The 69,551-nt window shown below is 48.5% G+C and overlaps 2 protein-coding genes across 3 annotated transcripts; one reads left to right on the top strand and one right to left on the bottom strand.

Moving 5' to 3' along the window:
- The first annotated feature begins 8,860 nt into the window (after window positions 1-8,860).
- Window positions 8,861-20,699, top strand: BNIP5 (BCL2 interacting protein 5). The gene is made up of 11 exons (XM_054570210.1): window positions 8,861-9,495; window positions 10,385-10,504; window positions 12,025-12,089; window positions 12,350-12,590; window positions 13,502-13,624; window positions 14,828-14,889; window positions 15,209-15,449; window positions 16,261-16,392; window positions 17,419-17,483; window positions 18,867-19,109; window positions 20,664-20,699. The coding sequence occupies exons 1-11, from the start codon at window positions 8,865-8,867 to the stop codon at window positions 20,697-20,699; spliced, it is 1,959 nt and encodes a 652-aa protein (XP_054426185.1). The 5' UTR covers window positions 8,861-8,864.
- A 6,074-nt stretch (window positions 20,700-26,773) lies between these two features.
- On the bottom strand, window positions 26,774-67,136 carry PNPLA1 (patatin like phospholipase domain containing 1). Of its 2 annotated transcripts, XM_054568720.1 has the most exons (10): window positions 66,932-67,136; window positions 44,806-45,038; window positions 43,307-43,372; window positions 41,543-41,752; window positions 40,553-40,613; window positions 33,458-34,048; window positions 31,799-31,823; window positions 31,139-31,198; window positions 29,897-30,024; window positions 26,774-26,883 (listed from the first exon to the last, which is right to left on the bottom strand). In XM_054568720.1, the coding sequence occupies exons 1-10, from the start codon at window positions 67,134-67,136 to the stop codon at window positions 26,774-26,776; spliced, it is 1,689 nt and encodes a 562-aa protein (XP_054424695.1). The 2 variants fall into 2 exon arrangements, with proteins under 2 accessions (XP_054424695.1, XP_054424696.1); XM_054568721.1 differs by lacking the exon at window positions 26,774-26,883 and having other exon boundaries at window positions 29,895-30,024.
- Window positions 67,137-69,551: the final 2,415 nt, after the last annotated feature.

Below are 69,551 nucleotides of genomic sequence, written 5' to 3'. Positions count from 1 at the left end.
CCCGCATCGGGGTCCCCACATGGCTGGGCAGCCTGGACCAGCTGCTCAGGGCCACACTCAGAAGGGCCTCCGATTGGTTTCATGCTCCACTGTCTCTGTCTCAAAATCCTTCACACTTTTTGGACAAGGGGTCTTTCCTTTTCGCTGGGCTTTGGGCTGCTCACATCATGAATCCAGCCCTGGTCACAGGCCAAGTGTCTCTCCCCAGACGCCTGAGGCTTAGTCTTTGAGGGGCACCAGGCCAGGTTAGGGAAGGTCCCCAAGGCCCATGCTGGCCCCAGGATGGCCCTCCGTCCTGTGAGCACCTGTGGATGGAGGGGCTGGGTCCAGGGTAGGTCCATGCACAATGTTTCCCACTCTCCACCCCCGGTGGCTCTCTGCCCCGCCTTTCCATCTGATTTCTTTTTTTAACTGTGATAAAATATGCGTAACATAAAATTGACTGCTTTAATCATGTTTAAGCCTACAGCCCAGTAGTATTAATTACATTCACATTGTTGTACAACCATCTCCACCATCGTCTCTAGAACTTGCTCATCTTCCCAAGCTTATTCTCTGTACACACAAAACAGTAACTTCTCTCCTCCTTCCACCTGCTTTTCTGACTTTCTCTGAGTGTCTGTCTTCCCAGCTACTCTGCAAGCCCCATGAGGCCTGGCCAGGGCTCCGACTAAGAGGCGGCATGTATGATGCACACTGGCCTTCGTGGAAGTGGGTAGGAAAACACAGTTTTCTTAAACAAATGAAAGTGAGGCTCTCATCTAACCCTTGTTTGAAGCTCATGGTGGCTCTTGAGCTAATAAATTCTCTAAATTCAGTGTTGAGGCGGTCGGTACCCAGCAGATAGCTGGACCCAAACCTGCTTGCTGACGGAATGAATGCAGCATTAACAACTCTGCTACAAAAACCAGCACACTGGCCCTTTACTGAGCACCAAAAAGGTGTTAGGCAATCTTAATGCATAGGACTTGGAAAATGCCTGGCGCTCAATACATTGTCTTCTTTCCTTTCAAATCATTACCATATAATATATATATATATTTTATAGTATAACAAGAGGACTTACTTTTTGAGTGAGAAACCAGCTCAGGGGTGCTGTGTCGTCTGCCAGAGGTTGTACAGCCAGCTGGCCGTGGCTCCAGCTGGGGGCAACTCTAAAGCTCAGCGCTTTCAATATTTACTTTTGAAATATATTATAAATACATTGATATTATAATTTACAATTTGGAAATTATAATTTGTAGTACCTCCCCATGTCAGTTAACCAAAATGAAATTTCTGACTTTTTTGCTCTGGTTTAAATAAAACTAGTTGTTCTTTTCTGATTATAAACATGTATGTACTCTATCTAAAAAAAAAAAAAAAAATTCCAGCACTGCAGAAAGTGAAAATATGATTTCTAAAAGACTTGTTAGAATATTCTGTCAAGATTCATGACAACTTTACCCAGTGTAGCAGGATCTGGGAAACATGCCCCTTATTAACTCCTGCTGGGTTTTGTCTCCAGGTCAAAGAACATATGTGTTCCATTCAAAGACTTTTCTTTCTAGATCTTTCTTTCTTTGCTATGCTTCAGAGAGAGAAGTGAGGGAGGGTGCGGAGATGATAAAACTACATCCTCCTTCTTCCTCTCCCTTGAGTTTTCCATAAACATTTGTTTTTTATTCTGAGGCCTGGCCTCCAGACAGGCCAGGGTTGTTTTCTGAGTGTCAGTTTCTTGTTGGGTTTGAGTGTAATAAGGAAGTTGTCAAGTGAAACTGTTTTTTTTTTTCCGGGGTAGCTGAGGTAAGCCTCCTATCTTTGGAGGAGCGAGAAGCAGCATGGGGATGGGACAGGACAAGGTGTAGTGGGTGGCCCCGGGTTGGCTGCCTCTGAGCTCAGCCCCTGGGAGGGGCTATATATGACTGTGACCAAAACATCTTCTGAGACGCTCGCTATTGGCAGCAGCAATAGCAGCACCTTCTCTCTTGGAGAGCTGGGCCTACAATCCCTCATTGGATACAACTTCCAGCAGACGGGGGTGCTCAGACTCTCGGCGTCCTGACACAGAGCCACCTGGTCCAGAAGTCTTAGCCAAGAGTGTCCTGGGACAGAAGCGGCTTTTGTGGTCCAAGGTTAGTTGAATGATACTCTTTCGCTAGGGGGCTGGAGCAGTGGGTACGTATGTTGGGGCTCTGAAAGTAGTGCAGACCCGGGAGTCAGACCTTGGGTCCAGTCCCGATGTTGCTTCTAGCTCGTGAGGCCCTAGGCCTTGGTTTTTTCATCTCTAGGAAGACAGAGTAGGGTTCAATGACGTGATCTCAATCAGGTGTCGAGTTCATGCGGAGAGCCCTGAACAAACTTGGACCTATAAGCTCCAAGCTCAGTTCCCAGCCCTGCTGCTTACTGGCCCCAAGACCCTCAGCAAGGAACATTACTTTCTTGGGACTCAGTTTTCCCACTTGCAGAATGGGATGGCGTTCCGCACTTTACCTGCTCATTTTTCTATAAGATGTATAGGTCAAATAACAGACCTTCTGAGAAGATACATAGTAAAAGAAAGCTCCATGTAAATGGGAGGTAATATTACTACCTATGGCTGGATCCAGGTTTAGATTTTAAGGTTTTTGGAAGTTAATTCAAGGACTGAGAGATCTTATGAAAAGAACTCTGGTGATCTGCTGCTCTGGCTGGGATTGGAGGGGGTCATCACATTGGGATCTGGAATAGAAGATAAAGGCAGACGGGATGGGGTGCGGGCAGCCCCAGAGCACAGACTCCGGTGTTGGCTGGAGGGGAGCGGTGGTCGTTGCTGACATTCTCCAGCTTTGTGAAGGACGCCCTCTGCCCCCACTCCCCGTCTGCCTGCTGCTGGGTCGTAGTGCCTTACACTCACTGTTAGGGAGTTCGTTCTCTGGGAGTTTTGAAAAATCCTCAAAAGATGCAAATCCCAGACTTCTCGAAACTAGGCATCAGGTGATAGTTTCATAATAATAATAAGAAGGAACAGGCAGAAGGTCAGAGTCCACACTTTACACTGAGCTAGGGGTTGGCCCGGGCAGAGCTGACACCCCCAGTGGTGCCATTGGCTCCTCAAGTGACCCTGTGACCTGAGGCTTCACTCACAGAACCCAGTGAGACCTGGAGCCCTCCACCTGGGCCTCACGTTTTTAAGTGGAAAAGGACCCAGGGAAGGGTGGTGGGTCTAGAAGCAATGTGACTTGAGAGACTGGACAATCAGGGCTTAAGGACGGGAACTGAGCAGGGCTGAGGGGTGGTGTGGCCTCTCCTCAGGGGTGTGAGGACTTCTGCTCTGTCTGAGGAGGACTTTCCTTAAAGCCCGTGCTGGCTGACAGTGGAATGTTCTGCCTCCAAGGGCAGTTAGTTCCCTTGCAGGAGGTGCTGCAAGGGGGGTTGCGTGTCTGTCTTCCAGCGATGTGGCAGGAAGGGGCCCTGCACTGCAGGAGGTGCGGCTGGGTACCGTCAGGGCCTCTCGGACCCTGCTAGGGACCCCACCAAGGAGAAGGATTACATTCAGTTGTTACCATCTAAGACCTGGGAGCTGGGTGTGGGAGCAGGATGGGTGCGGTGTTGAGAGGAGATGCCCATCTTGTCCCCCAAGAGAGTCAGGCCCGTGGAGGTTGAGTGTCTCCCTGCAGGAGGCCTCTCGCTCCCTTGCATGTGGGGAGGTGTGACCTGAGACGGGACCCGCACCACTGAGGGAGCCCAGGTTGAAGACTTGGAGCTGCAAAGAGGACGGCTTTCACTCTAGGGGTTTGCAGTGTCCATGGGGCCACCTGTGCTAAAGAGAAATAAACATGAGCTCGGGGTGTAGCCTTGACCCTCCAGCCCGGGAGTCTGTGAGCCCTGCCCTGCCCTGTGTCGACAATCTCTGTTTCTGGGGCACAGGTGTGTCCACACCTGGGTACGCGTGGTGTGTGAGTCAGTGCTTACAGTCACAGCGGGTATATGCATAGATGCAGCTATCTCTGTCAGGGTGAAATAGCAGCTTTGCTCACCTCTAAGTCTCCGTGGGGGTGTGTGTGTCTGTATTTACTGGAGGCCCCTAGATGTAGAGGAGAGAATAAAGAATTTAGAATCCAGAGAAGTGGACTTAAGCCCCAACTCTCTCTGCTTCCAGGCTATGGGACCTTGGGCAAGTCTCCTAACCCTCTGGAGCTTCTGTTCCCCACTGCAGCCTATCTGATTGGCAGGGCAGGGCCAGGATAGGATGAGATAACGTAGATGGAAGGGCATTCTGGGTGCTGTGTGGCAGCACACAGGTGAGCTGGTCATGTGTGTGTCTGTCTGCGTATCATTTATTTGTTCCTCAAACCCCGAGAATGTACCAGGCAGTGTGGACACGGCATGGGACCACGCAGGCTCATATCCTCTCTCAGGAACTTGGAGTTAGGAAGGTAGATGGCAAACAGATGCTCAGGTAATTATTCTCTTGAACTTGGGGCAGGAAAACTACAAGGTGCTATGATGTGAGTCCTTGTAGGTTTATGGTGCAGGTGAGTGTATTTCTGCGACAGTGAGTGTCTTGGCCCACTCGGGCTACTATAAAAAATGACCACAAACTGGGCAGCTTATAAACAACAGAAATTTATTTTTCACAGTTCTGGAGGCTAGAGGATTGAGACTGAGGTGCTGTCAGGTTCAGTGTATGGCAAAGGTTTCCTGGTTCATAGACAATCAGCTTCCCTCTGTGTCCCCACATAATGGAAGAAACAAGGGAGCCCTCAGGGATGTCCGTTGTAAGGGCCCTAACGCAGTTCCCACGGGCTCTGCTCTAATGACTTAGCCACCTCCCAAAGGCCCCATCTCCTAGTACCAACTCATTGGGCGTTAGGATTTAACAGTGAATTTGGGGAGAGGGGCACAAACATTCAGTGTATAGCAATGAATGTGACACTGGGTCCACATGTGTGTGCCATATACACTGTCGAAGGTTATTTGTTAAATTCCACTGTGTGGACTTCAGGGGTGGAGAGGGCAGCGGCAAATCCAGGAAACATGTCCAGCACTGGAGCAGTTACAGAGTAACGCAGTCGCGTGAATAAGTGAGAGAATTGTATACAGTTGAGGTCGGTGTATACTAAGGTAATAAACCAAAATGGCAGCATGCTTGGGAAAAATCGGCAAACTTCGGCTCCAGAGTTATTCAAAGTCAGCTCTGCGTCCTGTCTTATCAGAGGGCCTGTGGTCTGTAGATCACTTGGGTATTTCTGAGCAGACTTGGACTCTGTTCTGAAACCACTTTCTGCCAAGGTGATAAACAAATTTACAAGAACAGCTCGGTTTCCACGCGGTGAGGATCTGCTGCTGTCTTGGGGTTACTGGTTTGGAAGCCCATCCTCCCCGGCAGCCAGGTGGCATGTGGGTGGCCTCTCAGGCAAAACAGGGGCACAGAACAAGAAAAAAGAGGAAGGAAAAAAAAGTCTCGCATGGATAAATTCTAGTCAGGCATCAAAAGTCTGGAAAGATTTCATTTCAGCACACACAGAATTTGGTTTTTGTGTGAGAGAAAACACGGACTTCTTGGGGCTTAGAAACATTAAAGTCCGAGGATGCATGGGTCAGAGAGAGGCTCTTCCGTAGTGTCTCCCGGGGTGAGGGGGCGGTGTGCACTCTCTTAGCCCCCGGGGCCTAAAGCAGGAAGGCAGACTCTTGGAAACTTTAAGGCGGAGGAGCATCAGACAGGTGGGAGGGGAGCCAGGCTGAGCTTAGTCACAGCTGCCCAGGGAGGAAAAAGTTTGCGGGGAGAGTGCATATGGTAGCAAATGCAGCAGCAGCTTAAAGGAGGAGGGGGAATGGATTTGGAATTGAGGCCATGGGAGATCCTGGAGTCTCTCTTCAGGGGGGAAACACTCTTGTATGGCCAGGGTTTCACATCACCTGTCCCGCCTCCTCTGCCTCTGCGGCTGCAGCTGCAGCTGCCCCTCCCCTCGCCCCCACCGCCCCCTGGGCTCAGGTCACTGCTGTTCCAAGGAGGGGGTGGCCAAATCAAGAGAGTCTCTTTGAAAAAAAATCACTGCCAGTGATGTACTGATGCTCTGATTAAAAGTAGCAGCGTGTCCCTCCAATGCGGTAGAATACTGCCCCCATCAGCAATGGCGAAAACGGTTTCCATAGCAATGACAGGTTTTGAAGATTACTGCGCCTCTTTTCTCATTAGCTAGGGAAGGGTGCTCCAGCCCTCCGTGCCGCAGGCTCTCTCAAGCCAAGTTAGAGCAGGAGGGAGAGGGGCTGAGTCCAACAAGGGCGTCCTGCGTGTTCCAGAGCACAGGACACGGGGAAATCAGAGAGGGCCCTGACACCACTCAGCAATTATTTCTGGCCCAGCTTACTTAGATTTTAAAATCAAGTACAGCTTCGACCTAAATTTGTCTTCTCTTTAGAGCACGTCTTACTGCAGAGAGAGGGGGTCAGGGAAATAGAGGATCACTGTCATCCGCACTCCCTCGCGTCCCCACTCCCACCGACGGCCGGAGCCTCCTGGAGGGAGACACCTGCATCTTGGGCATCATTAGTTCCCTAGCACTGAGCTCCTGTGCACAGTAGGTGCTTATTAAATGTTTGTTGAAAAAAAGAAATGAGAAGGAGGACAAGCATCTCCTCCTGTGATTCCTTCTCCTTACCTTGCTCCACTCTGTGTTTTGAAAGCACAACCCTAAGGCCGCCTCTAAGGCTTTCGAGAACACTAGTCCGCGCCTCACATGAGGCACGGGCATGTGTTGCTAAAAGTTTTTGTACAACTCAAATGATCTTCTTAAGGGACATTAAACAACAGATAAAGCCTTCCCAGCTGCCTGCCTTCTCCCTGGCCCATTTTGTCTTTTCCCCCAAGGCTGTGCACATGCGGAGGCCCAGGGGTGCCGGTGGTAGCCGCTGGCCCCTGGCCGTCCTGCCTAGTCCTTCCTCCCCACACCTGTGCTTGGAGGAGAGAGGAAGGCATCCTGAATGTCACTGTCTCCTTCCAATTTCCCCTTGTTCGGCCATGCCTTTTCTTCTCTCTTCATGTCTTCCTCACATTCCCATGAATTCCTCCACATCTGAAATCACAATTATAGTCTTATTCCTGTCTCTAAGCTGGACATAGTACTGGAGTACATTTTAAAGTAAGTGAATTAGTAAGTGCAGGAGATAAGATGTAAATACATACCTAATATATAATACAACACTAAATTATACTAAGTAAATGCATGGTAAGTCTATAATTACGAATTAGAGCAGGCAATCCATGGATCTAAACTCCACAGGAATCTCTGGGAGCTCGGGGTTGGGATTCAAAACTATATTTTATTTTTTGTTTATCTTCCATCAAAGGACAAAAAGTTTCTAAACAACTTTGGAAAAATTGGAAAGCCCAGGAATTTCAGGTTAAAGACACAGAAGTGAACTGTGCGCACCCGGGCGGCTTGGAGTGCTGCCAGGAGGAGCGGGCCCCTCTGTCTTCCCACAGGCGGTGCACTCAGGACGCAGAAAACAAGGGTCCCTGCCGCTCTAAGATGGCAAAGGTCCTGATGCGTTTTTATTTGTTACCACACAACCAGAGATACCCTGTGTATTGTACAGTTTGCAGTTTGTGGTGTACATTTATTCCTTTGTTTAATAAGTGCTTACTGAGTGCCTCTGATGTACAGTTATTCTTCTAGGCACTGAGGATACAAGGCCTAGTACAATAGGCAAAGGGGAGGGAGAGAGGCTCAGACAACAAACAATTAAACATTGGGTGATGAGGTAAGGCGGGGAAAGGGTGCGCCAATGGGGTGCACAGGGAGGATCTCTATGGGAAGGTGACATCTGAGCAGATCCCTGAAGGCAGGGAGTGAACAAATTATAAGGCTGTCCTGGAGAAGAACGTTCTAGAAAGAGGCAGAGTGGGCCTGAGAATGAGCAGGGCTGTGTGATTGGAGTGGAGAGAGTGAGAGGTGACTAGAGAGGCAATGAGACCAGGTCATGAGGTCTTGTCAGGACTTTGACTCTGACTCTGGGCAAAAGGGGAGCCATTGGAGGTAGGAAAGTTAATTTCTCTAACTTACGCTGGATAAGTCCTGTGGTGCTGCAAGGAGAAACCACTGTAAGGAGGACATGAATAGAGCAGGAGACCAGTTAGGAGGTGGCTGAAATAGTCCTGGTTGAGCGGAGGTGGAGGAGGTGAGGAGACATGGTTGACTGAGGTCTGGACGCAGCTGAGAGTGGAACCAAAAAGCTTTGCTGGTGGATCAAATTTGGGGAGAGGGAGAAAAAAAGGAATCAGGGATCACTTCAAATTTTTGTCTTGAGCAACTGGAAGAACAGAGTTGCCATTTACTGAAGTGATTTGGGAAATATCCTGAGCAGTTAATGAGATAGACAGGCAGGTCTCAGGCCCAGGACAGATGAGGCTATCGGGCCAGAACACGTGTGTGAGCCGCCCAAGTCCCGAGGCTGGTAAGGGGCAGGCCTGGGCTTCCCAGCTCTGTTCATTTCCTATGGCTGCTGTAACAAAATACCCCAAACTCAGGGGCTTTGGAACAATATGAATTAACTAACTTACCCTTCTGGAGATCCAAAGTCCAAAATCAGTCTCAATGGACTAAAATCAAGGTGTTGGCAGGGCTGTGTTCCTTCTGGGGGCTCCAGGGGTGGGAGGAGAGGGCACCGTGAGACCTGGGGCATGACCTCCTGTGGCTCAGTTTCCTCCTCTGGAAAATGGGGGCAAGGACACACGTCCCTCCTAGGGTTGTTGAGGAATGAAAATGGGACAACCTCTTTGAGAGCTGCAATCACTGTGTTAGAGGGTAGGGTGTATGCACACACTCGTCACCATGTTGGCCCACCCGAGCAGTCTCCAGTCTACCTCTTCTAAGGGAGCTCTTTGTTTTGATTGTAGCACAATGGAGTGTCCGCAGGGCCCCAGGAAGCCTCTGTCAGGGAGAAAAGCCAGGTCTCTGGACAGACCGCCGAACTCCAGGAAGGACTCAGAGTTGTGGGACTGCCAGTACCTTTCCCTGCCTGCCACCCCCTCCAGGCCGGCGCTTCCAAGGAGCACCAGTGATGGGAGCGGGTGTCCCAAGAGCCCAGGATCTTCAGAGGCTCCGGGTGCCACTGGCAGAGCCCTCAGCCAGGAGGGGACCAAGGAGTTTCTCCCCAGTGAGCAGAGGGCTCTGCAGGACACCAAGAAGGACAAGGCCCAGAATCGGGCCCAGCAGGGGTTGCTGAAGACCGTGCTGAACTTCTTCCTGAGGAAAGGCCCTGAGGAGACCAAAGAAAAGGCCAACAGGAGAGCAAAGGGGAAGGAGGGCTTCCCCCAGCCCACAGAAACCTCTGAGTCACGGGAGGAGCCAGCTCTCAAAAAGAAAGCCCATGACAAGAAGGCCAGCCACAAGAAACATGGTCATAAGAAACATGTTGATGAGGAAACCAAGGTGGTCCAAGACCAGGAAGTCGAAGGCCAAGAGGCAGTGCTGCCCAAGACGGCTGCTGCCTCGTGCTCCGAGGAGACTGACCTGGGCCCGGGATCCAGGGGTGAGCAGACTGCCTGTTTCTATGGTAACCCCATTGCCCCACCCCGAAGGACTAGCGTGCTCTAAGCTGACTCCCCAAACCTCTCAACAGAGGGGGTGTGGATGGTAGGACAACTCTCAGGAACAACAGCACTGTTTAATTTCTTTGAGGCATTTCTACCACCAATGAGCTGTGTGACTAGGCACTGGCGACTTTCCTCTCTGAACCTTAACTTTTTGGAAGTGGCTGTGGCCCAGAGCTGCCACATGGAAATGCTCTATAAATGATAACTCTTATTGCTGATTACTCTAAACAGGGACCAGGGAGGAATGCGAAGGCAGGGAGGGACGCGAGGGTGGAAGCCCTACCCTCCACACTAGTCCATCTGTGAGGACTGGGGCTGGGTGTCAGCGAGGTAGACAGAGACAGCTCCTGGGGTGCTGGTTCTAGTCTTGGCTCCCTCAGGAATAAACTTGCTGTGTGATCTTGAGCAAGTTGCTGCTCCTGCCTGGAACCTTTGATTCCTCATTTGTAAAAAGAGGGAGCTGGTCCCCGAGGTGCCTTCCCTTTCTGACTCCTAGCGTCCTGGAGTTGAATGCCCCACAGGCACATGGAGGGAGATGGAGCTTTGCCCTGTAGCACTGAAAAGTGAGTGTGTTTAAATGGAGAGAAGAGACTCAAGGAAGATCCAGGATATTTTTGGGGGGTGGAGGGAAGGAGGCCTGGGTTGAGGCAGCCTCTTTTCAAATGGAAACCCTGGTGGGTTTCTGAATTTTGGGTCAGGACTAGAGCTGGTGACAGCAGTGCCCTCCTGCTGGGAATTCTGTGCCATTTCCTCGTATCAGAAGATTGTCACTGACATACCCCTCACGCCCCCACACACCCACATTTGCTTTCATCTTTATTCCAGGCGGGGAGGATTCTGATCTCCACCAATCCTTGCTTATCGAAGGCCGGGATGCTGGCCCTTCAGCACCTTCTTCCCAAGCCACAGGCCACTGGCAGGAAGAGGATCTCAAAAAGCTTGACCGTGAGTCAGAATGTACTGTGTCCTCTTTGCTTGCAGCTGGGGTGGCCATTGCTGAATGAGGCGGACTGCTCTGGACAACTGCTGTGGCCTTAAGCGGTAGCTCTCAAAGTGCATGTGCTGATCTTGCCCTTTTTGGTGCTTCTGGCCACATTTACTTATTTTAGAGGTTCACAGAAGGGCGTCTCGGGAGTAAAAATAGCTGCTGGTAAATGCTCCTGCTTATGTGTTTATAAGCATCGGACTTTTTTTGGTCTCTTTAAATTTATAAAAGGAATTTAGAATAGAGGAATATGGAATTTATATATATTTAAATAAACAGAAGAGTGGGAAGAATAGTTCTATGCACACTCATATACTCACAGTTGTTAACAGTCGGCCATATTTGCTTTGCTTTGCACATGCATGTGTGTATACTTTTGTTGCTGAACTATTTTTAGTATTCATTCTTAAATACTTAAGCACAGGTCACCAAGAAATAGGACGGTCTCATACGCATCCACAGTCCTATTATTATCCCTAATAAAATCAATAATGTTCCATTAATCTAATTCCCAGTAAAGAATGGGCATATTTTTAAAGATATGAAACAGAGGATCTATCCTCTGTCAAAGGATAACTAAAAGGCGTTCAGTTGGTTATTGGGAAGGATGTTTATTTTACATGCTGTTTTCTCACATGAGAGGAAATCAACTGGTAGACTGAGCCATGCAGGGTTTATAAATGAGAGAGAAGTGAGGGAGGTGAGTGAGGGGTGAAACAGTCTGCTGACGCCCTGAGGACAGGAAATCTCGTGAGCACCTCCTTCGGTGTATACTCATCCGCCAGCTGGCAGCTAGCAGAGGCCACTCTGAGCACATTGTCTTTGCAGAGGTTGGGTGGAGTATCAAAGAAAACCATTGATGTTGCTTATAGCTTCTCTGTGAAGACTTGGTGGTGTGGTTGAGGCATCAATGTGGCAGGTTGTCTGTGTCCTGTAGCTGGAGCCCCTCCTTCCTCTAACTCCACCTTAGGCCAGGCTTCCACCATTTCTCGGACTGGAATATTGCAGGCTGGAATGTCCGCATCAGCTTTGCAAAGTGTTTCCAAGCACAGCCCCTCATTTGATGACCTGAGAGTCTTCTGAGGGAAGCAGAACAGGGATCATGATCCACATTTCACAGGGGAAAAGATGAAGGTCCAGAGAGATCAAGAAATTTACCCAAGGTCACACAGCTTACTGAACCCAAAGCAGATATTCACAGATCTGTAAAGTTCTAAGGAAATAATGGGGCACAAATTTAATGTCTGAAGGACTGACCTAAAATTTTCTTTGGCCTAGTACCGTTCCCTGTGGAGTTTCCAGCCCTCTCTCAGAAGGACCAGCCTCTGGGATGTGGTGCTTCTGCCACTTCTGTGGCCTAAAGGGCTGTTTTAGGAGGACCCTCATTTAACACAGAAGGGCCCAGTTGGTCTCAGAAGTCCATTAGAAAGCATGCTCTGCGCATCTAGAAAGATTAACCAGTACATTCACTCTCTTTCAGAGGAGACTATCATCCGGATGATAGTGCAAGTGCTCCGAGAAGTGGGAGACCAGTGGGAAGGGGAGGTGAGGCGCCAACTGCCTGCCGCTGCCCAGGGGCCTGCTCTCTCCTTCTGCACCACCCCCTCCCCCGCCCCCTCCCGCTCCCGCTCCTGCTCAAGCCTACCATCCTTCCAGGCCTCCCAGCTCCCCTGCTGAGGGCTCTATCACCTCCCATGCCTGGGGCCACCCTGAAGCTTTTGGTTGCTATTGAGTTGCTTCCCAAGGAGCTTTTCTCTCTCCTCAAAGTCAGGGGCCTGACTCAGTTTCTCTCATCTCCCCCACAGCAACTCCTGGTCTCTCAGCCAGAGGTGGCTCCACAGAACCCAGCACCAGCCTTCAGGAAGAAATCCCAGGAGAAGAAGTCTAACCTCAAGAGAACCGTTTCTCATAAGAAACACAGCTCTGAGGAGCCCAAGAGAGCGGGGGCTGCAGATGTTGTCAGCCCGGAGTCCCGGCTGCGCAAGAGGCCCAGCTTTCTGTACCTGTGTGTTGGGGGCCATCGGCCCTCCATCTCCAGCAGCCTTGGTGAGCAGGCTTACAGTTACCATAGCAACACTGCAGCTGCCTCCAGCTCTGGAAGCTTGCCCAGGGCTGGAGCTGGCCGCTTGAGGAGCAGCCAGCCCATTTGACTTTTGCTCTTCCTTGAGCAATATGGGGAGGAGAAAAAAGATGCCAGCAGGCCACTGCCGCACGTGAAACCTCACTGTCTTGACAAGCCAGTGAAGCCCCTAGTGGAAATTGTGTTAAGGGACCCCCATCGTCCTCCTCTCCCTTCGGCCTCAGCGTCCACACCCTGGCAGTGTGGAGCACATGCAGGAAGAAACTGGGGACTGGGAGGCAGGAGACCTGGGCCCTCCACTGTACTTTCTATGTCATTCTCCATCTCGGTGCCTCAGTCTCCTCGCCTGTAAAATAGGACTTATCCTCAGCCATTTCATTATCTACATTTTACAGATGCGGGAACTGATTCTTAGGGAGGTAAAACAATGTGTTGAAGGTCGTGGGCCATCAATAGTGGAGCCAGACACGGGGAAAGGGTGTCCTGGGTGTCAGGGAAGTACAGCCTGGCAGCTCATCCTGGGCAGGGTAATTTACATTTTAAAAAGAGGGGGCAATACTTTACACCAAAGAGTGAATTTTCATGCATGGGATCCTGGCCTGATGTGTTAACTCATTCTATGACATTAACTCTCCAACCAGTGGCTCAAGCCAAGATGATGGAGGGATGAGGTCGCTAGGGAGGGGAGGCGAGGAAGCAAAGCACAGGAAGCCAGGCGTGTGGACGTGCACCGGCCCTGCCCGGCAGCTCGCGTCCACCCCGGCTCACCCCACCATGCTCTGGCGGCGGACGGGCCGGCGGAGGCTGTGCTAACGCCCTCCAGCACTAGTTAACAGCCTCAGACTAACAAAACACACCATTTCATTTTGCTCCTTAGGCTTGGAAGAACCTGAAGTCCAAGAGGCCTTGCCTACAGATTGTGCGGGTCCAAGTCTTTCCACCCAAGCAGGGAGCCGGGGACCCAGAGAGGACTTGCAGCTGGACAGAGCCTCAGAATGCAGTCAGTACCCCTCTCTTTTTCTCAGAATGTCTGGCCTGACCCCGCCATTTGCAGAAGAGGAACAACCAGAGAGAGGCAGAGACTTGTCCTGACCCGCCTCTGAGTGCAGCGGGCTGGGCAGGCCACGTGGGGCCCCAGGCACAGGCGCCAGGCCACGCTGCTGTTACCCTGTCTGGCCTCTGTGTGAAATGCCTTCCTTGGTGGGGCCAATATAAGGCACTGGAGAAAGGCAACGGCCCATGGCACAGGCTCCGTAGACTGTGCGATTTAGGGCCCGGGTTTGTTTTTGGGCTCTGACCTCTTCTGGCCACATTTACTTGGACAAGTTGCTTCATTTCTGGTCTCAGTTTCCTCATCAGTATAATGGGGATAATAGTAGTACTGACTTCATAGGGCTGTTGGAGGCGCTAAATGAATGAATGCAGATAAAGTGTTTAGAACAGTACCCGTTATCAGCTATTAATGTTAGCTGTCATTTATTGTTGTTATTATTGTTGTGGTTGGTTGTTCAGAGCCCCAGGAGCAGCAAAGAGGATAGGAAAGGGCAGGGGCCATAGGAGAGAAGCCCAACAAATGATAGCTGCTGTCATTATTGTTTTATCATTGGCAGAGCTGATCTTAGAATCTTGACACTGTCCGTTCCACACATCTGAAGTTACTCTTAAAGATCTGCTTCTGCCCTGGCTGCTGGGTAGCTTAGTTGATTAGAGTGTCGCCCCCATATGCTAAGGTTGTGGGTTCAATCCCCAGTCAGAACACATACAAGAATCAACCAATGAATATATAAATACGTGGAACAACAAATTGATGTCTCTCCCTCTCTCAAATCAATTAAAAGAAAAAAAAAAATACCTTCTTCCCCCAAACCCCCTTCTGCCTTGTTTACTTTTCACAAAAAATGTGCCTTGAAGGAGAATCGAGAAGGGCCTCCGTGCTGTTCCTCATACCCAAGGGCGGCACATCTAGGCCCTTGCTGGGAATGGATAAGTGAGTATGTTCCCTTGAAACCAGCTCTGCCCTCAGGCCAGGTCTGAGAAATGTGTGGGTCCCCAGGGGGTCCCCACTGGGATAGCCACAAATGCAAGTTCATTAGCACCTTGGAGACCCATGAGCATCACCCACCCAGGGTCTTAGGAAATGAAGACTGACCATAGAAAAGTTTTTTCTTACTAGAGTGTAAGCAACTATTTTGTTCTTTTTTAGAAAAATTTATTGAGAAGATCATCGCCCTACTCCAAGATGAGGAGGAACAGGAGGGAGAGAAGGTGAGGAGGACATTCCCCTATAGACCCTGACCCTCACTAGGGACCCTCCCACCCCGGCCTCCGCCTGGTGTAATAACTTCCCTGCCTCTCCCCCAATTCTACATCTTGCCAGAGCCCTGCTCCAACCCTTCTCCTTCCTGAGGCCTTCCCTGAGGCTGCAGGGCACTCTCTTTTTCCCATGTCTGAGCATCAGTGGTCACACCCTCTAGGCCACAGTGGGTCTCTCTTATTTCAGGGGATGCTGGTCTCTCTCCCCAGCTCACTTGCAATTTCCTCAAAGTGAAGGGCCATAACTCAGTCTCTTTCCTCTGGCCCGCAGCAACTTCACGTCCAGGAGCCAGAGGTGGCTGTAGAACACCTGACCCCGCCCTGCAGGAAGAAATCCCAAGAGAAAAAGTCCAGCTTCAGAAAAGCCTTTTCTCATAAGAAACATAGCTCTAAGGAGCCCAAGAAAGGCGGAGCTGCAGGTGCCACCAGCCCGGAGTCCCGGTTGCTCAAGAGGCCCAGCTATCTGCCCCTGTGCGTTGGGGGCCGTCGGCCCTCCATCTCCAGCAGCCTTGGTGAGCAGGCCTGGTGTTGCCATGGAAACAGGCTGCTTCTGGCCCCAGGCTTCCTCCAGGCCAGGGGTTGGCCAGCTGTGTGGCCAAGAGGAGGTCCAGAGGACCACGGGGAGGAGAGAGGTGCGGGTTGCCCGCAGGACCCACAACTGACAACACACTCCCCCATCCCACCACTCACACACTCATTTAAAAACAAATGTGGTATGAGAACAGTGCGTCTGTACATTAGACAAGTGCATGAGAATCACCTGGAAAGCTAATAGAAGAACACAGACCCAGGTTTGATGAAGGAGGACATGCCCTGGGCTGTCCCTCGCTGCACCCAAGTGTGAGGCCTACTGGTTTATAGTGATTACCATGACATGTATGGAGTGCCTACTCCATGCCACTTTCACACATATTTTCTCATTTAACCAGCTCACAAGCCCGAGAGGCCAGTCTTACTACTCCCAATGGACAGATGAAGAAAGTGAGGTTCCGACAGGCTAAGTAACTCGGCAGAGCCTCACAGAGTTAAGAGGAAGCGAGTTCCCCTGTTGGCAGGCCTGCTTGTTTTCCTCCTGGGCAGAGAGGAGGCAGAGGGGGTTGGTGGAAGAAAGAATGATATTTCTGGAGGGGGCACACAGAGTCCTGTAAACTCCTCTGAGGTGGGTCCAGGGGACCTGGGGGCTCACCCAGGAGCCTGGAAAACCAGGACCGCTCTCGTGCCAGTGCCTGTGGACGGCTGCTTATCAGAACCTGGGCACAGCGATGTGCTTGTAGATTTGAGACAGGTGCAAACACACTCTCACCAGCTCCTTTTTGTCCTCAGATCTGGAGGGTCTTGAGTTCCAGGAGTCTTCGCCTGCAGAAGGGGGACGAGTTGGATCCTCAGAAGCATCCTCCCAGGCCAGAGGCCACAAGCTGGAAGAAAGACCTCTGCCTGACGGAGCGTGTGAATCTAGTTAGTACCATCTGCTCTCACCTGGTATGGTGCCCCCTGGATTTCACAGACCAAACCCGAGGCTCTGACTGGTGGGGCTCCGTGGGCGTCGTCCCACAAAGTGAAAGGTCGCTGGTTTGACCCCCGGTGAGGGCACGTGCCTTGGTTGTGGGCCATATCCCCCTTTGGAGGCATGTGAGAGGCAACCAACTGATGTTTCTCTCACAGGCCAAACTCGAGTAGGGAACTGGAAGGGCAGCCAACAAACATCCAGGAGTCTATGAGGGCAGGGAGGAGATGGGGTTGGCCTTCCACCTGGGGCTGTTGGGACAGGTTGGAGGTGAAGAGCTTTTTTCAGATAGAGGACGCCTGTCTATTCTATGGGTTGTAACTTCACCCCACCGCTCCCCATTGGTTTGCTTGAGTATTTCATTAAATTCCTAGCTTGCTTTGGTCTCATAATCAATGGCATACTGGCAAACAAGTTCTTGGAGGATCGATGTCAAGAAGGGAAGCCCCAGTCTGTAGCCTTTGCCGATTTCTGTGTTATAAACATGCCCACTGTGGCAGATTTCAAGTTGCCAACAGTTTATAACAATGGGTAGACAATTTCCTTGAATATTTACAGTGCACCCTTGGTACAAGCAGCTGCCTGCACAGTGCTGTTTATAACCCTGGCTGATGGGCACATTCCTGCTCCATCAGTAGCTATGGAGTGCCCCACCTTGCATTCCGATTAGCTGCTCCTGGTTCCAACTCCCATTCCTGACCGTCACTCTGTAGTCTGGATAAGGGACATCGGGAGGTCCCAGTTTTCCCATCTGTCTAATGGTTACAGGTGAAGCGCAGCAGCCTGAAGTCCCTTCTATTTCTACAAAGCAAACCCAAACAAAGCTCTCAAGCTGCAGCTCTAGTTTAGGGAATATTTTTCTTTGTCCTTCATAGCTCATCCGTGTGCTCTGTTTTAGAGACAAAATAGTCTGTTTTCATGGGTGTGTTACTGCAGAACTTGTCAACAGTCTCTCAATTCTTCTTTACTTTCCTTAGAGGAGCTGATCATCCAGAAGCTGGTAGCCCTTCTCCAAGAAGTGGACGGCCATTTAGGGGAACAGGTAAGAACCATTTAGTCCCCCCAGGGGCAACCCCCGGGGCCTCAACAACCCAAAACCGAGACCCCAGTTTAATCCCCGTTTGTGGATCGGGTGACCTTGGGTGTGTCCTTTAACCTCTCTGAGCCTCATTTTCCTCATTTGCAAAATGGAGATAAATACCTACTTGACAAAGTTTAGTGCATATATAGAAAATGCCATATATGTAGCAGATGAGATAAATATTAGTTTAGTATAAAGCTCATGTGGCTCCCGGCCAGCCAGGACCTCCCCGAATCCAAATCCTCCTTGAAGTGCTGCTCCTGTCCCGCCCCAGGGGAAACCTCCTCCCCTGAGGAGGCTTCGATGGATTTGAATTGGGGGAGGTCCTGGCACACCCTTCAGCATCTATGTGGCCTCCAATTCTTTACAGCTTTTGGATTTTCCTCCCCTGCTAGATAGCCTTTAGCAGACAGCTCCCTGCCCCTGAAAACCTCAGTCTACTTGGAGAAACAAACACTTAGCACGTATGAAGGGGCCACCAGGTGTGAGCTCAGGGTAACCTGTAGGTGCCTTACAGTGTTTGCCCCAGCTCCCCATGGCCGGTGCCTGAAACCTTTTGTCTGAGGACTGGCCCCCAGAGCCACTTTGCCACAGTGTGGAAGGTTAGAATGAACACCCTCTCCCTCCCCAGGAACAGCCCTCAATCAATGGCTGATAGGAGCTGGTGGGCCTACCCCCTAGCTCCTTGCCCTGGGGTCGCCCTGGGGTTGCCCTGGGGTCACCCTGGGGTCAGGGAGGACTTCGAGGAGCTGGTTCCTGGCGTTTCCTGAGGGGATCGGGCTCTAGTCGCCAGCCTGTGCGGCTGCTTTCCCATCTTCATCCCAGGTCTCCATTTCCCATCAGCGTGTCCTGGGGCCACTCCCGGTGTACAGGAGCTGCACCCCAGGCCTTGTGTCTGGATTGGCCTCAGGGGGAGCCCAGCCTAAGACATTTAAGCATAAAGAAGAGGAGGTTTAGGGTGAGAACGAAAACTCATCCACATCTATGCTATCAAAACATTTCACATAAGCCACCTCACTCAATCCCTTCCCCCAAGAATAATCAGGAGGGTGGGATATTATTCCTCCCATTTTCTACACGACCAAGCAGAGGCTTAGAGAGGTCACAGAACTAGCAGATGTGATTTAAACATAGTTGTCTGGGTCCAAAGACCAACACTTTTCCCCCCACTTTGTCCTGCTATTTGCAGCTGGACAGTGCAGGACAGATTCTGAATGGCTGTGGGTGGTGGAGGAACTGAACCCAGGAGCTCGTCCCGGGGACGATGAGGCGCGCCCAGCCTGGCCGCGGGGGGAGGGTCGCCGGCCAGCAACACTGATGGCCTGCCTTCATTTCTGCTTCCAGATCAGGCGACACCCCAGCTTTAAGAGGTTTTTTTACCAGCTCCCAGACTCGTCCCTCATAAAGCTGACAGCCACCCTGCGCAGACAGGGCGCCCGCTCCCCTGAGTCCAACGGGAACGCGGCTAAGAGGCCCTACCAGTTTGCCTTTGGCTTGGCTAACAAGTTTGCTGGCAACAATCATCACACCGTCCTCAGCCTGATGGGTCTGCGCTACCCCCAGTTCCCCTACAGGGAGGCCCCCCAGGTGAGAAATGGCGATGCGGCAGAGGGCACAAGCAAGGACAAGGTCGTGGTCACGAGAGGATCTGCTTACTGTCCCCTTCCCCCTGCCTAGTTCAGGACTTTTGGGGTCCAGCTCAAATGCCACCTCCTTGCTGAGGCCTTTTGAGACAATTCTATACCACAGTGACCTTCTTCTTCCCCCCCACACTCACTGGCTTTACTTCCATCTTCTTCCTTGGCTCTGGTGTCTAATTGGCATGCGTTTTCATACTTTTTGACATCAATATGGGGCACTGGGCTGGCTGCTAGCTAAGCTTGCCCTCTTCTTATTTCCTGGGTTCTGCTCCTTGGCTTCCCAATTTGTGACTGTCATAAAATTTAAATAACAAAGCAAAGTAAGATTCCATTCGAATAAGGGGTGGTGGAGGTAGACGAGAAGGCTCCGTGGGCTGTGTGCTTCTGGAGGGCTTCCTGGAGGTGCTCCACCACAGACCTCGGCCGATGGATTGGTAGCGGCCTCTCCTCTGCCACTACTCTCTCTCTCCTGATTGCTGTCATGCTTTTCCCCTTTCCCAAGGGGAAGGCTCTGAGATGTTCCCTTTAGAAATAATACTTATCACTGATTTTTTTTTTTTAAAGTCTGAATTTTCACATGTTTTTGGGAGGACCTTGATGAACAGTTTCCCCCACCCCTTTCAAATCTACTTAAGATAACCTGCTTACAAACATTGGACCCCGATCTCCAGAGCAGAAGCTACTGAATGAGGGCGTGTCTTTAAAGGAAAGCAATGTCTTTTGTTGGGGTTGGACACACAGACCCAGAACCTCTGCATCCTGGGCAACCAGAGCGTCATTGCAGTGGTGCCACCACCACTCAAACTCTGTCTTCTTCTGGAATGACGTTAGGACGCTGTGGGCTAAGGCTTTCAAGACAGCTGGTCTTATTTCAGGATACTTGTACTTTGTTATTTAAATGCTATGCACAGAATTGGCTTGTTTTCCTGCCCAGAGCTCCTTGTGACCTTAGACCTCTCTTTTCTCATCCTCACTGTCTTCTCCCAGAGAATGGCGCTATGACAGATAATTTGGCCCCTAAAATGGATTAGGTAATAGCTTATGGAGCGATCTGAGTTCTTTGTGAAAGATATTACAGAAACATGAGTTCTGACATCCTCAGTAGCCCTCACTCCATCCTCCGGTTTCATTCATTCATTCAACCAATTGATAGTGTGCAAGGCTCTGTGAGGACCTGTGGAAATTTCTGCTTGTGGGAAAGACAGAATGTTTACTGATGACAAAGTTTAATATCAATCAAATGCCAAACTAGTGGTAACTGAGGCCAAAAAACCAAATTGGTTCTGGGAGACTTCCAGGAGGTGGCAGCTTCGATTCTGAGGATGGAGAGGCTGTAGACTGGGAGAAAGGGCATTGTAGGGAGAAGGTACTGTGTGAGCGAAGACCCAGACGGGAAACCAGTGTGCTGTGTTGATGGGTTAATGTGAAATCTATTGTTATCAGAGCAAACCCACAAATAACTGGGCCCTGGCTAAAACTTCTGTTCTTTTTCTCCTCCCAGACCATCATAAGCCCTGAGACCCAAAGTCCAGATTGAAAGCCTTGCTTTGCACTCGAGCACCTTTGAACAATTGAAACAATTGGTGGCTTTAGCCGGGACGTCCTGAGGATGCTTCATAATCGTCTCAGCCGAGGGCTTTGCAGACATGACTGCAGACAAGAGTGGACAGCCATTCTGCATCCTCACATCATCATGGGCTTATGGAGACAGAGAACGTACAAAGCGTTCTTCCTCAGATGGAGAGGCAGAGACTATGCTGGGAGAAATAAGCACTGGACTGGGAGTTAGGAGACTTGGAGATCCAACTGCTGACTTGTGTCAAACTTGCTACAAGACCCTTCATACCCCTGTCCTCTCCAGACCTTGGATTCTGGGTAGGACTAGATGACCCATTGTATCGCTCCTGGTTCTGCATTGCTGAAATCTGTCCAAAGAGAGGTAGTGAGTGCTTTCACTCTGGCTAAATATACCCTCCCCCACTGAGCCGGACTCACTCACTGAATGAAAGAATGAATGAATGAATGAATGAGAAGGAGGAAAACTCCTAAGATCCAGGCAACTTGTTAGCCACTCATGGGAGGCCTTGCTCCTCAGCTGGAATTGTACAGCCAGTGATTCTATCCCTAAATTGGGGGTTAGGGAGGAAATGGGGGAGCTACCTCGACAAGCATTGGTCTAGAGTATTGGACCAGGAGTTGAAGCCCTTGTATTCTGCTGACAACTCAAGCGCCATCTTAATGTGCTCTTGGGTTTTTACTCTTCCTTAAGAGTAACTAAATCCTTAATCTTATTTTTTTATTGGCATGTATTTTCTTGATTCACAGAGCTAAAAATATGCCACTAGTGTATAGAAGACTTGCTGACATTTTTTCAGATGTTACTTTTAAATGTCTTTAGTTTTAAAAGTAAATTTTTGGGTAATCTCTCACCAGAACATCCGGATGCAATTAAACAGATGTGCCTCTAAGCGCGACACATAATTTATTCAGTTGACAGTGCTTACCGCCCATGTGGATTTGTAGGTGCCTCCCAGGAACTCTGCAGCCCAGCCAGGGAAGGCCTACGGATTGGGGATCACTGGTCTCAGAAGCCCTCCAACCCTGTGTTCCCCAATTCTATAACCAAGGACATGAAGCTGATGCCTTTCAGCTCTCCCATCTCATGGGGGTTTGTCAAGAGTCAGTGAGAACATGACTGTGAAGGATTCTGAAAATTACTTAGTACCATGTCCACATGTGTCATTTTTATTATAGACACAATCTGGTAGTTTTCAGGAAATTGGGTGGGTGCTTCCAGCTGCATGACCATGGGTGGCTATGTGGGTGTGACCTGCTCAAGAGCACCATGGCCCAGGAAGTGCTATTCACTTCCTAGACATTGAGGATTTGTAGATTCATGACGACAATTTTCCCGCTGATGGCAGTAAAGTGTCTTGAGAAAGGGCCTCCTTTTCGTTTTTGTCCAAAGGTGAGGTGTGGGCTGTTGGGGGCTCTGCCTTCTACACAACTGAACAGTTTCGACAGCTTGGCTCCAGTGACCCATTTGCCACGGCCTTTTACCTCCACGCACACCCCACAGGGCCAGGAACACAGCCCTCGGACACTGCCTGGAACACGTGGCCCTGGGGGAGAGGGTGCCAACACCTGGGTGGCAAACTCAGCCTTGTCACCCTCGATGGACATTGTGTTGCTGTGCTGAGCCTGTGGCAGCACTGTGGGGTGGGACTGGGGTAGGGGCGGGGGGAAGTCCAGGGCAGAGAGGCCCTGGGTGCTTCGGTAGGACTGACCTCAAACCCGAGGCAAAGTTTAGGAATTTCAACTAAGCATATTCTGAAAGTCCTTTAGTGTTATTGCTTCTAAGAAGTGGGGAAGAGGCGAAATATTTATGGATTCATTTTAGGCAGTGTTCGGGAACACTGCCAAAATGTGAAAGATAGGAATTAAATGTTTTAAATGGGGATTAGGAAACTTCTGCATATAGTTTCTTATTTGAAACGATGTTCTTTAAGCTGTATGAGTACTTGCCGTGAGTTCCCAATGCTGGCATCTACGTTTGATTTTTGTGCCGTGTTATCGGAACAAAGAAAGAAACTGACTTGCACAAAGACCTCACCTGGGTTATTCACGATTGGACAAGATGGGGGCTCACTGGCCACATCTAGGCCTGTCTCGTATCTGAAAGGCTGTGGGGCCGGCCTCCTGGTCCCTGCCTGGGGGCCCTCTCAGGATGCTTTCCAGGCGTCCGATCCTTGGGGAGCCACCTTGCTGAAGCAGTAAAAGAAAAAAGGTGCTCTGGGCTAAGCACCATAGGCTGACAACTTTGGAGGCAAGATACTTGCCTTCCAAACCTGACGTTCTACAGCTCCGTGACTCTTAAGGTGACAATTAATTGTATGTCCAGGAAAATGTGGGCCAGTCCTAAATCATCTGTTTTATCTAAATTCTGGTACCTAAACTCTGTCACTCAGAACCAGATAGAATTGACAGAACACAGTGCCTGATTTTTGGTCTGGAAAATGTGTTCTCCATTGAAAGGCACTGAAGGCCTCCTTTGCCCTCTCTCAGATAACATGTGAGTTCCTCTAATGGCTCCCGAGGAAGGCGACCCTTTTGGGTGGTTGCTTGTCTTCTTTTCAAAGGCATTTCCATTCCCCAAGCCTCGAAGGCTCACCTTAATGCTCTGAGGACAGCAGGGGGCAGTATCACTACTCTCGCCTCCCAGATGAGGATGCTAAGGCTTAGAGTGGGACAATGCTTCATTCAAGGTCACTTAATCAGCAACAGACAGAACAGGCCAGGACCCAGCTCTGAGAACCCCTGTTTTAATGCTCCCCATTATTGCCTAATCCATTAGTTCATTTATTCAATCAATATTTACTGAGCACTTGCCATGTGCCAGGACTGATGTAAAAGACACAGTCAGGATGCTGATGGACCTCACTGGTTATGGGAATTTTGTGTTAATGGGAATACAGGGCGGTGGACACCATGTGGGGGCGGGCCTCCCTCAAGTCACACCACAGAGGTTTTCCAGAACGTGGGGTTGCATGGCAGACCTTGCTGCTTTGAAAGGCTCTTAAAAGGCGGACAAGTAACACCAGGACATAACTAACCTAATTTCTCACCCTGAAGAGCCAGGAGGCTAAGTGGGTGAGTCAGAGATAGCGAGGTCGGCCAGGACCTGGTTGAGTTCAGGGTGACAGCAAGGTTACTGCGAGGGCCGCACTGTAGCTGTCGTTCAGATATACTTGTTTGGAACACCAGAGAGTGTTCTGGCCTTGGCCTTGGCACCAGTGAGACCTCCCAGTCTCAAAGCATGGTGACTATGGCTTCAAAAAACAATACAGTACTCCTGGCTGGTGTGGCTCAGTTGGTGAGTATTGGTCTGTGAACCTATAGGTCGTTGGTTCGATTCCCTATTAGGGCACATGCCTGGGTTGTAGGTTTGGTCTTCTGTTAGGGCACATGTGAGCGACAAGAGATGGATGGTCCTCTCTCACACTGATGTTTCTCTCTCTCTCTTCTTCCCGTCCTTCCCCCTCTCTAAATAAATAAACAATATTTTAAAAACAAAAACAATCCATTAGTGTTTTTTTTAAAGCATAAAAAAGAGAAAGGAACTAATTAGGGGTTGCCAAATTTAGCAAATAAAAATATGGGGGCCCAGTTAAATTTGAATTTCAGATATACACAAAAAATCATGGTAATACCGGAGACATAGTTATACTAAAGAACTATTCATTGTTTATCTGAAATTCAAACTTAACAAAGCTTCTGGTATTTCATCTGGTAACCCTGGAACTAATGCAAGAACGATTTTCTTGATTACCTCAAAATGGGGAAATAGGACATTAAGCAAAATGAAGGAAAATATACAAAGGGATTTACTGATACTTGTAACTAACATAAGAACAGCTGGGCTCTGAATAGAGGATTGAGGCTAAGACAGCAGGTCAATGTCATGTTCGGGCCTCCCTTGCCCACCAGGGCATACGCATTCCTGAGTTGTGCTAGACTGATACCCTCCCTCCCCTGGTTCCTGCGTCTCAGGCCCCTGGGCTCACAGCCACCTGAAAAGGGGAAGACCACTCCTGGAGAAGAGGCCTGTGGCCGGATGGGCCACCGCACAGAGCCAGGGTGCTTCCCTTGATTGGTCTGGGCCACAGAATCAGAGTAGGCAGGGGGTCCAAAGGCGCCTGAGACTTGATTCTGCTCAGGCCTCTCCAAGGAACATTCAGGTTCTCCCAGGCAGAAGCATCTGAAGGGTGCTTGTGTAGACTCGTGTTCCCTGACATGGTCCTGCTAAAAGTAGGCTCCACCGGGGCCCCTTTGCTGTAACAGCTCCCACCGTCCATGGCTAAATTTGCAAGTGTCCTCCCAGGTGCCCCAGCCCAGTTCGGGGCTGCCTCCCACCCAGTCCTCTGGGATTTGCATTCCAGGATTTGCTAGGCAAACGCATCTGAGGCCTGGGGACAGCCTGGGCTCCCTTACTGGGCCGGGCTGGGGCTGGAAGTTATATACACCCTGGGAGCAGAGGGGCCACTTTTTTCTGGACAGGCTGGAAAAACTGAGGCCGAAGGTGTCTTTATCATGGGACATTTCACTTCGGTGTGAACAGCTGAGTCTGCCTTCATTCGGGCTGGGGGACAGGAGGGACAGAGATGTTTGACTTCCCAATTTCCTCTACTGCTACTCTAGGATTCGGGGAAGCCCAGGGCCGTGAGCTGGACACAGCTGCACCACACAGTCCCTGGGCAGCTCGGAAAGGCTGACGCCAGCTCAGCTCCACTGGGGGATTCCAGCAAGCAGCCGAGGCGGAGTCCGGTGGTTCCATGTCGAGCCTTTAGAATGCTGTGTGAATTAGAAACAAAACAAAAGGCGAACCTGGTTTCTTGACACAGGAAATTGTCCATGGCTCAGCCCTGCCTGACCTCCAGAGTTCTGATCTGTGGGTCAGATCTTGTGGGCTAAGACTAATCTGGCCCATCTCGAAGAAGCAAACTCAGGCTGGGCTTGAGAGGAAGGTCCAGAGCCCCACCAGCCAGGAGGGGGCGGTGCGGTGTGCTCTTCAGTTCCAGTCTGTGTGGATGTCTGTCCTTGTCTACATGTCTCATCAGAGCAGGGTAATGAAAGGGTTGGAAGGCCCATATGGAAGCTGAGAGGATGTTTAAACGAGAAGTCGCTCGCCTAGGGGAAGCAGGACCCTCTGCACCAACAGGCTTGACAGTGGTTGTCACCCTGGTCCCCAAAAGGCCGAGGTGAGGGGTCAGCATCTGAGAACAGAGGGAGGAGCCTCAGCCTCGAGGTCGTCAGGTTCTCCCCTGTTCCTTCCCAAGTTTTCTGTCTCGGCTCACAGCGTCCTAGGGAAAGACACAGATTCATCATTTCTAAGTCCCTCACCTAGGACTTCCTCCCTCTTGTCTCCAACTGAGAACATTCCTCCCAGCTTCATGCCCCTCAGGCCATCTGAGCAAGTAGCTGGTCTGCACGATAGCCAACCGGACGCGTCCAAATTTGAACTCTCCTTTTAATACAGAAAAGCAGTTAGAAGGGCCACTTTATTATACAAGGATCTTTTGCAATTAAAGAATCCCATTTGCACAGCAGGGGTTGATAAAAGAGTGTTTGAAACATCACTGGGTTTACAAAAGTCTGGTTTATATGTGAGTTTTCAGGAAGGGGGAGGAGGTGGAGTGGCCCCAGGGTGCTGAGTGCAGTTGTGCAAGGGTACACCGCCAACACAAGCGGTAGGCACTTTGCAGACATACTTATGTCATATGTTATTTGTACTACTTTCTATATGTTATTTACACACCTTTGTAGCTTTGTACATAATTTACACAGATTTCTAGCTGTTAGCAGTCAACTGTTTTAACAAAATCAGTGTATTATAACAATCTTCCAGCAGCTGGCAGTCAAGTTCTCAAGGAAGGAGTGCTGTTTTCTTAGGGCACAAGACATTAATTACAAGGGCTAGTGTTGGCCTTCACTGTGACCAGGAAGAGACAGGTGGGGGTGGAAGGGACACTGGATTGACGGTGCTCAGAGGTCACCCCAGCAACTAGGGACAATGCAGGTGGTGTTTGGCCTCTAGGGACACCCCGGGGTGTTCTACACCTCAGGGCAGCTGCATTCCTGGATCCCACTGGGATGAGGCCTGGAGGTGACCCAAACAGTCTTGGAAGTGGAGCGCACAGAAAAGTCAAGTGGGCAGGGAGCAGGCCAGGATGTGAGAAGCCGAGGAAGCACAAGTGAGAAGAAAGCAGACAAAACCTGGGGACGGGAAGACCTGAATTCCAAACCATCCCTTACCTGCTTTGTGACCCTGGGAAGGTCACTTGCCCTCTCTGGGAAACTGCAGGAAGACACTGCTGAACCCACCTTGGAGAAATGCTGGCGTGTAAATTTGCATTTTACTGGATAATTTTCCAATCTGACTGTGTCGCTCTGTTGTTTAAACGCTGTGATGACTGCCCAGCACCATAGGTAAAGTCCAACCTCCTTAGCTTGGCAGCCTGGCCTACCTGCCAGGTGTCCCAGTGCAACCCCAGGCCTCTCGCTGCCCAAATGGAGAAACAAAGACTAGGCCCTGTGACTTCTGTCTCTCACTCCAGCTCTGGGCGGCTACTTTGGGTCATTGTATCACTTTGTGGTCAAAATCCAGACGCTGGTGATGGACCCCTGGGTTTGGATCCTAGCTCTGCCGCCTACCAACTGTGTGACTTTGAGCATGCTACTTAACTTCTCTGTGCCACAGTGCTTAGGACATAATAACTACTACATAAATTTTAGCTGTTATTATTACATTCACATTTGAATAAGAAGAAATTCTACAGTAACTCAAAGGAGAGGCTCTAAAGTGGTGGAAATTTAGAAAGTCTGACAATTAGGAGGATCTGAGTAACAATCAGCAAGATGGACCTCCTCCATTTCCAGTTGTAGCCTGCAGGCAGTCTCTCAATTTCTCCTCTTCCCACTTTGAGGCCAGTTATACAACCTGAGTGAGATGAACCACTGAACTCTACTGGAGGACAGACAGGCTGGCAGAGGAGCACTGTGCTGATACATGTGTCTAGCCATGCTCTGAAGAAGGGCAGTTCTGGTATAACTGCTGGTCCTGGAATGAAAGGGCAATAAGCAGACTTGACCCCAGCCTGTAACCTAAGTAGAGCTATTCCATGCAACTCATAGACCCAGGAAGAGAAAAGTAAATGTTTGTTTTGTAATACACTGAGATCTGGGGTGCAGGGAGGTTGTTTGTTATGTAGCATTATCATAGCAGCAATAGCTGACTAATACAACCTGCATCAGAGTATAAATTTTAACATCTCATTTAAAGTGTGTGCACATGCACATGCAAACTCACACACACATTAATGTATGGAACACCTACACTGTAGCTTTCATTCTAGTCACTCTCTTCTTTGCTGGGAGGGATATCGGCTGTGAACCAGGAGTTTACATAGCACTAGCCCATGGGTGTGACAAGGTCCCCATGATTGTAGTTTGGGAGGAAATGAGCAATCACTCCTCCTTCTCTATGCCTAACATTTTTGAGCTTCTTTTTTCTGCTCCCTACCCTGGTCTTTGACATGCAGAGCAGTGAATCTGTATGGAATTGCTTAAGATCATCATCAGGGAATTGCCCAGGCAGCTTCACAATCTGTTCTATAAAGGAGCACTGTACACAGCATGTATGACCCACTGACAACAGTGTCTCTCACAGCTTATGAATGTTGTTTTATTTGTTTTTTACCAAAGTCTGCTTTTTATAAAGCACCTTGATTCCTAGAAGTCTGTTGACCATGGTGGCTCTGGTTGAACTGCATAGTTACCACTGCTCTGATGTGTGGGAAGAGGCCTGGCCCAGGAATCAGGGGACCCGAGTGGGGACCTGGCTCCCAGATGGCACTCCCAGCCAAGGAGGTTTCCCCACACCCACTGTAGACCAGCCTGCATTCTCATGACCGAGGGACAGAGATATGGACACTTAAAAGTCAAGGAAGTCTTGGAGATGGACACCACAGAACAGAGTGAGAATAATCCCAGGCCACATGGACACAGTGACCACTAGGGACCCCCAACTTCCTCCTGGGTCCTGCATTCTCCCTGCCCATCCTTTAATCCAGAAAGTGCCTGTGGGTCTTCTCTACTTCCTGTGGTGGCTCTGAGAATGTCCTCCCCACCATACTGCTTCCCCTACCCGCAAAGTACGTACCTGCCCCAGGTGAGCCTCTGACCTTGCCTACCCAACACGTCCCTCTGCCTACCCAGGGAACCCCACCCAGGACAGGAGCAACCTGAAACGATGTCCTTTAGAAGGATTTAAGGATTTTTTCTGAACAATAAAGTCTTGAAACAAATTAAATAGCAATGTGGATCTGTTCCTTTCAGAGAACACTTTGATAATCTACGCAAATAATTCTAGATGACACCTGGCTTGGTTTGTGTTTGAGGCTGGCATTTTGAATTTGTGAGTATGTATGTATGTAGGCATATGCCTTCAACAATGTTATAGTTCAATTAAAAAAAGTAATAAAATTATGCTTGATTTATATGGGGCTCATAGTTCATCAAATTAGTAGGTTTTATTCTTATCTTTAGTCTGAAGTTCAAAGTTCAAGATAAACTCTTGAAAGCTGGGAATCAGGTTTAATTAACCTTTGATTTCCCCAGAGCCCAGAAGAGTGCTTGGTACTTAATAGGCAATAAATGTTGACTGATTAAATCAATGACAATGTGATATAGTCAAAAAGCCACAAAAAGCTGGCCTACATTGATTAGGGCTTTTAGTTGTAGGGTGGGAACAGTTAAGAGCTCTACATATTGAGGGTCACGTGGGCTCCAACTTCTCTAGTTTAGCTTTCTAGTACAGTTCTCTTCAGAAACTGAGAGGAAGCTAGTCAACCTCTGGGAGTTATATAACTGTGGTATCTACTAATTATTGAGTGCTGTTACTCAACTTGCTCTCTGCGAAGCAATGTATGTAGTTGACTTCACTAAATGCTCACAACAGCTTTTTGAGATGGTATTATCTCTATTTGACAGATCAGGAAACAGAGGCTCAGAGAGGCCATGTAACCTAGGCATGCTGACTGAGACCCTGGCAGGTCGCAGATTTCATGTTGGGTGTATCCTATCCCAAAGCCCAGCTCCTAACCCCTTGTAATTTTCCTGCAGACCATTCCCAAAGCTGCTCCTCCCTGTGGAATTTAAGAGACATTAGTCATACTCACTGCACTTTGCTGCCTGGTTTTTTGGATCGTGGTCGTCTTGGGAAGCCTTTCCTGGTGCCGCTTGCCTTTGGTTTGTTCTTCTTGAACACCTCGCTCGCCCAGTTGGAGCCTGCAGCCGGGCTCACCCTGGGCAAAGACAGGTAGTAAGTAGTTTGTTAATGATCCGTCCTGTGTCCTTGACCCTGAGGGCCCTGCTCCAGCTCAGAAGGTATAAGACACACCGGTGCTATGGTTCTCAGTCCTGGGAGCATCAGAGTCCCCAGTGACCTTTATTTCATAATCAGTGAATAGTTATCTGAGTAACATCATGCCAACTAGTCAATAGAAATTCAAACTTTTATATAATTATTTGTCAATGCAATAACGTTTAAATCATGGGAACAAAAAGCATAAATTATGCCCAAGCACAAAATTATTAAATATATGCAAACTCTTTCAGAAAGTTATATAATTAAAATTATACTGAGTGAAAGAATCAGATATATTTTAATGTATTTATTATAACATGATATGGAGTGGGAACCTTACAAGTGGTAGGCCCTGCTCCCCCCATTTCTCCAGCTGTGGCCACAGAGAACCCAGCCACTGCCAGAGCTGCCCCGGGCAGGCAGGGATGAGGTTTGGGGCAGAAATGCCCTGGATCCACCCTCTGATCTCCTGCTGGCTTCCCACTGACTAACCCAACCAGTATCCAGCCAGTAAGGGAGCCTGGGAACTCAAAAATACAGAGCTGCTCAGACTCGCTCCTAATGACTGCAAAGATAATCATGGAGCACATTACACAACCCAGACAATTGATGTGCATTACAAGAATGATTTTTCTGGGGACAATCTACAACACAGGAATATTAGTCTCCTTATCGTGCCAATAAAAAAATCTTTTGGATTAAGGGAGGCCCTCAGTTCATAGCAGGCAGTGACCACCTAAGGCCAGGATGTAGCAGCCTGCTTGCCCTCCTGAACTGAGATGTCACCAGAGTGTCCCACAGCACTCAGAGAAGGTGCATCCACCAGTGTGCGCAGCAGGAAGCTAAAGAGAATGACGTTGTCAGCATGAGTAGGCCCATTTCTCACACGCTGTCCCCACTGAAGAAGACAGAAGAGGGACGGTAGTCTGTAATCACACAAACTGGAAAAGGATCCCAGTGTTCCCAGGGCAGCTGACCAGAGGGGGGCCTTAGCTGCTCCCCTCCGCCCCCATCAAAGGAAAGAATGAATTCTCAGGGAAGGAGAGACTTACATGGCATCCGGCTTGCTGGTAAATTCCTTTACATTCACCAGAGGCCCCTTGCTTTGGGGACTCAAAGAGGCAAGAGGATCTACATCCAAAAGTAAAAATATAGGAGACAGGAGTGAGATGACGTGGAGCAGGAGTACTTAGTCACTTTTGATAGAACAATAGGAAGTAAGCAAAAATGTTCGGAAAGAGCAAAGAACCGTCTCATTCTCAAATTCTCATGTTTAGGACCAAGATCACATTGTTGGATTTGACAACAATGCAGCGGTCTCCGTGGAGGCCTCATGCTGACCCTTCATTCAACATTATCAAAGACCCCCTTACAAAAGCAGCCGCGTTAGGGAACTCTTTCAGGAAAACCCCCACAAGGGCCTGACCTTTCTATCGCCTGCTTTAGGTAATGCATTTTTCTTTTTTTTGTTGTGATGTTGGAATAGAAAATATTAATAGTTTTATGACCATTGTTCTTAACTAAGCTCTTTGCATGTTTTCAGAATATGGGGCTATATAATATGTGGGAATTACTACATAATAGTGTAATACATGTAAATTAAAATAATATGGATTCCTACCTGAAGTCCTTTCATTGGGAGGCCTGGTGGATATCTCAAGTCTGTTTGCAGTTCCTTTGTTGACAGATTTTCCTAGGGCCTTTTGCAGCACCCCGCCCCCAATAACAGGGCCATGGCTGTGTGACTGGTAACACTAACCCTCTCTGCCCAACTCCCATGGCTGCCTTAGGATGTCGGTAGAGGCTCAGCTGGAGGCTCTAACAGGGTTTCTCACCCTCAGCACTACTGCCATTAAGGGCCAGACAACTCTTTGTTGTGGGGTCTGTCCTGTGCATTGTAGGATGTTTAGCAGCATCTCTGGCCTCCAGATATTGCCAAATGTCCCCTGGAGATAAAATTGCCCCTACTTGGGCTCTCTGGTGTGAGGGAGGAATGCCAGCCCAGGACCCAGGGTTGCTCGGGCCCCTGCAGGTGGCTACCTTGCGGCACGGGTGTGATAACATGAAATAAGTGCATTTTATTTAACAGGAAATAAGAGAGCACGTGAAACACTTTGACCAATTTTCTGACCCTTAACGCCCTTATGTTTTTGTCTCATTGTGATGAAATGAAATAAAGTAAACTTATTCCAGAGAAAGGGTCACCTGTGACTTGGGGTAGATCTGACAAGAAGGAAAGCTTGCTGACCGGTGGAAATTTGCTGATGGACTGTAAGGGCTCTATTACTTGGTTTCATTCCCTCCCCCTTTGCCCCACCCTGACCATCCACGGTGGCCAAACAGGTATCCTCTTCACTCTGAATGTACCTTGCACTTTCCTTCTTTGTACCTGAGCTTCTAGAATAAACAAAATCTGAAGTGCTCTTTTTAGTCCATCCAATCCCATCCCACAGACCATGGTGGTCAATATCCTGCCCATTTCAACTCACCTGTCACCTGCAAGAGGCCTTCCTTATTCCCCCAGAGAGACATGGTCTCATTTTCCATGAATACCCCCAACATGTTTTTGTTGTTTATACAGAACTTAATAATTTATCTTGTATTTTTGAGGTTGGTATTCATGTCATTCCCTCTGCAGAGGGGAGATTTCCAGAGGGTGAGGAACTGAGAACTATTCACCTTTGCAGCCCCTAGAATGGGGCTTCTCCAACCATCTGCAGCAAAGAACCTGTTTTCAAAAAATCTTATTTGCAATTCATAATAAAGTAGTACTTTTGAGAAATACAACCAAATGAATTAGGAAAATTCTTTGACACCATGGCAATATCTTATTGCTGTAAACACCTCTAACTGCTCGCTCTCAACCCCTGCACTCACTTCACTGTGAACTAGTAGCAGACAGTCAGGGGCCTGGCAGTGCTCCACGACCACGCTTTGAGTAGCACTGTCCCTGCACAGTGGCTTTCACAACGAAGGTTTACCGGGACAGCAGTTCTCAAACTAAAGCGGGCAAAAGAATCACCTGGAGGGCTTGTAAAAAAGACAGCTGGGTACCCTCCACCCGACCAGAGTCTGTAATTTAGTAGGTCTGTGGTAGGGCCTAAAAATTCTCATTTCTACTGAGTTCTCAGGTGATACATTGCTGCTGGTTGGAAGCCATACTTTGAGAATCACGGGCTAAAGAAATGAACAAATGTCAAGTGCACTGCCCCCTTGTGGTTGCCTGTCTTCCTTCCGGGTAGAGCCTCTGCCGCTAACCACTAACTTCACCAGTGCAGCCCTCTAAAGCAATGGTTACCAGCCACCATATTGTCATATGCTTCCAAGGGGTTTCAGACGTGAGGATGCCATGAGAAGCCAGGGGGTCATACCTTGGGGCTGTTCTGAGACCAGCTCCTCCACAGGTGGCTGTGCAGGTGATGCTGAAGAACATGGGGACAACGTTTGAGGTGTCCCCACTGCTGAAGGTGCCAGACGTGGCCTGAATGACATAGATGATGAGGAGGGTGGGGATCTGGGTGGTGATCCAGTCGGTCGTAGCTGCTGCTGTGGTGACACAGGTGATAGACCAGGTATTGAGCTGGGTGGTGAGGACGCAGCTGGGAGCGATACAGGCGGCAAGTCAGTTGGAGAATGTGATGATGAAGAGGCCAGTGGCAGTGCAGGTGACTGCTCAAATGAAGAGACAGGTGGTGAAATGGGCGATTCCACAGGCCACTCATGCGTGGATTCAGGTGTCTGTTCAGGTTGGGACGCAGGTGGACCATGGCCACTGCTTCCTTCCCCTGTGGGAGCCCGTTGTGTGTGAAGTCGTATGGGTTCTTCCAGACTGGCCTGCTCGGTTTGGCCGCTTGGCTTACTGTGTTCAGGGCAGTCATTGCCAAGGGCGAGTTCTATCTGGCAGTACACTTCCACCCGGGGGAAAATCACTCTCTTGGAGGGAGAATTAAGGTAAGCTGCATCTAGAAAAAACAAGAGCCTAGGGTCACAGGTGGCATTACTAACCTCTGACATAAACATGATATTTGCAAAAAATTATTTTTTTCCAAATTATTGTTATAAACAAGGTTAGTTCTCATCAATGGCCTTTCTTTACATTCTTGAATTCACATTGAGTGTTTGTGGATTAATTCACTTATTCAGTGAATATTTATTGAGCATCTATATGTGCCAGATATTACACCAGGCACCGAGGAGGTGAAGGAGACAAAAACAGGTATGATTGGTCCTGGCGTCCTGCAGCTTACAGTCCAGTGCTGGTGCAAGCACTGACCACTCAAGTAATCTCAAGTTTTAATCAAGACAAGTGTTAGGCAAGGGAGGAATGCAGAACTAGGAGAGAGGGAGACAGGGAGAACTTAACCGGGAGGCTTCCCTGAGGGAGGGAGATTTAAGCTGAGAACCGAGGGGCGAGTGGTCCAGGGAATCGTCAGCTTGGGATGGGAGGAGCAGTTCAGATGGAGGGAACAGCACGCACCAAGGCCACAGGCTCGAAGGAGCACCGGGACGTTGAGGGCCTGAGAGGTAGAGTGGCTGGAGCCGGGGTGGGGCACTGTGGTGGGAAACAGGGCTGAGGAGGCCCAGGGGCCAGATCACAGGCCCAGTAGGAATTGGTAGGCAGCACTGGAGGACCCTTGGTTTTCATGGGGACCATGGAGACTTCTAGGCAGAGAGGTGCTGGCCTGACTCTGGCTTTGACAAGCTCACTGTAGCTGCTGTGTGGGGACTCACTGACAAGGCTATAGGGGACCCAGGGAAACCTGTCAGGGTGCTGTGGAGAGGTGTTTGGGATTTGTACCTGGAAGAAGGTAGAAAATAGTGGGAGATTCTATTTAGGAGGTAAATGAATGAGACTTGGAAATGGGTTGATTCGGGGATAAGGGGACGTAGGTGGCTGGCACAATTGATGGATACTGGTGCCACCTGCTGAGAATATGACCATGGGAGGGATGGGGAGGGGAGCGGGGAGAAACAGGTCACATGTTAGGGGACATGTTGAGTTTAGGGGACCTTGGAGGTGCCCAAGGAGAGATGACAGGTGGGCAGTTGTGTATGTGTTTGGACCTCAGAGAAGAGATGAGGGTTAGAGATACATATATTAGAAACCCCAACCCCCGGGTGGAGCCAGAGCTGCGATGGAGGCTGTGGAGGAGACTGCCTAGGGAGGCAAGGCAGAGTGAGAAGAGGGAGGGGCCAGGGCTGAGTCAGGAGACAGGAGGAAGAGGGACCCAGGGCAAGGCTTCTAAGATAAGCAAGATGGGTAGATGTAAAAGTTGCTGGTAGGAGAAATCATAGACTATGAGAAAATATTTACAAATAATATTCCTGACAAAGGGCATTTCTCTAGAAAACATAAAAGCTCTTAAATAAGGAAACAAACAATTCTGCTTTTTGTTTTAATAAGCAAAACGCCAACTGAAATAGCTCCCAATGGCCAAAGCTGGATCAATTTGAGTAAAAAATAGAGTTGAATAATAACCCAAAGTAAAAAGTAAGTATACTTGAGTTCATACATATATAAACAAATGATTGAGTACGTAATGGGGGAGAAGAGATAAATCTTCATGCAGAAGTCCAAATAATTTATGTAGACATCCTGACCTTAAGGAAATGAAGCATAATTCCTTGCCTTGTCAGTGTGAGCTACACATAGTGACTTCCTTCCAGAAAGCACAGAATGGGAAGAGGAGAAAGAATAACCGTACAGTGGGGCACTGGACAAACACCACTGCAGCCAGGTGAGCACGGTCAGTGTCACCAGCGATATGTCACGTGGGTAGTAGGCACCCTTGATAACACGTGATGGGAATGGCACTTGGCCTCTGTGGTCTTCTTTCCTCAAACCCATAACCCCATTATAATCATGGGAAAAAAACATAAGACAAACCCCAACTGAGAGACACTCTCCAAAATATCCGTCTGGGACTAAAACCTGCCAAAGTCATTCAAAACAAGGAGAGTCAGAGAAGCTGTCACAAAGAGGAGGAGCCTAAGGAGACAGGACAACTAAATGTAATGTGCTATTCTGGATAGGATCCTGGATCAGGAAAAGAACATTAGGTAAAAACTAAGGAAATCCAAATAAAATATAGATTTAGTTAATAATAATTTGTCAATACTGATTCATTAGTTATAAACACTATACCACACTATGTACTATACTATAACATCTAATAAATGTGAGACATTTATTAGGGACATATACTAGGGAAATCTGGATGTACTATTTTCATATTTTTCTGTAAATCTAAAACTATTCTAAAAAAATAAAGTGTATTAAAGGTCTAGGGGGAAATAGGCAAAAGAGTTGAACAGACTCTTCACCAAAGAAGCCATCTGGACAACTAATAAGCAAATGAAAAGATGTTCAACATTATTAGTCATTAAGGAAAGGCAAATTCAAGCCATAGTAAGAGACCCCTATGCATCTATTAGAATGGCTAAAATTATAAACACCTGCCATACCAAGTGTTGGCAAAAATTGGGGGAAACTGGAGCTTTCACATACTGCTGGTGAGAATGCAAAATGATTCAACCACTTTGGAGAACACTTTAGTGCTTTCTTAAAACCACGAAAAAATTGAAAATCAAATCTCAAAGAGATATTTGCATGCCCATGTCCACTGCAGCATTATCTACAATAGCCGAGAGGTGGAAGAAAACTATATGTCCATTGATGAATAAATGGATAAAGAAAATGTGGTGTATACACATGTTGGAATATTATTCAGCCTTAAAAATGAAGAAAATGCTGTCACATGCTACAACATGGATGAACCTTGAGAACAGTACAAGTGAATAAACCAGTCACAAAAAGACAAATACTGTATCTATGCCTCACTTATGGGAGGTACCTACAGTAGTCAAATTCATAGAAATAGGAGTAGAATGGCAGTTGCCAGAAGCTGGGGGAGGAAAAAATGGGGAGTTGTTGGCCAATGGGTATGGAGTTTCAGTTTTGCAAGATGAAAAGTTCTGGAAGTTACAGCAGTGTAAATGAGCTTAACACTACTGAACTGTACACGCAAAAGTGGTTAAGATGGTATATTTTATGTTATGTGCTCTTATCCTAATTTTATATATACAAATTATATATAATTATATAATTACACATAATTATATATAATTTTATTTATATATACAACACATCTATCATATGATCTAATCATTCTACTACTAGGTATTTACCCAAGAGAAATAAAAGCATTATGTCCATACAAAAACACATACATGAGTGTTTATAGCAGCTTTATTCATAATAGTCTGAAGTAGATGCAACCTAAATGCCCATTAACAGGTAAGTGGCTAAATGAACGGTGGTATATTCATACAATGGAATGGAATGTAAAAATGGATGAACCAGTTATACTATGCTATCATAACGTGGATGAATCTTAGAATAATTATGCTGAGTAAAAGGATGCAGAGAAAAAAAGACTTTATATTATAATAAGATTCAATTTATCAAAAACCCTAGAAAATGCAATTAACTTAGAGTGACAGAAAGTAGATCAGGGGTTACGTGGGGATTGGGAGCCGGTGAGGGAAGGTGGGAGAATCCCTGCGGGGCCTGAGGACACTTCGGGCTGGATGGACTGTTCACTACCCTGCTTGTGCTGCTGTTTCACAGGTGTGTGAAAACATCAATTTGTGAGAGGAAGAAAGGGAGAGAGAGAAAAGGAAGAATGGCGGGAAGGCAGGAAGGAAGGGAAGGAGGGAAGAACGAAGGTAGGGAGGTTTGGCTGGAGATACCTGGATGCCAAATGGCTATTTTTAAACACGGCATCATCTGAGTCCAAGCTCACTCAGCGCCCACATGCACACGTCTGTGTGGGCAATGAGGGTTTTTAAGCACACCAAGAGGCGTGCCCTTTCCTTTGGCAGGAGGCTGCTGCCAAGGAGGCCTAGAGTGGAGAGGGAGACTTGCCCAGCAGCAGGAATAATTGAACGGAAGTGAGTCCTTAGGAGGGAGGAGGAAGAGAGGCCAGGGTGAGAGTTGAGTTGAGGGTGACACCTGTGGGTGTGGCTTCCTGCCAGAGCTGACCACGCCCCTCCAGAAAGAAGTTGGGAGGGAGGCTGGAGTGACTCTCCTTTTCTGTTGCCAGATGGCAAGTAGAGATTAAAACCGAACTTATTCAGGCTGTATCGGTACCTCCTGCTCGCGCCTGGTGATGGGAGACAAATCCAGCCCAACCGAACCCAAGAGGCTCTAGCTGGTGCTGAAACCTGCCTTAGAAAGTCACACACACCCTGGCAAACTGGAAGAGGAAGCAAAACTAGCTAGTCCTCCTTATGAGCTGTGTCTGTTCCTATGTGGCGTGGTTCCAGGGCCATTGGGAAATTCCGCCAGCCTCCTTATACTGCCCCAAGTCAAGAGCGGGTGCCTGAAATGCTGCTATTCGAGCTTCATCCTTGGGTCTGGGGCCACCATTCCTGCCTGTGAAAATGCCCGTGCCGGCAAAAGGCGGAAGACAGGGCAGGGTGGCGTTGGGTTCCTCCCAGAGGTGGGAGGGTGGCAGAAGGCGCGCTGAGAAATAGGGGGGACTAGAGATGCTTTATCATCCACTTTGTGACTCTCCCCAGGGCTCGCCCTGAGAGGAAGCAAAAGGAAAATTCTAAGGAGAGACTGGTATGGAGCAGCCAGGAGCCAGGCTGTAACCTGGGGTGTAGCGGGGTCTCCTGGGGCAGGAAATTGGTGTCTGCTCCAAGACCTGAGCCCCAAATCAGGGGATTTTCCCAAACCCTGGGTCCCTAGCCTACACCACCACTGAGGAAAGTGAGGAGGGGCTCCCTAACTGGTGGCAAAAGGACCCTTGGCCCCAGCCAGCCCCTCCCATTCCTGAGGCCCTATCTCTATCCCCATGACACCCCTCAAGTCGTTCACCTCTTGGATACCTGGGACTCACTTTTCACAGCTTTAATGTCACCTGTGTAAATGTGGAGGACGGCACAGTTGTCAGAAGAGGGTCAGGGTTAGAAGGAGCCTGTCCTGCAGAGAGGTGGAGGAGGGGCCTGTCTCCAAGGGCACAGGGGGCAGTGGACTGGATTGGCCATGGCAAGGACGTAGAGCTCTGATGTCCTCAGTGAGAACTACCTGTTGTCTGAGCATCGTGCTAAGGGCCACAGGTGGCTTCACGCCTTTAACCTTCCCAGTGACCTCTGAGGTAGGTTCCATGATCAGATGAGAGAACGGAAGCCCCAGGAGATTAACTGCCTGCTCTAGGTCACACAGTTGGTAGATGTCAGGGACGAGCATCTAAACTCTTACAGGTTAGGAAACCAAGGCTCAGTGGGGTCAGTGGGGTCAGTGGAGTGTGATTCCGCTGAGCACACACAGCTTGTGGCACGGGCACCCTGGCCCAGGCCATTTGCCTCTGGAGCCCGCATTCTCTCCATCCTGCTCTCGGGCTCCCCAACCTCCCGCCTTGTTGGAAGAAAAGGCCCAGGGGAAGGTAAAGGGTCAGGGCAGGGGAGCTTGGGGAAGCAGGAAGCAGTTTTGAAAGAAAAAAGTGAATATACCTTAGGAAAAAGCCTCATTCAACCCCTTAATCTCACTCCCCAAATATTTTTAAAAACCATATACACCAAATGTACACCACAGCATTGCTTATTGAACACTTGGAAACACAAAAGAATGATCAAAGTTTTATGTACAACTGTGATAGAATATTATACAACTTCCCCAAAAAACAATTATAAAGACCATATGACAACATGGAAAAAACATGCTAGAACATCGGTAAATGACCTTTGATTCAGCAACCCTTTTTCTTTTTTTAAATATGTTCTATGGAATATGTTCTAAATATGGAAAAGCTTTTCTTCTTTCCTTTTAACAGAGATGTCTGCCGTGGCCTTCATCCTGCTAGAGTGTGTGATACATGTCATTAGAATCTTCCTTCTACCCGATGATGCACAGGTGTGGGGACCATGATTTCTTTCCCTCTCTTTATTTAGTAGTTTATTTTTATTGTAATTTTTTCCATTACTGTTTACTATTTCCAAACCAACATAGGGCAAGGGCTCTTCTCTCTCATTTGTTGATCAATATGTCATTCAAAGTCTTAGGTAAATATAAATTAGTCACATCTATTTCTACATTAATAATACGGTTTTATTGGAAAGAGAATAAAAATGGAAGAGAATGGAATGACATGAAAATAGAAGATATGAGCTATGTATTTCCTAAAGACAGTTTTTAAATCCAGAAATAAATTTGTACAAAGCCCTAGACACTGTCCCATCAGTTAATCTAAAAGCCCCTTTTGCACAGAGCTCCTAATTTCTGGCTGCAGTGGCCTGTCCTGGACAAGGCAGGCTGTCGGGTCCCTGCACCCGTTTCTGGCCTTCTGGGGTGAAGGTCACCTTTAGGCCACAAATTTGGGGGTTCCTTTCCTGAGCCCTCCTACCTCCTGTCTTTACTCACCCTCCAAGCCTCCCTCCTCCGGAGTCCACGTGGTACTTACTCAGCCTCCTCAAGTACAACACGGCATCTTCGTACCCTCGGTAGTAGTAATTGTGCAGGACCTGCAAGATGGGCACACCAGGAAAAAACCCAGGCTGCAGCAACAGCGACAGCCACGGTCCCCTCACCCAGAGCAGCTGCTTTCATTGGTCTTAGGCTTTATTTGATGGGATCTTCAAAATGTACCCATCTAGTGTCCCATCCTTGATTCTCTGCTAAGGACTGGGAGCAGTTCCTTGTCATGGGTCCATAGTGATGCTATGTTAATGTGTCAAGCCATTCACAGGCAACCATCAGCTTCCCAGGGTGGGAGATGCTGAGATGTTGATAGCAGAAGCAGAGAAGGTGCATTTGGACCATATGAAGAGCAAAGTGTGGAGACTGGGTTCAAATCCCAGCGCTGCCACTGGCTGTGTGGCTGTGTGGATGTAACCTCTCACAGTCTGAGTATCTTCATCTGTAAAATGGGGATAATAATAGTATCTATCGCAGAGGATGTTGAAGGATCATGCAAGAGTACCCACAAAGCCTTTTCCTTAAACGGCCAGGTAGTAAATATTTGGGGCTTTGCAGACCACATACAGTCTCTGTCATTTCTTCTTCTCCCTTTGTTACAGCCCTTTAGAAATGAAAAGCCCATTCTTAGCTTACAGGGTGTACAAAAAAGAGCCATAGGCTGGATTTGGCCCATGGGCCACAGTTTGCTGACCCGACAGTGCACATCAGCGTTCAGGTAACATTCTCATCAGCGATTCTGACATCACCTTGTTTTACAGGGGAGAACATTGGGAATGGGGGCCATCAGGGGATTTGCTAAGGTCCCACAGCTCATTAGTGAAAAGGCCAGGACACGGGTCTAGAAGGAAGTTTAAGGGATAGTTTGAAGGGAGGAGACACAGAGGAAACTGAGTGGGCCCCATGGGCTCCCCCATTGCACCCCAGCCCCTGCCCCCATCCCCATCCCCTACCCCTCCATGTCCCTCTCTCTCACCGTCAGGTCTGGAGGGAACAGGGCATGGGTCATCCTGGCGATGTTCTCCAGGGAGAACTGGAAGGAGCAGTTGAACATGCGGAAGTCATGGAAGATGGCGGGGCAGTCCCGGGGACAGATGTCCTGCTGCCCGCTGAAGGTGGAGATGGTGATGGAGTCAGTCCAGAAGGAGCAGGGCTGCATGCCTGTGAAGCCCCCGTCGATGTACCGCTGCAGGGGGCAGAGGGAGAAATGCTCGTGTGGGGTCAGAGCGGGATACACCAGGGAAATGGGTCCCTCAGGACAAGCCCCAAGACCAAGGTGGGGGTGGGTGAGTGGTGTGCCCAAGGTCACTTGGTAAGTCCATGGTGGCCTCTGAACTCCAGGCCTGCTCTCTTCCTGCCCGGGGACCCTCAGCCATCTTATTGCTGCTGAGACAGAGTTCCCAGGTTTCTCTGGGGAAGAAGCATCCATACACTGGATAAAGCAGGAGCGGATGCTCCCTGTCACAGCCACTCATCTCAGGCTACCCCTCCTGGGGTCACTCAACTGCTGAGGGAAGGCTTAGGGAATAGAATTTGTCGCGATGGCCTTTTGAGAAGGAAACGCATGGTGGGTCTGAGCAGGTTAGGAAATGGTCCCTCTCCAGACTGCTACAGATCCAAACTGCCTCTCCCTGTTGAGGTCAGGTACCTTTGACACTCTACAGGGCACCCCTGACCGGCTACCATGTGTCCACCCTCCAGTCCCTTCTCCTCTGGGGCTTCTATTTCCTCAGCTATGAACAAAGGACCACAAATACTGAGGCTCTAACTCTCTGGGGTAACTGAGAAGTACATGGCTGACGTGCAGGCTGGACTCCATCTGCTAGCTGATTCTTAATCTCTGGAATTTCATTTTCTCTACATATAAAATGAGGAAGGGGCATGGGCTAGATCCTCTGGCTCAGACCATGACCTGGGGACCAGCAGGGGACCAGCAGCATCGATACCAGCAGAAGTTTGTCAGAGGTGCGGAGTCTCAGGCCCTGCTCCAGACTGACTGGGTCAGAATTTGCATTATTTTACAAGATTCCTGGGTGATTCATGGGCACATTAAAGTTTCCGAGGCACTAGCTTAGATGACCTGGAAGGTCTCCATCATTCAAGGTTTCAGAACCCAACGTTGTAGGGTCTTTTTTATTTAAACAAAATTTTTAATCTTCACTCAAGGACATTTTCATTTGCTTTTTTAGAGAGAGAGAGGAAGGGAGAGAGGAAAGGAGAAAGAGAAACATTAATGGGAGAGAAGCATCAACTAGTTGCCTTCGTACACACCCAGACTGGGGATCCTACGCATCTGGACCAGGGGTTGCATAGGCCCGCACCCGGGCTGGGGATGAACCTGCAACCTAGGTATGTGCCCTAACCAGGAATCGAACCCACAATCTTTTGGTTATGGGACTCTCCAACCACTGAGGCACACTAGCCAGGGCAGGATCTGTATTTAATATTCTCTGCTGAGTCTGAGAAAATCTGGAAAGCCTGCGGCATCTTGATTTGCCAGGTTCAGTAAACAATTGGTGTGTCCAGTGAGAAGCCCAACCTAGTTGGGAAAGTTCACCTTAAAGCCCCAGAAACCCATCTATGCTGGGAATTCTGAATACAAAAACATAGGAGCCTTTCTAACTCTTGATCTTCCCACCGAATTCTGAGACCACCCTTCTGCTCCCCTAGATGTGGGTCACAAGGGCCCTGAGGCACCCCTGGATCCTGGCTCACCCCCCTCCCACGCCGAAGCACTCACCACGCCACGGTACGTCGGGGGGATGAGACCACAGTACACAGGCACAAAGCAGCTGCAGTACAGGGCCTGTGCGGGGAGAACACAGCTGAGATGCCTGGGGCCATCAGGCCTCTGGGGCCCACCAGTATGGCCTTCCTTAAACCCAAGGCAGAGGCACTGCCTTCCTCCCAAGTTCAGTCCTTGTCCTGGCCCTGACTAGCTGGGTCCTTGGTAACCAACTTGGTCAGCCTGGGCCTGATTTCCCAGTTTGAAAGGGAGAGGGTGACCTCAATGATCTCCAGGGTCTCTCCTAGTGCTAAATTTCCATAAATCCAATCAGATTCAGTAAGCATCGATGTAATCGACATATACCTGGCTCGGCCCTGGCATCAAAGAGGGTGAGGTGCCCACACCCAGGAATGCTGAAAGAGGGGGAGTAAGCAAGTCGGGGTGACAGGTGCTGCGATGGAGGGGAGCGTGAGCACTGTGGCCCCAAAGGAGGAGCACCCAGCCGAGGGGGGTGTGGGGCAGGCAGACGATGAAGGAAAGTTCCCCGGCTGGAGTCTTTTCAAGCAGGTGAAGGGGAATGAGAAGGAGAGAAGGGCGTCCCAGGCTGAGGGCGCAGCAGGCACAAAGGCACGAGGACCCGCTTGCTGTGTGGTTTGTTCTGGGTGAAGTGGGTAGAAGTGTAAGGTGGTGGAATAAGGGTAGAGAGAAAAGTCTGGAAGAGCTGGTGCTAACAAGCCCAGGCGGACATGAGGTGGGTGCAGGAAGAACCCAGGCCCCTTGCCCGCTCATCCTCCACCCCCAGGGCCATGGCCAGACCGATGTGGGGGTGTGAGGATGGGTGGCAAAGGCCTTGTATTCAGGGGAGGGAAGGGAAATAAAAATATAGGACAGAGGCTCATGCAGCTTAACTCCTTCATCATGAAAGAAAATTGAGTATATCCACAGCACTCTCCAGCAACAGTAATTCATAGTTATAATTTATATTCATGAGGTTAGCACAATACACTGTTAGAGGGGACTTTCCTAAGTGATAACCCGTTTAGTGATAATTCAATCCTTTTGCAAGGACCATTGGAAGAGGGCCGTAGAGGGGAGGGCTGTACCCACAAGTTGGGGAGTAATTCAAACTGAGAGGCCCTAAAGCAGACATGGGACCGCGGCAGGTAACACGTGGCCTCTGAGAAGTTCCAGGATTAGCACGAGGGCAGGGCTGAGGCAAAAGGAGGGGCGGAGCCCCTGGGGATGCTGGGTGCTGAAGTCTTGAGGATGGTGACCAAGTAGGATTTGTCTTGGACTTCTTTCAGTCCATCCCCTCTAACAGGGTGCCTGACACAGAGATGCCAGGAGGGTGAATGAAGGGAAGGTCTAGGAAAGCAGAAAATATAAGGAAGGGAGCTGGGCAGGTAGACCCTTCCAGGGACCAGTTAAGAGAAGCAGGAGCAGCTAGCCCTCCAACTTCACCATCCCCACCGCACTCTGGGCCCCGCCCCTTCCCAGTCCCGCCCCCTTGCCTCGATGAGTTCTTCTTTAGACCTATACTCTGAGACCACAACGCTCTCTCCATCCGTGAGCCGGGTGAGGCAGACGTGGAGCTTCCCAGTGGCAGCCTTGTAGGAGTCCTCAGGCAAGGCCTGGTACAGAAACTGCCTCATCATCTGCACCATCTTGCAGGAGGGGGCCAAGGGCCCCAGGAAGTATTTCTTCACCTCGGCCACGCCCACATTAAGGACTCTGAGGTACTCTTCTGTGAAGGAAGCAGAGAGGGGTGGGAGGTAAGTGCCCGTGGCCGAGAGACGTCAACGGCGATTTTCCATCTAATCCTGCATCAAACGAATGGGAAAACCTACAATTCTAAAGCAGAGAAGGGCTCAGGAACCCACCTGTCATTCTGCACAGGAGGAAAGCAAGGCAGTGAAAAATCAAGTCACCGGCTCCAGAGGTCCCACAGCAAGTCAATGGCGGAACTAGACCCAGGCATCCCAACTCCATTCACACTGAGGCAAAGGACCACTTTCCCCAACTTCCCGTCGCTATGCCTGGCAGTCCACCACCAGAATATATTCTTTTGGAGTCTTAGAGGATTTTGCCCTATATGAGATTCCTATCAAGACACTGAAACAGTTGAAAGCCCTCGCCAAGTGACACCCTGGGACACTGATTTAGTGCCAGCTTAGTGTTCAGGGAGTGGGTGCTGGCCTTGAGGCAGATGGATTACTGCAAGGGGTGAACTTTGTCCTGAAACCATGGCATCATCTTCCCTTTCTGGCCCCTGGGACAGGCTCAAGATGGAGAAGGCCCTGACCCATGGAAGACAGCTGTGCTGCGGGCGCCCCAGGAAGGGGAGACAGCCCTTCTCCTTCCCTTATGGAGGAGCACAGCCAGGACACATGTGCCAGAAGGGGCTGGGGAGGGGGGCAGATGTTTTGTTCAGGGGTGTGGCAGAGGAAGATATAAGCGCCCCTCCCCCTGCGATCCCTGGAATCTACTAGGGAAGTCTGGTTTACAGCTTACTAAGAAGTACTATGAGGTAGGTATTTTTCTCCTCACTCTACTGATCAGGAAACTGAGGTTCAGAATGGTAATATAACTTGTCAAAGGTCAACTACCCAGTAAGTGGACAAAGTGGGGTTTTAACCTAGAATGTGACCCTGGAACCCATACTCCTGCAGCTCAACTAAGCCACAAGCTTCTGGAGCCGGGCATATTCCTGCTGCTTGCCAATTGCTGCAAATTTCTGTCTTGTGGGGAGCTCTCTGATAAAGTCAGGACTGGAAATAGCTCTAAAAAGGACTGCTAAATTTTTTAAAACAAATATTTAATTGTAGAACATCCTATACAGAAGAATTTTCTTACAATCAGTGTCATGTAGCAATGACCACTAAGAAGTTGTACAGTCATGAGCTCTCTGCCACTAGAGGTAATCAAGCAGAGGCAGGACAAGTACCTCAGTCAGAGAACTTATCAAGGGGATTCCTGGATGGGCAGTTAGGGTTAAGATTCCTTCTAATTTTGAGATTCTGGGATTCTCACAGGAGCCTGACAATATATCTGGGAAGTTGTCACAGTGAACATTGTTTTCTATTTATAAATAGAGCAGCTGTGGCACAGAGAGTTAAGTGATTTGCCCAAAAAGTCACACACAGCAATGTGGGGACAAACCAAGGCTACTGATGCTCTACTCTTCTTGTGTTTTATAGTTCACAGGCTATTTCTCATTAATCCTGGAGGTGAATAGGATAAGGAGCTTCCACATCACTTTGCAGATATAGAAACTGAGTCAGAGAATCACTAAGTGTCCTTCCTGAGATGAGACAGCCAGGCAGTGTTTGTTCTGACTGAGTCCCACCCCACCTTCTTTTCCTGGCTGATCCCAGAGGCTGAGCGAGCCTGGGTTGCCATGGTGACAGCCTTTCTCACCAACATTTAGAATCACAGCCACATATGTGTAGTAGGGACTGATCTGAGCAACAGAGCATCTTAATTGTCACCCCCTGAGAGGAGGACATCCCTGGGAGGGGGGAAGCACCTGCGGCGTTAGTGAGGTTAGCTTTACGGTGTCCAACATGTACAAAGAGCATTTTCCCTCAAGGGAAGGTGGCGGCCAACCTACCAGCAGGTTATGAAACAAGTGGGCATTTGAATTCCAAGGTGCTGGGTCACTGAGTTCTCGCCTACTAGGCGAGCTGGGATGGGGAGTCAAACTAGGATGGGGACATGCTGTCTTTGGAATTCTTAATGAGCAACTTGAAGTAGTCACAAAAGGCTTGGTGGCCTTTCCCACAATGCCTGGGAGCCAGGAGCAGCTGGTTCAGTTTGCCCATGTAGTCCTGGACTCCTGGCAGGAGGCACTCGCTGGGACCAATGGAAGGAAATTTGTTCTTATCGCATGAGAAATACAATGTTCATTGTGGGGGGGAAATGTTTTAATGCAGATAAGCAAAAAGAAAAAAATTAAAATGAGTTAGAATCCCTTCACCCAGAGATTAACTCTCTATTTTATATTTATTCTTACTTATAAGAATACTTTTATGGAGTCAATCTATTTACACTATTTTGTAACTTGCTTTTTCCACCTATTCATGTCTTTACACATCAATAAGTACCCACTTATAACCTAATTTACAAGCAGCATGGAAAGTTACTTTAAGGTTATAAGGTTATTTATTAAGCAGGTCCCCAAAACGTGTTGGCTATTTAGTTTGTTTCCTTGCTTTGATAAACAATGCTGCAATTAATAATCTCATGTGAAATTCTTTGCTCATGTCCTTCTTTATTTTCCTAAGGATGGGAATAGAGGTGACAATGCCAGGTCAAAGGTGTGTGCACATTTAGTCTTGTAATGCTTATTTTAATCATCGCTGTTTTACATTATCCATTTACAGTCAACTCAGCTTTTCAGGGGTGGTGGAGGTGACAGGGACAGAGCAGTGGCAAAGATAATAGAAATAGTGTAGACATCACCAATATACTTATATCCAAAAACAGTGCTATTCGGAAATTAGCAATGTCCTAGCCAGAATCATGTAGCCAGGGACAGAGGGGACAGGAGATTGTCTGATTTCTCCCACTCAGGTGCCCAGTTGAATATTCTTTCCTGATGCTCAAGGGGGAGGCACACCAACAGACATCTTTATCTCTGCTTCTCTTCAGGTCTCTGTGTGTCTCTGTCTTCAGAGTCAGTTGCTCTCTCTCTCCACCCGCCTCCCTCACTCACCCCCACCCCTCCCCCACCCCCGCCTGGCCCATAACTGTGGGAAAAACAACTAATCTGGTTAGCAAGTCTCTGTGGGTAGGAAGTCTAGTGTTAAGCATAGCAATTGCCGGGTACTGCAAGGAGGGATAAATTTAGCTTGCTTCTTTATGCTTCTCTGTACTTTCTAGCACCTTCTCCCATTTAAAGGCCTCCTTCCAAGCTGTGGGCTGCTGGCCTCTGAGACAGTGTCCTACACTGACTACAGCAAGGCAGGATTTAAAAACCGCACCATAGGAAACTCAAAATTGGCTGCTCCCACCCCCAGCCAACACCTGCCTTGTCCTTTCACACCTTTGCATTGTCTAAGCGTGGTGAGTTTGTCTCCCAAGCCAAGAAGGAGATTCCCTGAGGGCTGGTCCTGGTGGTCTTCCTCTCCTTCTATGGTCTATCATGGTGCTTTGCCCAGAGAAGGCCCTTCAGAAGCCTTTGCTATAAGCTGGGAACTCCTCAAGGGCACAGATGAGCCATGCTCACCTATGCCCACCATGACTGGCTGGTGGGTGCTCAGTGTTCGTTCAGTGTGTGAACAAAGGAAAATGAAAACCTGAGAGGAAGGCAAAGCAAATAATGGAGATGGTCACAAGAAAGAGCTACTTGACTTAATTACTCAATAAAAGCTTGAAGGCACGATCATCCCAAATAGATGGGTAGATAACAGAGTTAGCTATATTGGTAAGTGCGGCCAATTGACCAGGTTTTATGAGCCTGTAGTGCTAAAAAACTCCAGTAGGAAAATACATAAATAAGATCCTGGGCCTGGAAAGTTTTGAGGTCATTTGGAAACTGCTCCAAATCTCAGCCACTCAGAGTCTTTTACTCTTTTCTATGACCAGATCTATTTCTTGGAAAGAACTCAGGCATTGGAGCCAGACAGATTTGGTTCAAATCCCAGCTTTGCCACATACTATCTGGGCTATCATTGGCAAGTGATGTAACTTCTTCCAGCCTCAATTTGCCATCTATAAAATGGGACTCATGACACTTACTTTGCTGACTTGTTAGGAGGCAGGAGGCAGGTGGTTTTTTAAGTGCCCGCACATAGTAAGTGCTCAATATTGGTATGCCAATAATTCCCCATGTGACCATGGAAAAGCCTTCTTAATGTTTCTGCCTATCAGCTTTCTCACCTGAATAAGGGGCAATGATCCTTGTGCAACACCTTTATCAAGGTGTGCTCAGGCTCGCGAGTGGATGCAAAAGAGCGGCCAAAGCGCTGTGGAGGTGAGGGTGTTTCAGAGCGTGTGTTTCATGGTGTGATGTAGTACAGGCAGGGCTGGCTGCAGCATTTCTCCCCTGTCAACTTGGGAGAGCCTACAGAACTAGTAAGGAAGGGGGTGGGGGTAGAAAAATCATTGGAGGGGAAGGAAAAGGATAATTAGATGCGTGTTTATCTTCTTTATTTGCTAAGTTCCTCCTGTTTCTCCCTTTGTGAAGGCAAGTATGGTCTCTCTCTAGTCCATCTCTTTGTCCCTAGCACCTGATAGAGCACCTGGAACATGATAGACACTTAATGAACATGAATGCATACTTGAATAATGAATAAATGAATGAACCCCAGCAATGGGAGGAGGACATCGAAGTCCCCACAGAGAAGCAGCTATTCAAGGTGACTCTGAATAAAAACGATTTGCCTTTCCATCCTCCACAAGGCCTCTTGCTAAGTGAAAACTCCTAAAAAGATAGGCACTTGGCAGCTGAGAATTTCAATGGCTGGGGATCCCGTTCACGGGGTGCCTGAATTAGGTCGGCTGTGTGGGATGGATCTGCCCTGGAGGATGGGACTCTGGGGTCTCAGCCTCCCGCGGACTGGCAGCCTAGCAACAGCCTCAGGCTCAGCCAATCACAGCGAGGCGCCTCCCCCCAACCCCCAGCCGGGAGCGCACCGGGCTCTGCGGAAGCAGGAACGCAGCAGCCCCTGGAGATGCGCGGGCGAGCTCAGATGCCATCCCAAGAAAACATCAGCGATTCTCAGGGTCCCTGAGATTCTCAGACCTAGAAGTCTGCTGCTCCTGCCTGGTCCCTGATTGTAACCTGAATTATAGGCTGCATTTCCCTATGGGTATATCTCGACTGCCTGACTTCACTGTAATAATTATTATTATTATCTTAACAACAGTCGTTTACTCAGGCAGGTTTTCACACGTACAATCTCAGTTTATCCTCACAGTGACAGTGAGCTCCTGTGGGGCAGAGATCCTGGTTATTTACTATTTTATTTCTATACCCCACTCTGCAAGGGCATTGATTGAAAACAACTTGTCTTCAAGCTGCAGTGTCGCCACGGGAAGGTCCACAGAGACCCTCTGGAGCAGTGATTTTTCAGTCGGAGTGCCTTTGTTCAAAAGGAATCTTAAATGGAAACCCAATATATAGAACAGGGAAAACAGTGCTGTTCTGGGTTGAAACCAAGCAGAATCTCAGACCTGTTCGATTGCTCCACCGCACCCTACGAAGGAAGCCCCTGAATGCAAAGCCCTGAATTTTCTAAAATTCTAGGAGCCTAGGTCAAACCACACACACTGCACTAAACTAATTCTCTCATTTTACAGGAAAGAAATCTAGCTCAGGATGAAGGTTAAGCTCCATAACTTTGGCCAAATGGCTGGCTGGCTGGCTGACTGGCTGGCTGGATGGATGGATGGATGGAAAAATGAGTAACGGATGGATGTACCCTAGGTCTCACAATCTATGTTAGCATAAGCCAGAATTAGAATGTATGAGAAAACTCATTTTTCTACTCTGTTCTGAATGCATTTTAGGCTTCAGCCAAAAGCAAAACAACTCTTACCTAGGAGGCACTTACAAAAAACAACAACAAAAAAATCCCCCATTACTTTTTATGGATAATAGCGATCTTCCACCTATACCTTTTTCTAACCCTAAGAGTTTGCTAAGAACTGGCTTTAAAAGTTCAGATTGTCTTCTATCATGTTGCCATGGATACAATAGTGCCTCCTACTTGTTCATCACCGGGATTCCTATTACGGTGCTTCGGCTGCTCTTTCCCAGGACCCAGGCCCTCACCCTGTCCCTGTGTGCCTCTCCCCCAGAATCCAGGAACGATCTCCCCAGCTTCCCACTGAAGGATCTACTGATCATCTTGAGATAAAACAGACATAGAGGAAATGTGTCTAGAAAGTTCTTTGGAACCTCACAATGTTCTCAGGGCCTTGCCCCTGCTTTCTTTCTTTCTGACTATTTTCTTTGGTGGACCCAGAATTCCCTTTGGGATTCTGCTTCAAGGTGGGAAGCAATACCCCCACTTCCAGGCTGTGGCCTGTCCTACCTCCTACAGATGCTCCCTGCCCTACTGAGGGGACACTGGGCGAATGCAAGACCTATGAGCTAGTCATCCTCGATTCTTGAGCTGTTTTGGGTGTATGGGGGGTGGTGGTCAGGAGACCTCCAGGTGGGGCTCTGCTGTACAGAAAAAAGGCCACCTCAGAGCACCTCTTCATTTGATATTTGCTCAAATCAGAGCACCATTGCCGAGGAACATCCATGCCTCCCTCTTTCAAAACCATGATAATAAAAATTCACTTCTGCTGGCTGGAGTTACTCACTGATCCATCTGTCTAATACTTCAGTTGGTTTCTGCTACCTGCATCTCTCTCTCTCTATTACATGAGTCTTGAAGTTCTCATGAAACCCACCCCCCTGTTTACTGCTCTTCCTCGCTACCACCACTTGGTGTTACACACTGTGCCAGTCTCTGAGGCCTCATTATCTGTTTCATCTTCATGACATTCCTTTGAGGTAGCTGCTATGTTTATCTCTTCTTTACAGCTGAGGAAACTGAGACTTAACCAGTAACTTGTTCAAGGTTACACAGTTGGAAAATGGCAGACCCAGGTCTCAAAGTCCTGAGGGTCCCAGAGCCAGTGTTGTTTGTACCACAGACAGCTGCCTCCATGGGGGCGGGGGAGGGACACCCTCCTCTCTCAGAGCCTTCATTCCCCACTGTGAGGCCAGGAGATCATCCTATCTCGGATTTAGTTTAGGCACACCACTTAAGGACTCAGGTGTCCCCAGAGACCAGAAGACTTCCTGCAGAGCAATAGACCCCAAATCCCATGACCCAATGCCCCTTCTCAGGCCAGGTCTGTCTCTTATCTTACAGTAAACACACAGTGTACAACCCTGCTTTTCCACCACCTACTCACACTTTTTTTAAAACCATCTATGCAGACCTCACCCTAAAGCCCAGCTTAAGACCCGGGTCTTCTCCTGAAAGCCTTCCCTGGTCACCCACGGTTAGCTCTCCCCTCCCTTACTGTCTGCACCAGTTACCTCCGGCTCTCTGGGCAGCTGCATTCCTTGAGGACAGGGCCTGTATCAAGAACACCTTTCTCCCCTATTATTACCTAGCTCGGTGTTGAACGCTTAGGGGGTATCCAAGAATGAATAAACTAACCATTCAATGTTCCATAAGCAGGAGCTATTTCTGTTTTGTACCCCATTATGCCCCCAGCATTTAATTCAGTACGTGGCACACTATAGAGACTTAGTAAATGTTTGCTGAATAGTCCTGGCTGGGTAGCTCAGAATTGGTTAGAGTGTCAACCTGATTCATCAAGGTTGTGGGTTTGATTCCTGGTCAGGACACATACAAGAATCAACAAATGAATGCATAAATAAGTAGAACAACAAATGATGTCTCTCTCTCTCTCTCTCTCTCTCTCTCTCTCTCTGTCTCTCTCACACACACACACACACACACACACAAATCAATAAATTAAAAAATATTTCTTAAAAATGTTCAATAAATTAATAATAAATGGTAAAAAAAAAAAAAAGAAAAAGAAAAAAGAATGTATGAGCAAACAGAATGAGGATCAAAGAATGTCTTCCCTCCTGGTTGGTAGGAATCTTTCTAACTAATGGTCAGGAAGGTGGGCCTCTTTAGTGACTCACCCGGACATGGGGCTGTGACAGGGCAAAACACGGAGCAGTTTGTTCTGTCAGGCCTGGCCCTAACTCTCGTTCCCACAGGGATGGACACAAGACCCTGAGCACACACTGAGGAGGGGATTCTCTCTTATGCAGTGGTCTCACAAGGACAGAATTGGGTTACCCTTAAGATCTACGGGCCTACTGACAGGTTTGTGTATTGTTTGCCTGTTTTCCCTGTAGCATTGGAAATGCAGCTCAACTGTCTTTGCCGAATTTGATCCCAAAATAAAGCAAAGAAAACTCTATTCTGATACTCTCTGAGTGAGTTGGTTTAAAAATGGATCTAGGAAACACGTACAGGATCCTGGATTGGATTTTGAGACAGAAAAAGGAGATCAGTAGAAACACTGGTGGAATCTATAGTTAATAGTAATGCACCAATGTTGATGTCTTAGTGCTGACAAATTTGCCCTGGCTCTGTAAGACGCTAGCATTAGGGGAACCTGGCTGAAGGACATACGGAACTATCTGAATATATCAGCAACTTTTCTCTAAATCTAACATTATTCCAGAATAACAAGAAAAATAACAGATTGAGCAAAGCTATCAGACACACAGTGCCTGCCTGCCATTCAGCAGAGGCTCCGGGACTGCCCGCTGCTGCTGGGGGAAGGTGCTCACAGGTGTCACCAGCATAAGATGCTTTCCAGCAGTTAAATGTTTCTTTGGTGCGACCAACACATTCAGAGTTTTGCCAGATTTTCCATTCAAGTTACTTCTAATTAAAAGTTCAAAGGATTGTTTGGAGAAGAAAAAAAATCATCGACATTGTTGTAGAGGCTAAACATGTAAAACATAAGTGACTTTGAATTGATAGATACCAATTCCATCATGGAATCACAACTACACAGTGACAGCATTTCTATGACATGTTATAAAAAGTCTTTTCCATATATATCATGCCATTTGGTCTACTTTCTTGATCAGTGTGCAAATGATTGCTCAGCCCATGGAGTTTGGCAGGAAAACTGTCATGGTGCTTGCAAAGCAACTTCTGAAGTCATGATTAGGGCAGACGGTGAGTGTAGACATTAAGAGAGGTCCCAGGCTTGGCTTTGTTGTGGAAACCTGGGAATATTATCTAATCGTTCTCAATACCTGTTTCTTCCTAGGGTATAAATGGGTATAAATGTAGTATCTACTTGATGGAGTTGTGAGAAGGTTCAAGTAAATGATTTGTGCAACGCATTGAGCACAGAGCCTGGCACATGTTTAAATGTTTGATAAATAGCTGCCATTAGCGTGACGCTAAGATGAGAATCAGAGCAGAGTACCTTTTACAGAAAACACCACCATCATAGGCAGATAAATAACTCTGGGAATGATTTTTTTTAATCCTCATCCGAGGATATGTTTACTGATGAGAGAGAGAGAGAGAAACATCAGTGTGAGAAACATTGATTGGTGGCTTCCCTGAATGGGGATCGAAACTGAAACCTGTCTATCTAGCCTGACTGGGAATTGAACGCACAGCCTTTTGGTGTATGGGGCAATGCTCCGAGCAAATGAGTCCCCTGACCAGGGTAATGATTTTTTTCCAGTTTATTTTTTATTGTATTTTTTCCATTACCATTTATCTCCCTTATATCCTCTTATGCCTCCACCACCCCCTCCCCCACAACCATGATACTATTGTCCACGTCCACGATTGGGAATGATTTTTGAGGAAGACTTTTTGATTCTGAAAGTGCACCCAGCAGCCAGGACTGAACTCCAGTCTTTGCCTGGGCAATGCACACATACATACCCTTGTCACATGAAAAAAATGGAGGTTTCCACTTATGTCTTAAAGAATTCTGGAGAGACTTCCAGCTTGAGCAATAGAGCTAAATTAAAAAGAAGCCTCCTCAGCTTCCAGAACAACAGCAACACCAAAAAGCCTGATTAAAATATAATAAAATAAAATTTAAATTAAATTAAAATAAAATAGTGAGACATGGCTGAACTCACAAGAACAAAGAGAAGGGACTGAAAGCCAGTGCCCTGGGGGAGAAAGCTGATGATGTCGTTCTCAGACCAGAATCAGGGGCTGGGGTCCTGGGCTGTGTGAGGGGAGTTAAACAAGAGCCCTGCTAAAGCCAGGACCCCTCCAATGGCTGCCGGACCAGGAAAAGGCGCCAGTGGCTTGTCTCTGACTGGGGCTCTGGTTAAAAAACACAGTCTCCCATCAAAACAAAAAGCCCCAAGCTTGCCTCACTGGTGGTTTAGAGCTTGAAGTGGCACAACCTACAAGGTAATTACCATAAAAATTGGTCGCCAGTTGGTGATAACACTGGGCGCCTGGACAGGGCCACTGCAGTCAGCGTAGATGGGTTCTTCCTCGGCCCAGGCCGCACCGAATTCCCATAGAAAAACCAAATCCTTGTGCAGATTAAAGCTCACAGTTAAAGTATTAAAAATATTAATCAGATCAGGTTGGAGTCTGGCGATCTTTGCTTTAATAAGTTTAGTAAATTCTATAGGCATTCTTAGTTAAGTTTTAAAAATGCTGCTTTACCCGTTTTTCTATTCGAAGATAATTTTCTTTTCACTCATTCATTCAAAATTCATTCATCAAAGACTTACTTGTGACTAATATTTGCCAAGTGCTGTGCCAGGAACATCCACGACTTCTTTTGGCCCTCATCATAATGTCAAATGGATGTGTTCCCACTCCAAGTTACAGATGGGAAAAACCAGGGTGAGGCAGGTCACTGGCTGGTCAAGGGCCCACAGTGATTATTAGCAAAGCCATTCCCTGTCCAGAAGGACAGCCCCCTTCCTTCCTGTGAATGCAAGCACATATGCTCTGCAGGGATGTTACACCTGCTGATCTCCAGCCCAGTCATCCTCCTTCCTGGGAGCTACATTCTCCACAAGCCCTGGGATGTCTTATTCCTCGACTGAGTGATAAAGAAAGGCACATGGGTGACTGAGGAAAGGAATTACCTGAGCCAAGGTTCTCACCGAGGTAATCTTGTCCTGCCAGCCCTGGCTGCTGTGTCCCAATGGGCCCGTTACCCTGAACACAGCTCAGCCATCTGCCAATGACAGTAACTTCAGCTGCCCTTGGCTCCAGGGCCCCAGGAAGCCTTTGGTCACTGGGATGGCAGGAGCTGCCCAAGGCAGCGCCCGACCAGATGTGTGAGGCAGACAAAAATACCTGTGGCATCCTCCGCCTCCAGGGGAGGAGTCGTGCTGCATCCTGCTGTGCCCACGTTGGAGGGTGGGACCCCAACTGCTCCCTGATCTTCTCATGTGCTTTGCAAGTTTCTTTAGAAGCCCAATTCCTGTCCAGAAGATAACTGCCTTCCTTTCTAAGAAGACAAGCACATTTGTGCCCCAAGGCTGTTGCACCTGCTGGGCTCTCAGCCTGGAACATGCTTCTTGCAGAGCACACCTGGCTCTTCTTCCCTTCCTTCTGCCTCAGCCTCCCCTCACAGCCCACCTGAAACTCCACCATTGAATCATTCACCACACCCTTCTCTTGCCTTATTTTCTCCTTTGAGCATGTGTGATGACACTTTTCTATATATTTGGTTATTTATGGCTTGATTGCTCCAACAGAATGTCAGCCCCATGTGGGCAGACAGCTGTCTTGTTCACTGCTGGATCCCCAGGAGCTAGAAGGTATGAATGGGATAGTCTGTTTTATCTTCGTAATTCAGCCAGAATCTGATCCTCCACTTCTTTATCTGCACATGGAGGTGATTAGGCTCAAACAGGGGCTTCCAAATTTACCAAAAAAAAAAAAAAAAAAAAAAAAAAAAAAGACTGCCAGCCAAGATGGAGGCATAGGTAGATACATTTTGCCTCCTCGCACAACCAAAAAAAGGACAACATATTTAAAAACAAAAAACAACCAGAACTGCCAGCAAATTGAACTGTATGGGAATCTGACAACCAAGAAGTTAAAGAAGAAAATTTTATCCCAACTGGTAGGAGGGATGGAGTATGGCAGCTGGGGCAGAGAGGATGCGCAGCAAGGCAGCAGCTAGAGAACTAGGTGAGGCAGCGACTGGCAGACTGTGTGGTCCTACATTTGTGCAGAAATAAACCAGGAGGAACAACTGGGGAGCAAGACAGAAAGCACAGCCCAGGGTTCCAGCATGGGAAACTAAAGCCTCAAAACCTCTGGCTGTAAAAATCTGTAGGGGTTGTGGTGGCAGGAGAAACTCTCAGTCTCATAGAAGGGTTCATTGGAGAGACCCACAGGGTCCTAGAATATACACAAACCCACCCACCTGGGAATCAGCACCAGAAGGGTCCAATTTTGCTTGTGGGCAGTGGGGGAAGTGACTGAAAGCAAACCGAGAGACGAACAAGCAGCACTGTTCCCTCTCTGACCTCACCCCAACATACAGTGTCACAGTGCAGCGAACTGGGTTATCCCGCCCTGGCGAATACCTAAAGTTCTGTCCCTTCCAATGTAACAGGCCTGCTGATACAAAGAAAAATGGCCCAAATGAAAGAACAGATCAAAGCTCCAAAAATAGAACTAAGCGATGAAGACACAGCCAACCTATCAGATGCACAGTTCAAAACACTGGTAATCAGGATACTCACAGAATTAGTTGAGTATGGTTGCAAAATGGAGGAAAAAGTCGAGGCTACGCAAAGTGAAATAAAGAAAATTTTTAAAGAAACCAACAGTGAAGGGAAGGAAACCTCTACTCAAATCAACGATTTGGAGCAGAAGGAAGAGATAAACATTCAACCAGAACAGAATGAAGAAACAAGAATTCAAAAATATGAGGAGAGGCTTAGGAATCTCTGGGACAACTTTAAAACATTCCAACATCCGACTCACAGGGGTGCTGGGTGGAGAAGAGGAAGAGCAAGAAATTGAGAACTTTTGAAAAAATGAAGGAGAACTCCCCCAATCTGGCAAAGGAAATAGACTTCCAGAACATCCAGGAAGCTCAGAGAGTCCCAAAGAAGTTGGACCCAAGGAAGCACACACCAAGGCACATCATAATTTCATTACCCAAGATTAAAGACAAGGGGAGAATCTTAAAAGCAGCAAGAGAAAAGGAGACAGTTACCTACAAAGGAGTTCCCACCAGCCTATCAGCTCATTCCTCAAAAGAAACCTTGCTGGGAAGAAGACGCTGGAAAGAAGTATTCGAAGTCATGAAAGCAAGGACCTACATCCAAGATTACGCCATCCAGCAAAGCTATCATTTAGAATGGAAGGGCAGATAAAGTGCTACTCAGATAAAGTAAAGTTAAAGGAGTTCATCATCACCAAGCCCTTATTATAAGAAATGTTAAAGGGACTTATCTAAGAAAAAGAAGAAAATCAAAAACTATGAACAGTGAAATTAAAACAAACTCACAACTATCAACAAGTGAGCCTGAAAACAAAAACAAAAACAAACTAAGCAAACAACTAGAACAGGAACAGAATCACAGAAATGGAGATCAGAAGGGAGGGAAAGAGGGGATAATGGAGGAAAAGGTACAGGGAATAAGCAGCAAAATAGTAGGTACAAAACAGACGGGGGCGGGGGAGGTTAAGAACAGTATAGGAAATGGCAACGCCAAAGAACTTTAATGTAGGACCCATGGACACGACCTAAGCGAGAGGGGGGATGCTGGTGGGAGGGCGGGTGCAGGGCAGAGGGGAATGAAGGGGAGAAAAAAATGGGACAACTGTAATAGCATAATCAATAAAACATACTTAAAAAATAAGATAAATCACTGGAACACGTTCTTTAAATGAAATTTTAGAGAAAAAAACAAACCCATGTATAAGACAGACAACAGCAGGGCTATACTTGCTAGCCCCAGGGCTTCAGTGTGTGTCCTCTCCCTGCTCCCTGGCTCCCGCGCCCCCCGCCCCCCGCTCCGTAGAACCCTGCAGCTCTCGGGAACACAGTTTGGAAACCACTGGTCTACGTGAGTTCCACCTCCAACTAGTCACTTCCTCTCCCAAAGCCTAAATATATTATAGTCTAAAAATACATTGAATATATTAAAGTCTAAATAAATTATTTATAAAAACAAAGGAGTTAGATTCACTGACCTTCCATCTATCACATTCTAGTATTATAAGTCATATCCATAACTGCAGAAAATTATCTAAGAGCTGGGTAAACCCTAAAATAGAAATTGCAAAGACACATTCATGGCATGCCTGCCGACAGCCAGCGATCCTCAGGGGTTTATCAGGCCACTCTTATTTGAAGAGCAATTTGTGGGAGCCAGGGGACCCATAAAATCTCAGATCGCCCAACCAATCTAGTTGATGAAATGAGAAACAATGTCTAAAACAATTAAGACAGCCTAGATAGCATCCAGTGTTAGAACAGGTAGACAGATTCATTGGGCAAACCGGAGATCTTGGAAAGACAGGGGCAAAATGGGAGGGCTCCTGGGAGGAGGTGATATCTCTGGAGAGGAGAGCAGAAGAGCATTCTAAACAGGGGACACAGTGGGTGCTGTGGCCCACCGGCCAGGCCCCCAGGCATGAGCGAGGCACTCGTGCCCCCGGCTGTCAGGAGGGCAGTCTACTGATAGTTCAGAGCCGAGCCCCTCCCCAGCCAACAGACTGGACTTGATCTTATGGTTACAGAGTCATGGTTTTGGTTCCAGGCAGAGAGAATCTCTCCATCATCATCGTATCACCAATTATTGTTATTGTGGCAGAGGCTGCTAGTTGTCCCCAATATCTATTCTTTCCTTCTTCCTTCGTAATTGAATCTCCAACTTTTTGCTGGACACATAGCCTCCCAAAATAAAGTCGATGTTTTCCAGCCTCCCCTGCATCAGGTGTGCCCATGTTCTGGTCCATGGGCTGTAAGGTGACATGATGTGTGTCACCTCTGAGGTGTGCCCCCTCCCTGACTAGCTGGAATGCAGGCATGGCAGCGAGCCCTCTTGCACAGTGAGCAACACAAAAGAACATGGGTCCTAACTCAGTGAAGCCACCACAACAGCCTTGGGGGCCTGGCTTGCAAAGGCCACATAAGTCAGCAATGCTCTTCTGTTTTGTTGAAGCTTCTGCCATCCCAGCCAATGCAACTACAGTATCAATCCCTTAGTTTGCAAGGCTCATTCATAAAGACCAGTGCTGTTTCCCAGGGCCAGCCGTGGGGAGGGGGAGGCAGGAATTACTCTCTCACATTGTGCAGTGGCTGAGCTGAGGTTCAGGGTGGCTTGTCCACGGTCACTCACTGTTCCCAGGACTAGCTTTGGTCTGCACCTTTCCTCCCTCCTTACTAAGCCCCACTTTCAGGGACCATGTGACAAGAATATGTGTGGCAAGCTAGGTTCACAATCTGACTGTAGGACACTTTAGTAGCCCCTGTTCTCAGAATCCAGAAAGCCGTATTCCTAGCCAGTGCTTTCTCCCAGGGGGATGCTGGTCTCTGAGGCTGCGGGAATGCCAAGGATTTAGCACCTCCTGGGGATCAGGAGGGACCCAGAAGAGGTGACATCTGAGGGTGGGGAAACATAACAGAGGGAGAGAAGAAAGGGAGGGCATCCTGGGAGGAGGAGGCACAGCCGGAACAAAGGCACAGAGATATGACACACCCTGAGATGACTGTGCAGGGGACACAAGTGCCCCCAGCCCCAGCCCTAACCCTCAGCCCCACCCTTTTACTATTTGACTTGGTGTTTGTCCGGGGAGGTTGAGGTTGGCATTGTCGAGAAGGCAGGGTGAGATGTATTGGAAATAATTATTGTCTGAGATCAAAACACAGTCACCAGATGAGATCAACTGAAAGTCAGCTCAGTCCCTTTGCCATCCCTCCCCTTACCCAGCACATTCTGGGCTGTGGGACCCACCAGCCTCCTCCCCCGGGGCTCTCAAAGACTCACAGTCCTTATCTGCAGAGCGATACAGGCGCTGAAAGGGTCTCCCAAAGTCAAGATCAGTGAGGCTACGTGCAACTTCTGTGTGAGTTTAATATGATTTTCAAATTAAAAAACAAAAACAAAAACAAAGAAGGGTGGGGCCTATATAGATGAAACCCAGTAGGTAAATGCTGATAATGGTTCAAGTTAGAGGATGGGTCCTTGGAGGTTCGTTATATTATTCTTTCCAATATGTTTAAAATTGTCCCATTAAAAAGCTATTAATAAGTTTTTGAAAATGTACATACACATTCATAGCAGCATTATTCATAATAGCTCAAAGTGGAAACCACGCAAATGTCTATCACTCGGTGAATGGACAAATCAAATGTGGCCTCTCCACACAGTGGAATATTACTTGGCAATGAGAAGGAGCGAGCACCGACTTGTGCTGCAGCATGGATGGACTTTGATGGCATATGGTCCCATTGATGTGAAATGTCCATAATAGGCAAACCCATAGAGACACAAAGCGCATTAGTGGCTACCAGGTGCTTGCAGGTATGAAGGAATTGAGAGGTGACAGCTAAGGGGTATGGGGTTCCTTTGGGGTATAATTAAAATGTTCTGTAATTGATTGTGACGTTGGGTGGACAATTTTGTGACTATATTAAAGGCCCTTGAATTGTATGCTTTAAATGGTGAATTGTGTGTTATGTGAATTAAATTTCAAAAGCTTTTTTGAAAAGGAAAAAAAGAAAAAGAAAAGAAGGGAGCAGCGGGAGAAATACCACCAGGAGAGGCTATGGACCCAGGGTCTTCACCCCTTCTCTGAAAAGTGGATTGGGCATGGGGGTCGGCCAAGGGGAAGAGACGGACCAGCCCAGCCCCTAACCAAGGTCAGCCTTCCTTGTTTATGGCCTGGACAGAGGCCTTCATAGAAAACTAATCCAGCCTGAAGCCACCATAATGAAAGTGTTTCTCTCCGCCCTGGAAAAAGCCATTTCCCATGAGTAATCAGGTACAGAATTCTCATTAGTCCAGGTCCGTGGTGGGCATCTTACAGGTTTCCACTGCCTGGCCATACACTCATGGCATCTTAGGCTTCCAAAGGTCACTGGGTCTCACCCATGGCTGCACGTGGAAACTCCCTGGGTGCCCAGGCGCTGCCCCCAGAGACCTGGATTGAATTTGTTTTCAGAGAAGCCTGGGCCATAAACATTTTAAAGCTCCCCAGGTAATCTGAATGTGCAACAAGATTGAGGACCATTGATTTAATGAAGTTTTGTAACAACTGGAAGAAAATATCAAAATTATGCCATAGAATATATTAGGTACTCTGTCACGAAACTTTTCACATGGAGCCCTGACACCAGGGGGCCGGTACTCTCCCCCGCCCTCTGGAGGCATCACAGTCCCCCCCTGACTGTGCTCGTTGTCATGCCCCATCCTCACTAAAAGCCTAGGCCCCTGCCCAACCTGTCCCTGCCTGTCAAACGTGCTTACCTTTCAAGCACCAGCTCAAATGCCAATTCCACGAGGCCCTCCACGACTGGAGGCACTCGGTCCCTCCCTCTGCACTCCAGTGCCTTTTAATTTTCTAACATTCAGTCGTAATTGTCTTGTATTATGCGCACCTGCTGGCTGGCTGCTGTCAAGTTCGAGTGGACTGCAAGCTCCTTGAGAGCAAGGACAGAGTTGCATTTTGCATTATATCTCTGTATCCTCTGCAGAGCCTAGTATGTTAAACACTTGTTAAATGAATGGGTGGATGAATAAATGAATGATGGGCTTGCCATGTTTTTATTGAGGGGAAGGTGCCAAGTAGTAGCTTAAGTGGGATAGGGTTTTAAATCCACCAAATCCCTATTTTTGATAAGAAAAATTTTTATTTTTCAAAATTATGCAAGTTCCCACCCCCACTCCTGACCAAATTGGAAATCCTTAAGCCCCCACAGGTTGTCAGGGAGAGCATCTCTCCTTGGGTGAAGGAATGAAGGAATGCGTGAACGAATGTTTACTGCGTCTCAATAAAAAATAGACACTGTGGTAGGTGTTTTTACACACTTTTTCACACGCCCCCAAATCGGCCCTATCGCAGAGCCAGGCACACATCTCCAGATGAACCCACTGCTGCCTCAGCCTTCCCAGGACCAAAGCACAACCTCACGACAGGGAAGCCCAAGTTGGCGATAAGCGGAGAGAAGCTCTGGGACCCGTGTGTTGAAGAATTTTGTTAAAAAAAGATAAACCTCTAGTCATATGCAAATAATGTGATAGTTTACACATAAAGTATCATATAACCTACCAACAAACTGTTAGAGCTGTTGAGAAGTTCAACAGGTTGCTCAAAACAAAATTAATATGCAAAAGAGTCAACACTCTTTGTATCAGCAATAATCAATTAGAGTAGAAAATGCTGTAGAAAAAAGGTCCCATTCTCCATAGCAACAAAAACTAGCATATCTAATAAAAGACATACAAAGTCTTTATTAAAGGACAAAAAGGCCAGAATAAATAGAGAGATAGATTATGCTTATCAATGGAAAAAATGTCATTCCAATCAAAATCCCAACAGAGCTTTTCACATGGGACAGAAAAGCGTCAAGAATAATAAAGGCAGTATTTAAAGATGAAATTGGAAAAGGAGGAGGAGAGGGGCTGCCATATATGATGTGCTGTTATATAAGGCTCTAGTTATTGAGGCAGAGTGATGTGGCATGAAAGTAGACAAATGAGCCAGGGGAAGAGAAGAGAGACTTCAGGGACAGACTCTTGAGAATCCAGGAACTTGGCTGTGCCAGAGGCAGCATGTCAAACAAGTGTGGAAAGGGCTGCCTCTCCATGGTGGGGGACAGTTGGGTAGGTTAGCACATGGGAAAATCATTGAAAATGTGGACTTCTACCTCAAACTAGCCACAAAATAAATTCCAGCTGGATTGACCTAAATATGAAAGAGCAAAACTTTAGCACCTTTGACAGAAAATATAGAAGACATCATGGTAACAGAGTAAAGGTATTAAGAAACACAAATTGTAAGAGAAAAAGATTAATACATTTGACTCGTTAAAATTAAAATTTTCTGAATGGCAAGAGACGTCATAAACAAAATAACAACAGGCTACAGAGTGGGACAGCTCCACTGTCTGTAACTGACTGAATGAGTAGCGTACAGGCAACGGAAAGAACATGTACAAATTAAAGAGTAAAAGCTAATTCCGTAGAAAACAATAGGAAAAGGTCATGAGCAAGCAAGTTACAGAAGAGGAAACACAAGTGATCAGTATATACACAGAGATGCTTAACATCTCTAGTAATCAGGATATGCAGATTAAATAAAGTGAGACATAATTTCACATTCATTAAACTGAATTAAAACTTTGCTGTCTGACAGTACCAATGGCTGATGACATTGTGGGGAGATTAGTGGTTGAATAGGTACAGCCACTTTGGAGGGTAATTAAACCAAGTCCGGTGTCGCTACCGTGATGCATGCCCAAGGGAAACAATCCACGTGGGCACGGCAGGCACAAACACAGATGCGCATTGCAGTGCTGTTTGTAACAACACACACAGGGCTGTGTCAGCCAACAGAATGGCTAAATGAACCATGAGATAGTCTTATTGAAATATAAACTGGAAGAGGTAAAGAGCAGCGAAGACAGTCAGGAGACCAAGTCCTGGCTCTTGTTGATTGAGCTCCTAACTGATGATAGACGTTATACAAGTCACTTGTCCCTCTGAGTGGAGACTACCTTCCTGGGTCTGAGTGCAAATTCCACCCGCTAAGAGGGATTTCCCTGTCCCTGCTATTTATACAACCAGCATCTACATCTCTGGCACCCCTTTGTCAAGAAGCAGGGTGGTTTAAAGGGTGAGTGTGGAGACTCTGGCCAGACTGGCTTCAAATCCCAGCTTCACCAATTACTGTTTGTATGGCCATAGGCAAGTTATTAAAGCTTTCTGTCACTCAGTTACCTCTTATGTAAAATGGAGATAATAATAGTTTTCACATCAGAGGCTGTTGTGTGGACTGAATGAGTTAATATCCCAGAGACTTAGAACTGTGTCTGACATAAAGGAAGCACTAGCTAATAGTAATCACATGGCAGTTAAACTGAATGAAGAAGGCTGGAGTGACATGGGTGCGTCTTGTAAACAGGATATGAGTCCCACCTGCCTCTCATCGTTCCCTGAACTTCTCTCCTAATCATGGGCAGCACCTGGTCCAGTTCTTGGTCACACCTGTCGTCAAGTGTCTCTCTCGTGGATTTTAGTTCCTCTCCCCTACTGTCCCAGCTCGTCACAGCATGACCAAGTATTTATGGAATTCATACACATTTGTAAACACTTACAAATATAAGTATTTATGGGCAGTATTTATGGAATTGATATAGCTGAATTGATTCTGAAAAGTCCTTGAATGCCAGAGGATGAGGGCACCATTGATTCTTTCAGATGTTTATTTTAAGAAGTTGAAATAATGACATGAGGAGGGTGGGGGCCAAGGAGCAGACGAGCAACACCGACACCCGGAAAGGGAGAGAATCCCGGGGACGGAATGTGTCCAAGGGCAGGATTTCTGTGATTCCAGGACAGAAGGTGGGGGCTCCATTCCTTCGGCAAGTCTCGCTGGCTCTACCTTCAAAGTACCTCCTGAATCTAATCACCTAATTGCCTCTCACCACCCTCGCCGCCCTCCACCTGCCGTGCTCATCCCTGGCCTAGAGCTACAGTAGCTTCCTTGTTTCTACCCTGGGAATTAGGTATCCTATAGAGTAGAATCATCACTTCATAGATGCAGAAATGGAGGCACGGAGTGTTCAGTAATTCGCTCCAAAGGCACATTGTGAAATGGCAGGGCTAGGATCTACCCCACGTGGAGTGTGTGCCCTTAGCCGCCCCCACGCCGCCTCCCTCGCAGCCTGTCTGTGCTCCCACCTCCCACAGAGGAATCAGAGCTTGCTGCTCTGGCTGCAGGCCCCACGTGGTCCGGCCCTTGCCGGGCTCTCCAGCCCTGTCCCCACCGCCCACGTCCTCACCCACCGCTCCCCAGCCCCACCGGCTCCCTGGCTGCTTCTTCACCTAGAATCCTAGAATATTCTTTCCTTCCTGATCTTCCAATGGCTTCTTCTCTCACTTAACTCAGGTCTTTGCTTCAGTGTCACCTCCTTCAAGAGGCCTTCCCTGACCTCCCTTTCTAAACTAGTTCCCACTCTATTCTCTGACCTTTTCCTGGGGTAATTTTATTCATAGGTATTGCACTTCCTGATGTGACATCATAAGGTTACTTGTTTGATTGTTTATTATGAGTCTTCTCTCCCCAGAATTCCTACTCCACGAGGACAGAGTCCCCTGTGCCTGGAACAGAGGCTGGGCGCAGAACAGCAGCACAGTAAATGAATAAATGTGCCCAAGGTGGCCCATATGGATGGATGTTGGTCCTCTCTAGTGCCAGATCCAGGCCTGCTGTCTGGGGCTGCTAGGAATGTGTCTGCCCCCCTGCATGGGATGGCGCTCTGGCCTCTGGGTCAACGGTGTGGCCCCAGCCTTCTCTGCGGCTGCTGCACTAGCAGGGCAGAAGGTAAAGTGCAAGCTCCCACGTTCCTTCTCAGTTCTTTCCCACCCTGGCCCTGCATCCACCCCCAGTCCCCAGCTTCCACCTTTCCAGCCACCTAGAAGCAAGTCTGACAAATCCATCCCCACCAAAGGGATCCAGACAGGGAGTGTAGCCCTTCCCAAGGTTAACTGCATTTTACAAGGCCAGCAGGAGAACACATCACCCCCGCGTCTGATTGTGCCATAGTGTAACTTCTGAGACTGGGATGTTTGTGGGAGATCCTTCCTCAAACTGAGGGAGGCAGGGCAGCACAGGTAAGAGCATTGAGAGAGAGAGAGAGAGAGAGAGAGAGAGAGAGAGAGAGAGAAATGGGTCTAAGCTCAGCTGGTGAGTCAGCCAGTGACTGGTACCTGGCAGGCCACAGCCTTAAAAGTCATAGCTGCCCACCATCCCACTTGACCAACTTCATCCTCTCCTGTCTCCCAGAAGTCCTGGCTTTGCTCCCAAAAGCATTCCTGAGCAGTCCCGAGGCTCCACTGTGGAGAATCCCCCCAGAGGCTCCCCAGGGAACCCAGAACAAAGGACTTACCCATCTCAATCCCACAGATGACCAAGGCTGCAATCACCGCGCCTGCCGACGTCCCGGCGAAGCGATGGGTGGTTTCCAGCATGCGGGGGGCCAGGTCCCGCAGGGCGTCCACAGCCCCAGCCTGGTAGAAGGAGAGGAAGCCGCTGCCTGAGAAGGAGATGGAATGAGGGGTGTCCGGGTCCCCCTTGAACACCTGTTCTTCCATGTCCTCGGCCTGGGGCTTCCTGTGTTGAGAAGTCCTCCCTCAGCGCTGGCCTGCCCAAGCTGGGGCCGCCCTCCTGTTGGAACTGGCTGCCGAGCTTCCCTGCCAGCCCGGGCCCGGAATGTGGCCAGCTCTCCCCAGTTGGCTGGGGCACCCACGGGTGGCTCAGGCAGCGTGCCTGGGCCTGCTGAGATCCACCAGGACAAGGTGAGGAAGCCCCTGGGTGTGCGAGCAGGGTCTGGTCCTGAGGGCCCCCGTGACTTCATCTCATGTCTAGATTCATCTCTGGCGGAGTCCTCAGCCCTCTGCCCATGCCAGACACACCTAGGGACATTCGAGCTGCCACACAGGGCCAGGCCCAAAGAGGCGGGACCTGCTCAGCTCTTGGCCCAGAAGGCTTCACACTTGTGTTGCAAAACTTCCTCAGATGCTTATCAGAGGACGCCTCCCCCACTGAGGCCCTGTGGCAGTAAGGGGCTCACTGCTGGCCTCCCTCCAGGGGGATGGTGTCCCCTCCCCACAGGGGCAGGACTGGCAGGTTGGCTCTGGTTTTTGAAGGGGATCCACTCCTACCATCCATGCCCCCTACAGTGACAACCTCCCTGGGCTCCATCTTCAGGCTCCATGTGGTGGTGTCTGTAGTGTGTTGCACGCTTGTTTTTATTCATTCTTCTTAGATAAGCTCCCCTTTGCTTATGCACTTTTTTGTTCACATGTTTGAACTGGCCACCGACAAAACGGTACAGGAAGACAAATGGGGCTTCCAGAGCCCCAGCCAGTACCGCCTCTCCATCCTCACCATCTTCTTTTCTCTCCTGCCCTTCACTGACCCATTGCCCCTTGGCCAGCACCCTCCCCCCAAACCCCAAACCTTCATGCTCTCTCCTCAGTGTCCAGGAACAAAATCAATATGATATCTAGATCATTTGAAGTGTATAGGGCTTCATATTATCCTCTCTTCTTCCCACTTTGGAACAAGAATTTTAAGATGGTACCATTTAACCCCAAGAATGAATAGCTCGAGAACACACATATGGGGGCATCGGGATCAGGGGAGAGATGTTTTGAAGCCCAGAGGGCAGGGAGGTGGGGTATGGGGGACCAGCGTAGCACGAGGGGCCACCGTCCACGCCCCCTCTGGAGCTGTGCAGCGTAGCTCTGGAGTGGGGAGTCTTCCTCACAACCTCAAAATGTCACAGCAAATGCTCCCTGTCGATCCCCCAGACCATCCAGAGGCAGGATCAGAATTAGAAGTGAGACACTAAGCACCCTACCCAGTGGCTAGTCCAGCCCCATACTCTGTTGGGATGTGATATCAAAGTTTTACCTTTCCCAGGGAGCCCCCACCAACTCCGCCGGCCCCACTGGCCCATGCTGGGTTTCCGGGGAGGGCAGTGCCCAGTATGCAGGTGGAGGGCATTCTCTCTCTTGGGTAGGTCGTTCCAGGTACAGAATTGCCTCCCTCTGGAAAGAGACCTTTTGATTAAATGTGTGTGTGTATCCACAGAGATTTGAGGCTTACACCTAGGGTGAAGGTGGGTGTGCCAGGGTGCAGTCCATTCAGCTACTGGAGCATCCTGACCCAGCCTCCTTCCTGGAAAACAGGTCCGCTCCACTGAGTATTTGCACTCCAGCTCTGTGCCGGGCCCTTGTGGACAGGAATGAGTGGAAGTCCCATCTCTGAACTCAGACACTTCCAGGCTTCCTGGGAACAAAACAGGCAAATGTGACATAGCCAGACAGGCAGTCTATAATTAAGTGCCGAATTGTGCAGGCTGAGATTCCTGCCAGAAAAGTTGAGAGACGGGGGAGAGCAGCATGGGCTGGAACCCTCAGAGAAGCTATGTGGCAGAGCTGTGGGTTGCGGGATTTGAAGAAGCTGTGGGGAGGCGGGAGGGCATTGTGGCAGGCTCCACTGAGAGGAGGGAATGGGCGGCGTGGGGGGCAGTCACACAGGATGAAGGGCTTCAGATCAGGCAGACAAGAGCTGAATCCCAGCTCTGCTGTTTATAGGCAGCCTGACCTGTATAACCTCTCCAGGCCTCAGTTTTCCTCATCTGTAAAGGGGACAATAACACCTATGCTGCACAGTATTTTAAAGGTTAAAGATATGGCTGTAAAATGCCCAGCATGTGGTATGTCTACCATTATCAAAGGGTAGAAGGGTCAAGGCTTCCGGAACAGATGGGCCAGGGAGGTGGGGTGGAACGGAAAGGTGCCATTGCCGACGTTCAGGAGGAGCTGGAAGGGCGCTTGGGCGGGAGTTCTTCAAGGGCAAGGAGCCAGGGCTGGAGGGAGAGGGAGGAGGGCAGTGCTGCCCCCTCCTAGGGATGCGGGCGGCCGGGCCAGGGTGGGGGTTGAAGGAAGACAAGTTAATGAAGCCACAGCTGCAGAGACTCGCAGGACAAGGGGACTGGC

The sequence above is a fragment of the Pteronotus mesoamericanus genome, unplaced genomic scaffold (assembly GCF_021234165.1).
Source record: "Pteronotus mesoamericanus isolate MK-2021 breed Mesoamerican mustached bat unplaced genomic scaffold, CSHL_Meso_final contig_20, whole genome shotgun sequence".
Lineage (NCBI taxonomy): Eukaryota > Metazoa > Chordata > Mammalia > Chiroptera > Mormoopidae > Pteronotus > Pteronotus mesoamericanus.
The sequence above is the reverse complement of the archived record's forward strand: the minus strand, read 5'-3'. Positions and strand labels throughout refer to the sequence as shown.

What these genes read in the sequence shown, in the direction of transcription:
- BNIP5 (XM_054570210.1), top strand. Translation starts at nt 8,865, where the DNA reads ATGGAGTGTCCGCAGGGCCCCAGGAAGCCTCTGTCAGGGAGAAAAGCC. An exon ending in GGACAGAGCCTCAGAATGCA is followed by an intron (nt 13,625 to 14,827) that starts GTCAGTACCCCT and finishes GTTCTTTTTTAG; the next exon opens with AAAAATTTATTGAGAAGATC. An exon ending in TGACGGAGCGTGTGAATCTA is followed by an intron (nt 16,393 to 17,418) that starts GTTAGTACCATC and finishes TACTTTCCTTAG; the next exon opens with AGGAGCTGATCATCCAGAAG.
- PNPLA1 (XM_054568720.1), bottom strand. Translation starts at nt 67,136, where the DNA reads ATGGAAGAACAGGTGTTCAAGGGGGACCCGGACACCCCTCATTCCATC. An exon ending in CCCCGACGTACCGTGGCGTG is followed by an intron (nt 41,753 to 43,306) that starts GTGAGTGCTTCG and finishes TGCCCCCTGCAG; the next exon opens with CGGTACATCGACGGGGGCTT. An exon ending in TGTTCCCTCCAGACCTGACG is followed by an intron (nt 40,614 to 41,542) that starts GTGAGAGAGAGG and finishes CCCATCTTGCAG; the next exon opens with GTCCTGCACAATTACTACTA.